Source organism: Mustela nigripes, chromosome 3 (genome assembly GCF_022355385.1).
Source record: "Mustela nigripes isolate SB6536 chromosome 3, MUSNIG.SB6536, whole genome shotgun sequence".
In the NCBI taxonomy this organism is placed as follows: domain Eukaryota; kingdom Metazoa; phylum Chordata; class Mammalia; order Carnivora; family Mustelidae; genus Mustela; species Mustela nigripes.
In genome coordinates, this window is record NC_081559.1 from 180,921,389 (window position 1) to 180,993,477 (window position 72,089).

The window sequence follows — 72,089 nt, forward strand, 5'->3', positions numbered from 1 at the left end:
CAACAAAAATTAGTTGTTTCTATACACCAGCAATAAACAATCTGAAGAACAAATTAAGACAGAATTCCAGTAACAATAGTATCTAAAAGAATATCCATGAGTGGGGCACCTGGGTGGTTCAGTGGGTTAAGCTGCTGCCTTCAGCTCAGGTCATGATCTCAGGGTCCTGGGATCAAGCCCCGCATTGGGCTCTCTGCTCGGCGGGGAGCCTGCTTCCTCCTCTCTCTCTGCCTGCCTCTGCCTGCTTGTCATCTCTCTCTGTCAAATAAATAAATAAAATCTTTAAAAAAAAATTCCATGAGTAAAATATAATCAAGGAGGTCAAAGACTTGTACGCTGAAAACTACAAAACTTGCTGAAAGACATTAAGTCCTAAATAAATGAAAAGGCATCTTGTACTCATAGATAGGAGCACTAAATGTTAAGATGTCAGCACTGCCCAAAGCAATCTAAAGATTCAACATAATTGCTTCCATAGTTCATAATTCAAATTTCCTGTAACTTTTTTTTCAGAAATAGAAAAGCCAATCCTCAAACTTATATAGAACTGCAGGGAACCCCAAGAAAACAAAATAATCTTGAAAAAGAAGTTAAGGACTCATACTCCTGATTTGAAAACTTATCATAAACCTAAAATAATCAAAACAGTGTGGTGATGGCAAAAGGAGAGATACCTAGACCAAAGGAATGGAAGTGAGTCCAGAAGTAAACTTTCACATATACAGCAAACTGATTTTCTTCAAGGGCGCTAAGGCTATTCAGTGAGAGAAAGATAGTTGCTTCAACAGATGGTGCTGGGAAAACTGGATTTCCACAAGCGAAAGAATGAAGCTGGACTTCTACCTCACACCATATACAAAAATTTACTCAAAAATGCATTAATGATAAAGAAGATGTGGTCCGTATACACTATGGAGTATTATGCCTCCATCAGAAAGGACAAATACCCAACTTTTGTAGCAACATGGACGGGACTGGAAGAGATTATGCTGAGTGAAATAAGCAGAGAGAGTCAATTATCATATGGTTTCACTTATCTGTGGAGCATAACAAATAACATGGAGGACAAGGGGGGATGGAGAGAAGGGAGTTGAGGGAAATTGGAAGGGGAGGTGAACCATGAGAGACTATGGACTCTGAAAAACAATCTGAGGGTTTTGAAGGGGTGGGGGGGGTGGGAGGGTGGGGGAACCAGGTGGTGGGTATTAGAGAGGGCACGGATTGAATGGAGCACTGGGTGTGGTGCAAAAATAATGAATACTGCTATACTGAAAATAAATAAAAAGCAAATTTAAAAAATGCATTAATGACCTAAATATAAGAACTTTATATAACCATAAAGCTCTTAGAAGAAAATGTAAGGTAAATCTTCATGATCTCGGATTTGCCAACAGATTTTTTCTTATTAAGTAATCTCCAGGCCCAATATGGAGCTTGATCTCACAACCCAGAGATCAAGGGTCCACGCTCTACCAACTAAGCCAGCCAGGTACCCCCTGACAATGGATTCTTACATATGACATCAAAAACTCGAGTAACAACAACAATAACAAAAATAGGTAAATTGAACTTCATCACAACTGAAAAATTTTTTGTGCATTAAATAACAATATCAAGAAAATGAAGGGGCTCCTGAGTGGTTCAGTCGTTAAGTGTCTGCCTTCGGCTTGGGTCATGATCTCAGGGTCCTGGGACTGAGCCCCTCCTCTCTGATTCCCTGCTCAGTGGGGAGTCTGCTTGTCCCTCTCCCATTCCCCTTGCTTATGTTCCCTCTCTCGCTGTCTCTCTGTCAAATAAATAAATAAAACCTTAATTTAAAAAAAAGAAAATGAAAATACAATATACAAAAGGGAGAAAACATAGTCAATTCTCGTTCCCCTCAATAGTTACAATTTATAAAATCACCATGAACACTGAATTAGTGAATACTGAACACATGCTCCTAGGGTTAAGATCCTGGGAGCTTTCGATGATAACATTTTCATAAAGAGATCAACACATAACCTCTCTTCTATGTGTTTTTGTTTAAAAATACCTTATTTAATATACACTGTTGATTGATTAACATTGAACTCTCAGCCAACAGCACTGTAACTCATGCCTGAAAGAAGCTTGTCCAACATGTGTTTTCTCCATAAGGCATCTCACAGCCTTCTTGCATTTACGAACACTAGACAGCACTCCACCACTACACGTGGGAGTCATATTAAATAGCAAAATCACCAATAAAAGACACAAAAATACTTAAAAAGTGGCACTACCAGACTATAGAAAGGATGCTTTCTAGAATCTGCGAGCTGAAATAAGAGACAAAGCACTACTTTTTTTTTTTTTTAACTTCATCTGGGAACATGCAGATTGGCAAGTGAAATGTTTTGCCACCATTCACATGTGCGTGGATGAGCACAGAAGTGCCATGAATATTTATTTGGGGATTACAAATACATTTTAGTGAGAATTCAAATTTCTATAAACAGAATCTGTGGAAGATGAGAATTGACTGTATTTGCAAATCATATATCTGATAAAGGTGTCATATGAAATATACAAAGAACCCCTAAAACTCAACAACAAAAGGTGACCCAATTACAAGTTGGCAAAAGACTTGAACACACACTTGACTTCTCCAAAGAAAATACACACATGGTCAGTAAGCAGATAAAAGATTCAGAACAGCATAAGTCATTAGGGAAAGGCAAATCAAAACCATGAGATACCATTTCATACCTATTAGGATAGTTCCAATAACACCTTTTAAAACTGAAAACAAAAGGTGTTGGTGAAGGTACAGAGAAACTGGATAATAGCAAAATGGATACAGACACTGTGGAAAACATTTTATCACTGTGGAAAAGTTTGATGGTTCCTCAAAAAATTAGAAATAGAGTTAGTTTGATTCAGCAATTTCACTCCTAGATATATATCAGAAAGAACTGAAAACAGAGACTCAAACGGATACTTAGATGCCCATGTTTACTGAAGCATTTTTCCAGCCAAAAGGTAAAGACAACCCAAGTGCCCATCACAGCAGAATAGATAAACAGAAGAACGGATAACAGAAGAATCAACAGAAGGACAAGCAATATGTACAAATTGGGTTGTTTAATCATTATGCTATATACCTGAAACTACTGTAACACTGTGTGGCAACTACATTCAAACAAAGCAAAAAACAAAAACAAAACACAGATACACTCTGGAATATTATTCAGCCATAAAAAGGGACAGGGGCACCTGGGTGGCTCAGTTGGTTAAGCATCCAACTCTTGATCTTGGCTCAGGTCTCAATCTCAGGATTGTGAGTTCAAGCCCCACACTGGGCCCCACGCTGAGCCCCATGCTGGGCATGAAGCCTACTTAAAAAAAAAAGTTCTGATATATAGTACAACAAACATGAATGTATCCTGAAAACATGATAAATGTCAGGTATAAAAGGAAAAGTAGTATTTGATTCTACTTACTTGCAATATCAAGAATAGGCAACTTCATAGAAACAGAAAGTAGATTAAATGTTACCAGGGCAGGAGAGGGAAGGGGAAATGCAGAGTTATTGCTTAATGGCTATGGAGTTTCTGTTTGGGATGATGAAACCGTTTTGGAAATAGTGGTGATACTTGCCCAACATTGTAACCATATTTAATGCCATTGAATCATACACCTAAAAACAGATATAGTAGCAAATTTTGTTGTGTTTTACCACATTTTTTTAACTCAGTTAATAAAATGGAAAAAAAATCACTCAAAACTACTAATTGCTGCTAACTTTTATTCTGTATTCAAGGACATAATCAACTGGGAGAAGAAGAGTTTTGCTCTGTCAAATAAATATATTTAAAAGCTAGCAAACATCAGAGCAGAATGAAGTGCCAAGTTTATAAAAGAGACAGAGGGGAAAATTATTACTAGTTTATTTACGGCTATACAAAGTTGACACATTGCAAGGGAAACATGATATAAATGTATTATTCAAAGGCTGATTTCTAATACTTGACATTTCAAATTTGAAAATATGAAAATTGTCAAACAAAACTCAGACCACATTAGCAATGGTTTAAAAAAGGGAGCAATTTAATCATTATAATACAGAGTGCTTTAAGAAGTTTTTAAATGTGTAAAAGAAAGAACAGTTTAGTGCATTAAATTGTTACAGTCTTTACATTGCTTCTTCTTAAAAAAGTTAACAGTAGTATGAAAAAGCCACCCACAAAGCCAGCTGTCTGAGTGAAGAAATCAGCTAAATTGCAGCATTTTGGAATTACTAATAAAGCTATAGTTAAAAAATAAAAAGTTTATAAAAATGAAAGCAGCATGCATATTCAAGGCTTTTTCATAACATTTCATTAGCTGACAAACATTTAGGTAAAAACAAGAGCTTAATATTATTCATTAAATTAGACAAAAGAAACTGGCCGAGCCCACTACATCCGGTCATTCAGAAAAACATTTTAAAATCCAGAGTTAATTAAACTGAACATTTTCTCTATGAAGAAAGCACATTTTGTAAAACAATCCTATAGTCACAAAAAAGGGTCCTTCTCAACATGAATGAACAGCACCGGTCTTTACAAAGTTTATAAGTTAGTATGAACCTTCAGTCTCCTGATATGGCAAGAGTTAACAGTTAACACTCCCATGATTCATAAGTCAAAAGCTAACCTTTAACTCATTGTGATCAGTTCAGAATTTTTTTCCTCTCTTCACTGAAATTGCTACATAAAGTAGAATTTCCCTGAAAGACAATTCTCGAAAATTCTGATCTGGTAACTGTACAAACATTTCTGATTTCTATATGATTGTAAGAAAACACTAAGTATATATTTACTATATGGTTCTTCTTCACATTTTTGGTAAAATATTTATTTCAGAGTTTCACCCTATCCAAATTCTTATGCCATTTTCATTTCCTTCTTCAGTATTGATTATCTTTAATTTAATACAAAGCAAATTCGGCCTCTAGTGAAAAAAATGGACAGAGTATTACAGAGTAATAGTGGTATCAATGAATGTGTTCAATTAAAGATCCAATCATTAAGGGCCACTGTTATCACAAAATTTTACATTTCAACATGTGTCAATAGGCTGTTTTTTTGTCACTTACATTGAAATTGTACAAGCCCATGCACAAATTTAAATCTTAGTGCAGGGCCTGAGAAATAAGACATAGAAATAAATCAGGTTCTTCTTTTTCCTGTTTCTAACAATTTTTGCTCTGTAAAATGTTTGGTCACTCAAAGCTATAAGCTTAATCACATATCAAAGAACACCGGCAGTAAGGCCCATCTCACTAGACACACAGTATTAAGCTGGACAAAATATGAGGACAAGTTCTAGTGGTCATTAAACCCCCTCAGAAAGTCTAAGAATCAGAACATCTCCATCGTATCAGAATAAAAATGTACTATATTAAAATTCGAATTTTTACAAGTTGTTTAATTAGTGTTCTATTTACATTGCAGAACTTCCGCCAAATGCAGTAGTTTAACTTTGGCACAACATTAAGTTCCATTTCTTTTGGGTATTGGATCCTATTTTTTGAGAATGTGTATGCCCCAAAATGTTTTCAGTGTCATCAAAGATTGGGCCCATTCACAGTAAATCAGACATCTTGCGTTGAAGAATTGATTCTCCTCCAACATTTTAGGCAGCTATAAAAGAAAACATAATAAAATACTAAAATTTTAAAGAAAACCATATTTTTAATATTTACCACTTTCAAAACAAAATTTATACAAATTAGCCATGAAAATACATCCTCTGTATTTGCTTATTAACACTGAAATCACTTGCTATATACATCTTACATAAAGCACTAGGGTTTGTGTACAAGTCCTATGTATATGTTTATGTATATGTTCTGCATATAGACATTTTCACCTATATGTAATAATTTATAAAAACAGTTATTCATAGGAAGTATATATTTCACTGTCAGTTTTTGTAATAAACAGACTGAAATCTAAAGGCTTTTGTATTTTATATACAAGTCTGGCTTGTGAAAAAGAGATATATATATTTCACTTTTTGCAAAAACTATTTTGGAAAAGTTTTGGTTACCTATTTTTGGTAAACTGAACCATATTTAATTGAAGAAATAACTATTAAGAGGGAACTTACAGTGAATCCTTTTATAAGATGAAACATTTGTTAAGCAGACAGTAAGTTGCTAATTAATGTGTTTTATAATTTCAGACTTTTGAATATTTTAAAAGGCATGGCTAAATACATGATATGTCTAACATATATGACACAATGTTTTAAAAACTGTGGCTTTGTATGATTTTTTTGTTCATAGTATCCGTAAGAGTATCAATATAGAACATGAGAATTATCTACACAAACTTAAAGTCAAAAACTGTACCAAAAAGTTTCCGTTATTTTTAGACTGCAGCTCCCTGCAGAATCACTGCTGAGGTTACTACAACCACAGGGACAATTCACTACAGCAACACATTTGTTGATTTAATCTTGGCCGAGTGAGAATTCTTGTGTTTAGCAATAAAAAAAAAAAAAAATGCTTGTTAAAAATATTTTATGCATCTGGGTCAGGAGAAAGCCTGTCCTGAAAATTTCTGACATTAGGAAACAGAGGGCTGTACTTTAGGATAAAGCTGCTCAAAACTTTAACTTTCTGTGACTTTCGTTACGCTCCATACCCACAGTGAGATTTACTCTAAAATAGGTGTATTTTTAGTTTCATCTGTTTTTCTCCTTGGAAAAAAAGTGTTATTGAAAAGAAAGTCTGGAAAAGGCATGGGAAGCCTGGAAAACTGTTAGACAATAAGAGAAATGCCTGGTACATATTAAGCTCTCTATAAATAATTGTTTAGCAAAATAAATAAAACCAGTGAGGAAGACATGGGGGAGTTAAGGAAATACTGTGCAGAATAACAGAGCATAAATTAGAAGATAGATAGGGATGCAAACAGCTACAGAAGTACGTAAATATGCACATATGATCATGAGGATCTATGTTTTGTTTCCTTCTTTACTGTTCGAGGACACCGCAATAGTTTTGATAATTAAATGCTTTTGGACTACTGATAGACGTAGACAAACATTTCATAAGAAGTGCGTTATTCTCAATAGAGTATAGTTTTATTCTAGAACACTCCAAAACAGAGAGTAGAGAAAATGGAACTATGCTATTAAATTCCAAAAGTATTAAGAATTGAAGTCCTAACTTTAAATAAGGTATCTGATTTGCAGCTAGAGTGGAATTTTAATTAATTCAATCTATGAAAGAATTAAAATGTAAGGAACATGCCAAACCTTTCAGATTTAAAGCATATTTACTTGCGCTTTTATAGCAAGAGATATATTTTTAACCAAATACAGTGTTTCTGCTGGTAGCAGGTTTGTTTTCTATCAAAGAATGAAAAGACACTTTAGGCAACTGAGTTAATTTAATATCAAATCTGTTATTTACCTTTTGATCTCTAAGACAGAAATAATTTATATCACAGTTTTCAAAAACAGATGCCATCTAAGCAAATATGAATTTACACAGAGCCTAAAACAGACCTTTGGCTTTCAACAAAAAATTACTGAATAATTTTAACACATAAAGCTTTTAAAATTCTAGTTAAAAACCTAATAGTTTGGGGGCAATACAATGAATAAAAAAAGATACCCATTTTTCACCTAGTTTCCTAAAACTGAGCAATCCTCGCCCCTGTGGTAAGTCTGTCCTTCGGTAACTTTTCCCCTTCTTTTTAGTTTTCGTTTTTGAATTCTTTCCTTAAATAGGCAAAAAATGAAGCTTTAGTGAAAGAGGGTTGCAAGCAATACATTTTAGTTACCTTTAGTATCCATGAATTCCGCCCCCCCAACCAGTCTCCCTTCTATGAGAATGGGTAACTTTCCCTTAAAACAAAGTGAAAAAACATTTTATTTAAAAAAAGTAAATAATTACAGCAGCATTAAATTCTACATAATAAATGTAATAGTTATAATAATCAGACCACACATAATAATCATGTCTCGTGGTCACAGTCAAGGTCCCTAGTCGTCTTATTAGCAAAAAGAAAAAAACCATTTTAGGAAAACTGTCAAAAGTGAAGGCGTCAGATACAAGGTGACTATTCTAAATGTATGTGGTTGATGAATATACACTCAGATTTACAACTTACATTTCAGTCATCTGATTTAGAAAGCTTCCGCTTCACATGTCGTGGGGGTTCCCAAGTGTCACTATCATCTGTCTCTTCTTCGTCCTCTTCCTGATCATCAATAACTTCATCTTCCTCCTCATTTTCCTCAAATAATTCTATCCCTAACTCTGATCTCCTCTGTCTTTCTGCAAACCACTCTCTGACCTGCTCATAACCCATATGTGATTTGTTCACAAGTTCGTCAAGGTCTTGCTCATTAAGAAATTTGTGCTTCAGGTAATAATCCTTAAGTATTGCAGTTCCAGTTTTAAATTTTATGAGTGATGGCCCCCTGTCCCAGTTGTTCATTCTCTTGCTTCCTCTTGGCCGCCCACGTGGTCTTCCTCTTCCCCTTCCTTTGGGTCTCCCTCTCCCCCTTTTCCGAAGGGAGGACAGACCATTCATACTACTCGAATTGGCGCTTTGATAATAGTAGTACCATTTTAGGTTTCCATTTTTCCAAGCATAACGAGTGTCGCCAAACCAACTGACGATGTCTGTTCTAGCAAGCCCGCTTTCTTCAGCCAACTTGTCATACTCTTCTGGTGACGGCCACTGTGTTCGGACAAAAGCACTCTTCAGCATATGTAACTGCTCGGGTGTTTTTTTACAGATCTTGCCTGTGCTCCCTGGCTTAGGTGCACCAGAGTCATCTCTGGGAGAAGTTTCTCCAGCTTCTTCTTTGGAACTACCTGCATTATTTTCATCTATTTCTACCTTCTCTTCCTTTAAAGCTTTTGATTTCTTCTTCTCTGTAAACCAAGTATCAATTTCCCTTCTGGTAAGTTTGGTTTGCGCTCTTAACCTATTTAATTCTTCATCGGTGAGTACGGAGCTGTTGAGAAAACTCGCCTGAAGGGCACGAAGCTGCTCTGTGGTCTTCTCTTTAAACTTCTGGGGAGTGAAGTCGGGAAAAGGATTCCAGGACTGTTTCGGCTGTGAAGTAACCACAGTGGGGGACTCCGTGGTTTCATCGCTGGAGTCTATAAGAATAGTGGTGGAGGAGTCGTTGTTGAGATGTAAGCACTGATTACTCTTTGAATTTCTCTGGTTGTACCTAGTGTCACTAAACCATTTTTTAATCTCTCCTTTAGTCAGGCCTGTGATTTTCATAAGTCTGATGATTTCTGAATCGTGGGGAAACTGGTTTTTAAGGTAGCTGACTTTTAATTCGGCCAGTTGCTCTTTAGTCTTTTTGGCCCGAATGCCAAAGGAATCAGGGTTTGCCGCTGTGGTTTCGTGTTTGATGAGCGGAGAGGGTGGAATGGCTGCTGTGGCTGGCTTTGTCTCTGCGTTCGGCTGAGCAGCAGGCGCCTGACTTTTTTGTACATTTGTTTGACTTGGAACCCCTGCCACGGTCAAGGCTATAGGTGCTGTTACGGGCAAGGTGTTGGCTCCAGCTACTTGTGTAAGGACCAGCCCTGGCTGACCAACTATTTGGCATGTCTGTAAAATGGATGGTAAACCATTACTGCCCGTGGAAATGTGTGTAGGAATAACAGTTATGGTCTGAGGTACAGTGTGTACTGTTCCATTGAACTGTTTTCTTCTGGCCTCCTCTACCTCCTCGGGAGTCCAGCTGACACCATGTTTTAGGCGTTGGGCTGAAAACCAGATCTTGATCTGTTCCTCTGTGTATTTTGCTTGAGCAGAAAGAACAGTAATTTCTGACATTGTTGGGTAAGGGAATTTGTTGTAGGTGTTGAGCAAAAGGGGGTTGTTATCCAATGCAGCATTGTAGGTGGGAATGCTATTAACAGGGATTAAGACTTTGGGAATCAAACTGGAATTCTGCTGAGCTGATACAGCGGTTATCACCTGAGCTAAGCCAGGGAGAACTGCTGCGGGGGTCACGAGCGTGCTGGCAGTAGTCGGATGTATTCTGTTGACAATGGAAGTACTTGTGTTGGATTCAGAAGCCGAAGAACTTGGGTTTTCCACAGTTTCTTCACGGTCTGGTTTGATTTCATTCTCTTTGTCTTCGGGAACATCCTCAGCTGAGTTGTGGTGAACTGTAATCCGTTTGTTCTCCACTTTATTTTTCATCATTTTCATGATCGGAGTTTTACTGATAGAGATTCCTGAAGATGCAGCTTCTGCAGGTTCAGCTTGCTCTGAATTCTCCTCTTTAACAAAGCTACCATCAAAAGTCAGATCATTTATTGTCTGCTCAAAGATTGTCTGGTTATTTCGTTTCACCATAGTCAACTTAAAATTCTCTTCTCCTGGGTGATGTTTCAGATTATGCTCAGAAAGTGCATCATACCTTTTGGTAAGAAAATTGCATTCAACACAGACATAGGATGAATTTAGCACAACGTTGGGATGTTCAGAATCCACATGGAAAGTAAACATATTTAGATCTGGGGTTTGAAAAGTACAATATTTACATTCATAGCCACCTTCAACTTTTTTATTTTGCTGATTGTCAGAGTCCACAGATTCATGAACTTCATCACTTGAGACGCTCTCTGCTCTGGTGTTTTCTACAGGTGTCAGTACAGGAGGACCTTCATCCACGTCTGATATCAACTCGAGGTCTGGATCCTGTTCACTTGCAAGGACCATGCAGGGGGTTGTGGATTTTCGCCTGCTTGCCATTCTGATGTTATGAGGAAGATCTCAGCGGTGATTAAAAAGCATTGAGGCTTAAAACTGTTCAGTATTCTTCATTTGAAAACAATGGCTTTTGGTTCTTCAAGTCCATTTTTGTGTTCAACAAGTTTCATTAGCAGCTTTTTCATGGTGCAATCAAGTAAAGAGCTTATTCTTGGCAGATAAGATACTGTTGAACTGCTGAAATTTTTGAAGCCCAACTCCAAACACCTATATTAAAATAAAATTTAAAATGTTTTTAATACATGATTTTGATCTTGTAAACAAACTTCAGTTATATTGCACTTACCTGAAGTTGTTGGATAGCTCTGTTATAAAGATCTAGAATAAGACCAGAACCAGGAAAAAAGTCCTCTAGGAGCAAAATACATGTCTCCAAGCCAAATCACTGAAGGTCACGTACTGTACTACAGTCAGCCCCCAGGCCAGCTTACTTGGATTTTCAGCCAGCCCTATATTGACAGGGAAGTGGGAGAAGGGTCGGCTTTGGCAAGCACACTATTATCATTCTGAAATGATAATGTGATAACAAGGGAGGAAACTTAAACCTATAAAAGGCAGACACAGGTACTCAGAGACTATGGCTATTAAGTGTATATGCCCTCTTCCTCCTACTGGTCTGTTTTATCATTCCAGTAGCATAGCCAAGTACGACAGGAGCAGCAAAGATGGATATGAATGATTGAAGTTTTAGAAACATTATTCTTAATCATTTTTCATGGTGTTACCAGGATTTATAAGATATATCTAATCCTAAGAGTCTCCTGACTTAAAGTTTCCCCGGTACTGGAAGAATGAAGCCCAAACTCCTCGAGCCACAAGCAGTTCTTTTCATACCCGCCCTCAACCTCAACTTCCTGCCATCTTTCTCCTGACTTTTTTTTCTTATGCTTTAGGCACAGCAGACCCAGTTGTTGTTCCAGGGGCACACAACGAGGCTGTTCCCTGTGCCAGGAGCCTTGTTTGGGCATGCACTATGATGATCTTTGTTTGCCCTATAGATCACCTCCTCCCTTTAACTTGGATCCAACCTCCTCCTCCTCAGTTCATCATTTAGTCTAGTACTTACCGTATTGTGCCAGAGGAGTATTACATTTCTGTCCCACAGCCTATCCATACTCCTGGTCTCCTTACTATAGGTGAATCTCATTCTTCCAAGGACCTTTGTATCTTCAGTCTAATGCTCTTCTAGCTCAACTATCTTGGCTGACTTCTCATTCATTTCTGTATCCCCTCTGCATACAAAAAGCCTAGAATAAGGAACTCACTAAATATTTATTAACTTGAACTAGAATGAATAGGAAAACAGTCCTATGAAACTCAACATGACCTGCCAAATTATGAAAGAGCCCAAATGTCCATCAGCTGATGAATGGATAAAGAAGATGTGGTATATATATACAATGGAATATTACTCAGCTGTCAAAGAGAATGAAATTTTGCCATCTGCAACAATGTGGATGGAGCTAGAGCTATTATGCTAAGCGAAATATGTCAGTCAGAGAAAGATAAATACCATATGATTTCATTCATATATGGAATTCAAGAAACAAAACAGATGAACACAGGGGATGGGGGGAAAAAGGGAAGCAAACCACAAGAACTCTTTTTTTAAATTTTTAAGATGTTATCTATTTATTTGACAGAGATCACAAGTAGGCAGAGAAAGAAGGGGTAAGCAGGCTCTCGAGCCCAATGCAGGGCTCGATCCCAGAACCCTGGGACTGTGACCTGAGTCAAAGGCAGAGGCTTTAACCCACTGGGCCACCCAGGTGTCCCCAAAACATAAGAACTCTTAACAATATTGAAGGTTGATGGAAGGAGGTGTGGGGCACATGGGCTGGAATGGGTGATGGGGATTAAAGAGGGCACTTGTTGTGATGAGCACTGGGTGTTGTATTTAAGTGATGAATCACTACATTCTACCCCTGAAACTAATATTACCATACACATTAACTATTTACATTAAAAAACTGAAATAAAGGGAAGAAACTCAATAAGCCCTGAGAGCATCACAATAGAGAACAATAGCTGAAATTCACAAGAATGACTGTGACTTATCAAGAAAAAGTGAATTATGCTCATATACACATATTTTAATAATTTTGCACCCAAACACTTACGCTGCACCAGCGAAAGGTATTGTGCTTCTGAAGTCTAAACCAAAGGAAAATGAATTAAATGAGTTAAGTGGTTTATTCTCTATCACAAATTAGAACTATTTTCATTTATTTGTATAATCCTTGTCCTAGCTGAACTGAGGAGAAAAAGTTTACTTCAAATATTATAAAGCAAAACCCAGTCTGTAGGAGATGTACTGACTTTAGGAAAAGGAGAAACATTTTTAGGAAACAGAACTGTCCAAAGAGAGAGTGCGCTGCTTTTGAAAGGGGCAAGATCCTCCTCACTGGGATTACTTAAATATATACTATATATCCATTTGATGGATCCAAGCGACAGATGGGAAGTTAGCCTAAATGTCCCCCATTACCCGATTTCCCATATTATAAAGCAAAACGCATCAGATTAGTAATAAGAGCATCCAATTTTCAAAGAATCCCTATTCTCGAAGGTGTCATTCCCCACCCCACCCCACCCTGGAAAAAGCCTTTGATTTCTAAGGGAATATGAAGAAATTACTGATATTTAAAACTGATACTTAAAACTATTTAAAACTAAGGGGATATGAAGAAATCACTGATATTTAAAACTATTTTTTAACTGCGTATTTTACATGAAGCTAATGCCATCTCTCCCATTCAATTCAGTAGGATTTTAACTATTTTGTTCAAGTGCTAGTGCAGCTGTTTGATCATTTCTTTGTCATTAGAAACAGGGAATTCCTCAAATAGCTTGAAGTAAGGAAGAGTAACAAATAAGCAGCACCCACATTTTTGGCAGTGAAGGAGAATTGTTGAAAGGCAGGGGAGTAAGCTATTTTATAACTGTTATTCTCCTAGAATCTCAGATTATATTTAATTGGGAGTATACTATAATTAGAATCAAAGGTAGAAGGTTTTTCTTTTTTTTCCTGAAACTACCTTTCCTTAGTGATGGTTTTCAAAACTTTTTGTGGTAAGCAGCAGAGCCCCTTCTTCAAACAAAACTCTATGAGAAGCCTTGGGGCAAAACAGAGAAAAGAACAGCTGTCTGGCTGGAGAAGGAGAGAGGCTAAACTACTTCCTGATCCCACCCCATGGATCCGACAAACCCTGCTTCTACCTTTGAAGGGTTCTGAGATGTGTCTGAAAGCCTGTGCCTTAAAAACTACTTTCAAGACAACGTATCCGTGTCACCAAAAATCCTTCTCAGTTTATCACTACTGAGACATGAAATTTGAAAACTAACCTAAACTGAATTTAATGTGTCCTTCAGGTTGTTTCACTGTAGAAGGCAGGGCTTGGACACCCGGGGTAGAACAGAGTAGCCAGGACTAATAAGAGATACAGAAGAGAAACTTGAGGAGCTAAGATCCCTTTATTATTTTGGCTCGCTAGGTCTTATGTTAAACTGTTTATTTTTCATTTTGTCTTGCTTAAAAATAGGAATTTGCTAAATTATTATTTTTATTTCTCTTCCTTATAGCTTACTAGCTCAGAAAGGTCAGTTCATAAGAACTTACGCAGATATAAACAAATTTTAAAAGCTTAAATATTTTTTGCTAAAGTCATAAAAATTACAAAATATTCATAGGTTATTTTACAATCTAATGATATATATGCACCATTGTGTGTTCTCCTTTGGAAGCACTGGTTTTGGCAATATAAACTTAAAACAAGCTACTTAAATGAAACTTTTTAAAAATAAGTCTTCAATAATGCAAAAGACTCAAATCTGATTATCTTGGTATTAAACACAGCCTCAAGCTCAGGTGACTCCTACACTCAAATACACAAAAAAAACACTGTCCACTTTACTCCTGAAACTGTTTACATTTACATAACAAAACCAGAGTCACTGTACTGTCTAACATATTTCTAAAGGGAGACTGAGAATTCCCAAAAGAACCTCAAGGTTTTGGCCAGTCGTTCAGTTCTACTATAATGTATATAGTTCAAAAACAGACCAAAGCACAAATAAAAGCATCTTCAGGGTCCTGATTATATAAATTCATGATCTGGGGGGAAGCGGGGAACTCAGTACAAATAACCCGTTTTTCTGGCAGAAGAAACCCAGGCCCAGAGGAACACATTCACAGAGGCACTGTGATATAGGATCAAACCATAGTTTCTGGAGTCTCCTCTGTCACTCAGTGGTCCAGTGACTATAAAAGTTACTCAGTATTGGCCTCAATTTTCTCACCTATAAAACCGGCATTCTTCAATTCAATAAATTCACACAACTATTTGTTGACTGTCGACCATGGGCCAGCACTGTGTTAGGCACTACTGTAAGGCTATGACTGCAACAGATTGCCTCAGATCTGTCAGGTACTGGCAGCTGAACAAGAAAAACAGGCAGTAAACAATCACTTAAAATAGCTGTGATCAATGCTATGAGAGGAAGCATCAGGAACTCTGCAAGCACACTGCAGGAGGTTTTTAGAAAGGAAGCAGAATCAGTTGCCCTGGAGAAAATAAGAAGGGTGCTATCCACCTCAGAGGCTGATCAAATAAAAATGCTTCACACACTGTGATACACAGGAGATGCCTAATTAGTGTTATTTTCTTGTCTCTGAAAAATTCTTTTGGGAGATGAAGAAATACCACTTATCTAGTATTATTGTCTCTCTCTCTCTCTCAACTTAATCAGCTGACAAGGCACACAAATTGAACGAAAAAGCAGAAAGGGTAAAAAGAATAAGAATGTCTTTGGTGTAGGTCCAATCTATCTCCTTTTATCATTAAAGTGCAATGGGGCTGAGATAGGAAAATTGCCATACAGAAATCGCTATTAGCTGACAGGCATCTCATCCTCTACTTGAAGGTCAACTAAAAACAGAGCTCAAAATCAAAAGCTTAAAATTTGGGGAACCTGGAACTACTTACCTGTAAAAAGGGGGTAGAGTTCAGTTGCACAACTGACTAGTTAACTAGCTAGGTTGTTTTGCAATTAAAACACAAAGTGAAGATGGCCAATAAGATAAAAAGTTATGGGGGCACTTGAGTGGCTCAGCCTCTTAAGCGTCTGCCTTTGGCTTGGGTCATGATCCCAGAGTCCTGGGGACTGCTGCTCCCCCTGCTTGTGCTTGCTCTGTGTCTCTCTAGCTCACTCTATGTCAAATAAAGTCTTTAAAAAAAAAAAAAGATAAAAAAATTATGCTCTAAATGCATCCAGCACTGTAAATATAATTATATTTGAAAGCTATTTCAGTTAACTTTTTGGTAGAAAAATGGAAACAAAACAAAACAAAACAATCCAACCTGATCAACTAACTGCTATATGATCATTAAAAATAGTAATCAAGAGTAATTAAAGAATATGAAAAAATAGCCCATCAGTCTTTTGGCTAAGATCAAATGTCGGAATATGAAAAAATATTTATTCATTTACTGTTAAATTTAAAAAATCAGAACAAAATCTACATATTAATTATAAAATAACTATGGGAAAATATGTAGGCATATGGAAAAAAACTAGATGAGAATATAAAGAAATGAAATTTTCACATGAGATTATGGGTGAAATTTTTGAGTGCTATTTACAAATTTTCTTTAATATTATTATAATATTGCTTTATTATAAAATACAACAAACAAATAATTTCAAGGCCTTAAAATTGCAAGTAGACTAGAATATTCTGATGGTCATTTGGAGCTGGAAACAATATTTACTTTCTATTTTTAAGGCAAAAACATGTGCTACATAAAGGTTTTTTTCAAGGGAAGCAGAAATCCCTGAGTATGTAAAACATTCAAGTGTATTCCACACATTTTTGGGAGCTGCTCCATGGTCTAAGAAGTCAAACTAGTTCTACGAACCCTCAAGAGTCCTCAGACTCTGCAGTGTATGGATCTAGGTCGAGCCAATTTCCATAGTTCTCTCTGCATCTTGGCTCTTCGCCTGAAGGTAGGATACCCCTTAAACAATCCATGATTCTTAATTCATCAAAATAATTACAACAAAGTTTCCCTACAGAAAAGTATTTCATGAAAGCAAAATTCATTTTATCACAATATAAAAATTGGGTACAATTCTAACAGCAGTTCTTACGTGAAAGAATGTCTATTTAGCTCTCTACTATAGATCCCCAGTGCCCAACACATAGCCTATCAAGGCCTCATTAATACTTGCAGGAAAAAGAAACCCTTTAAAATTGTGTATTATAATATTTTACTTCATTAAACACTCATTTATAGAGGAGTTATAAAGAACAACTGTGTTTACTTTATGGTGGATTACTTCCAATGGTAAAACCCTTACTAATAAAATTACCTTAGTCATTAGAATATTAAAACATCTTTATTTATAGAACATTCTATTATTAAAATATAGCAATGAATATGCAACAAATATTTACCAACATCTATAATTCTGTTGTAACAAATCAGCTTTATGTATGAGTAGTATATGTTTAAATTTGTGGACCGTTTAAGATTTATGTATGAGTAGTATATGTTTAAATTTGTGGACCGTTTAACAATGAAACAAGGGAGATAAATTCATTCACAGAATTAGTCCTGCAGTGAAATTCAGGATAAAATTGTTCCTGTAAAAACAGCAAACGCAAATCTCAACTTAGAATCATTATTTTTCTGTTCCTGGAGAAAACTATACTTTAATGGTGTTCTACATTTTCAAAGAGATTAAAAAATAAATTCTCAATGTAATATACTATAATAGTACATTGTTTCAAATTCTGTGCTTAGGGCTACAAAAAAGTCTAAAATTTTTTATAGTTAAGTAGAGCCATAACTATACTGAATTTCTATGCCTCTGTTTCTTTGGCTGTCTTATACTTCAAATTAAATGCTTAACAGACAACACTTTGCCTCATTAGCCACAAAAGCATATTATATTGGTAAGACTTTATGTGAATAAAAACAACTTTCATACTGATTCTTAGTCAAATATGAACTATAATTTTTAAGGATTATGTTAGTTTTGAGATGGTACCAGCTAAAAACTGTTCTCAGGGTAGCTAAAACATAAACTGAGAATCCTTTGGCATATGTATTCATACCTAAACTGAGAATTCTTAGAACTCTGTATTCTATATAGTTTCACTTCTTATTCTCTGAGTCAGAGTTCTGCTTAACCTGAAAATACTTATTTTTATATGTTTGTATTCAAACTAAAAGTTACAAATCCACCAAAATCACCAAATGCATGAAATAATAATAGAAATAAAGAATAACAGGGTCAAATTAAAATAAAGAATATTCACCATGTTAAAGAAAAAAGTGGGGCGCCTGGGTGGCTCAGTGGATTAAGCCGCTGCCTTCGGCTCAGGTCATGATCTCAGGGATCAAGTCCCGCATCGGGCTCTCTGCTCAGCGGGGAGCCTGCTTCCCTCTCTCTCTCTGCCTGCCTCTCTGTCTACTGTGATCTCTCTCTGTCAAATGAATAAATAAAATCTTTAAAAAAAAAAAAGAAAGAAAAAAAAAAGAAAAAAGTGTCTAAGAAGACACTTTCTTTAATTAAAAAAGGCCATTTTCAGGCCATTTTCAAAGCCAAAATGTAAAAATACTTAGAAACAATGGTCAAGTTCCTTAGAAAATTAAATGAGAAATGTAACAACCTAAATTTGTACCCACAGCAAATGTTTTTAAGAATTATGATAGCCTAGAACCATTAGCTAAGATATAAATCTCAAGAAAACTGACAAAATGATCTCAAGACAATCAAAAGTTGAGTATGAAGGTGTATATAGACAGGAGTAAATGTGATAAAAATGAAAGCATCGAAGAAACTGTGGCCAAAAATCATTGAATTTCAGAAGATCCTTTTGCTAAACTAAGGCTTAAGGGTGTAGAAATTCTATCCTCTACCTGTTTTTTTCCACCTGAGAAAGCCAACCTTAATACTACTGATAAGCACTGACCCCAGATTTGAGGAGTGAAATGTCTTTTTGAAGTGTCTCTACAACACTAACATCCTGTTTTTCTGCCTTCTGCTGGCATGTGAGTATGTATGTAAATACTGAGAGTGATACATAAATAAGTACTATAATGAAATCTCCTATCTTTGTTATTAAAGTTTGCAGTATTACCCCAAAGTAATTTTTTGCTGGAAATAGTTTTCCTCTACTTTTCTCAAAGAGGTATGTTAAATCTTTCGTGTAAGACAGACAGTCTTACACGAGAACACTATGCTTGATTACAAGTGAGATTATCATTAAGAGGCTGAAAAATCATTTATCTGTTTGTTACCGTCCCTATTTATAAAATACCTGTTACATGTTTCACTCAAGATATAATCATTCAATTACTAAAAAATACTTTGAAAGATAATTATGCCAGCTTTAAGGACTCTAACAATTTTTTAAAAAATGAAAGTTGAACCACCTTAATAGCTATATATATTAATAGCAGGGCTCCTTGGTAGCTCAGTCCATTAAGTGTCCAGCTGTTGGTTTCAGCTCAGGTCATGATCTCAGAGTGGTGGGATCAAGCCCCGGGTTGGGCTCCACGCTCAGCGGGGAGTCTGCTTGAAGATTCTTTCCCCTTGCACCCACCCCTTGCCACTTGTGTGTGCACATGCATGAGAGAGAGTTCTTTCTTTCTCTCTCAAAAATACAAAAATAAACCTTTTTAAAAAAAATCTTTCCTAGTATGTTCTGGAATTACCTAAAATAACAACTGGACCAGGGATGCCTGGGTGGCTCAGTCAGTTAAGCGTCTGCCTTTGGCTCAGGTCATGATCTCAGGGTCCTGGGATCAATTCCCACATTGGGCTCCTGGCTCACCGGGAAGTCTGCTTCTCCCTCTGTCTGTTCTGCCTGCTCTGCCTGCTGCTCCTGATGCTTGTGCTCTCTCCCTCTCTCTCTCTGACAAACAGATAAATAACAAGAAATAAAATAACAATTGGACTAAAGTGTAACTATTTCAACACTACAGCATGTGATCTAAAGCTTCTTATAAAAGCCGATTTATGTCTGTTAACTAAAATATAAAATCATATGCTTAACCTAAAACAAAGTACTTAATCATCAATATCCTAATTTTTGGAATTATAATTAACTATTATTAGTAGACTATATTTTGGAAATATATTTTCAGGAATTGTTCTTTTAAGTCTTAAAGAATTTTTCTGGATACAGGTGGAAAAAAAAAAGGTAAAGTTTCTAGATCAATTACCCCACAAAAGTTCTCTGCCTTCCTGACCTTCATTTGTCTTATTTACCACTGTCACCACACCACCAGTACAGTGCCTGACACACAGTGTAGTTCAGCAAATATTAATTGAAAAATCAATTATTAGTATACCCACAGATTTATCATGAATTGTGATGCTGTTTCCTTTGACATTAAAGCAGCCAATACACCTATATCTTTAAAGTTTAAAAGTATATTTCTTAACAAAGCATCAAGACTAAGTGCTGCTTTTTTAAGGAAAGCTTTTAAGACGTTAGCCAATTATAGTACCATGGGATCTAAAGTGAGCATATTCAGAATCTGAGTTTTACCATATCCTATGAAACACATACTTGCCATAGCTTCTTCAGCATTCTGTTCTTTGACATGGAGGGTGTCCCTTCAAATAAGGTGTTTAGCTCAGGCCATCATTACCAACAGGTCTGAAGTACCTATCTGCCATATCCTACAAAAAAAAAAAAAAAAAAATCACTTGAATATTCTGGATATAATTCAGTCTTAGGACTTTAAAGTTTATGCCTTAGCTTTTTAAAAGTAAAGTAATTTTGAAAAAAAAAAGTAATTTCCTCATAAAATTATAAAAGAATTATTTAAATGCCAGACTCAATATTAATAAAAAACACAAAATTTAAAACTCTAAAAAATTCTATTTATATTATATAAAACAACCAAATCCTATTTTCACTATTGTATTATTTTCAATAAAAATTATCAAAATGTGAATATATGCAGGCTCTAGTATACAAGTTGAGATAAAGAAATTGGGAATTGTAAATATTAAGTACACAAAAGTTATGAAAGACAACTTAGTTAAACTAAGAGGTGGGAGGAAATATATGTTCCTTATGTTTATACATAAACTCATTGATGTTTGTATCCTAGTTTACAATGCATTAATTGGAATGGAGTAGATTATTAATGCTGGCAACAAGCCAATACAACTTAAAGAAACTGGTGGTACTCTACCCCAAAACATGTTGTATCTAATAGAATGACCTATGTTTATTTCATTTTTGCAAGAAGGCTACTACCAAATGGCATTTCAATTGGTGTTTTGAGAAGCAGAGATTGTACAAACAAACGAAAATCATTCTCCAAAAATTGAGATACATGTCCAAAAATGTGGCATATTATTCAGAGTACTTAAACCAATCAGGAAAACTTAATGAAATCTATGATTGCTTCTCTTAGTAAATAACAGTAAGTAGTGCTTTTGAAGGGTTGAAGCATTTTAGCTGTTGTTCTTTAAGCACTAAAACTGTAAACAAAATGAATAAATATTAAGGAAGATGATTTCTTCCAAATACCTTATCCTGTGATTCTGCCTGTTATTATACACACGTTCGTGAAGAGGCTCTTAAGAAATAATGTAAATACCCCAAGCCTTTAGTAAAATACTTCTAGGTTAAGTTAAAGCTTGGGCTGAATGGCTACAGTATTTTCATGAAAAGGGAAAGAGCATTTTCCCAGTAGGCTCAGTGGAGCATCCTGTGATCTGCAGCCTGGGATTCTACAGTTTCATTTCCTGGTATCTCCTTGTTTGGAAACTCCTTTGCTATCCATCTACAGGATGTGGACTAGAAGAGAAGATAAGAAACAGCTGCCAAGGAGGGGAAGTTACTTTCCAAAATGAATTATTAATACTATAGGAAATTGGTAACCTATTTGAATCCATTCTTGAATCACACGGTAATTGCAAGATGTTTTACCGAACGAGAGTCTCTTGAGAAGAGCGGCTGAGATAAGGAAGGGCACAAGGCAACTAGAGGAGCAACAAATGAGCTCCTTGCTACTTCTGGATGGAAAGCATACTTGCCTGATGTTATTTCAGCTCTGGATACTGGCATTATTTTAAAATACTTCTCCCTAACTGAAAGTATCTTTTTAAATTTTAAGATTAGAATGAACTTCAAAAATTAAAGAACTCATCTCAGCTATATACATTGCATAATAAAACAGATGAGTTGTTTTGGCAGAAGATGGACTGTAAATAAAGATGAAGAGCTTGGGTTTTGGAACCAGACTGCAGGGATTCAAATCTCCTATCTGTCACTTACTAGCTCTGTGGTCTTTGACAAGTGACTTGCCCTGTCTATGTCATCACCCCCTCATCTAAAATGGGGCTCTACTATGATGTGTTTAAACTAACTCATGTAAAGTGTCTGGAATATTTTCTGGCACTAGTAAGCCCACTGTTAGATTTCCCTGACTTTTATTTAAGGTATTTAAGTTATACAATGAAGGAAGTCTTCACATAAACTTTGTACAAAAAAAAATATTTTAAAGCTCTGGGCAACAATCAATCAATTTTATTTTCCATTTCATACCTTTGAATATATTAAGAAACACTAGAACAAGTTGGCTTTAACAGGTAGACATTAATCCATCATAATTTATACCCACCACCCCAATATACACATACTTCCTCTGACCTTAGCTTCAAGGAGAATCATTAATGTACGACACATCTGAAAAGGTGTTTCATAGTACTAATGAAGTTCTGACGTAAATCATCTTCTTGTAGTCATGAAGAGACACTGCTCTCTTCTCACCATGCCCTCACCTTCAAATACAGTCCATGCCCAGCAAAGTTTTCTTTCTTTTTTCTTTTTTTAAAATATTTTATTCATTTACTTGACAGAGAGAAACAGTGAGAGAAGGAACACAAGCAGGGAGATTGGGAGAGGGAGAAACAGGCTCCCCGCTGAGCAGGGAGCCTGATGTGGGGCTCACGTCTTGAGCCACAGGCAGACCTTGAGCAAAAGGCAGACACTTCACTGACTGAGGAACCCAGGCGCCCCTGCCCAGCAAAGTTTTAAACAAGCTTCTTTTTGACAATATTTGAAGGTAAAAAGGAACAGACTTAGCATAGAAGAAAAACACAGTTATGAAAGAAGTACTTAGAAATATCAAAATCTGGGGCGTCTGGGTGGTACAGTGGGTTAAGCCTCTCTCTTTGGCTTGGATCATGATCTCGGGGTCCTGGGATCCAACCCCACATAGGGCTCTCTTCTCAGTGGAGAGCCTCCTTCCCCCACCCCTCTCTCTGCCTGCCTCTCTGCCTACTTGTGATCTCTCTCTCTCTCTCTGTCAAATAAATAAATAAAATCTTTTAAAAAAATCAAAATCTTTCTATCTCCTTTCATTCCTCATAATAGCCCAAAAAAGACAAAGAAAGACCTTCAGGAAGGGGGAAAAAGGAGTCAGAAATTCTATGGGAAATATGAAATCACTAAAATTCAGCAAAAACAAAATTCTTTTATTTAAAATAATATGTATATGTAAACTAATTCTTGATTTTTTCAGATAGGCTTTGAGAATACTATTTTTTAAAAATCGAAATCTAAAAACTGAAAACAAAATCCTGCATAAAAATTTTGACACATTGGGTGCCTGGGTGGCTCAGTTGGTTAAGCGAGACAGGCTCTTGGTTTGGGCTCAGGTCTTGATCTCAGGCTTGTGACTTTAAGCCCTGTATTGGGCTCCACACTTAAGAAAGTCTACTTTAAAAAAAAAAAAAAAAAGGTAAAAAAATGTTGACTGTCTTGAATCTCATTCTCAACCTACTCATAAAAACTCCTTTTCCAAAGCATATCATATTTTTATTTAGATCAAAGGTATAAAGGACCATCTTACTACCTCTTGAGTACATCACAGAATACTGATTGTATAAACTGCAAAGATTAAGTGTCCTTTAAGGTCAAAGCCTGGCAACTATAGAAACATTTACATAAATATTTACTGTAAAAATTAACTCTATGGAATACAGATCTCCAACATGTAAACTCAAATGTATATCCTGATCAGTAATCTAAATCAGCAGCTTCAGCCATTCAAATTTGGTTACTCACAACCACAAATATATCAGAGCAACAAGGATATAATAATATAAGATCAGTAATATTACAGAAACATTGGCTATTATTCAAAGGATAGCATCACGGTTTATCCCCCCCTCAATTAAATGTAATTTAAATTACTTTTGAGATTACATAGGATGATTTAGAAGGATTTTAAGTTAGAAGAAATTTAGAAGTAAAGTGAATGTGTTACAATGGCTACAGTACAATAGATATTTCCAAACACCTCCCTAAATTAATGAATATGATATTAGATTAAAACCTAGGTTAGGCACTGGAGTTTTAACACTGCTAATATTTAAATAAGTAGAGTCTCTTGAGCCCAAATCCACAATGATGCAATGTACATAAAAAGGTTATTTGCTTAGCTACATTTAGAATCATTTTAGTAATTTTAATAGTATTTTCATTTAAATATAAAGCCATGATTTACAGCAAATTAAGTTCCAAATAACCGATTTCTGTGCCCAATTAGCATTATAAGAAAGAAAATATAAATGCATGATAACATTACCTTTCAGTCTTAATGTAAAATATAATACAAAAGGGAGAATATCTCCAACATGAACCACCTCACCTATGCTATTAAGCTCCCTAATAAAATAACTGTAAAACTTTATTCAGATTTAATGAAAAAAGCAAACAAACAAACAAACCTCACAAGTATCACCAGAGGAGAAATAATTGCTACATCATTCACGAGCTGTCTTCCCAATCCAGTGAAATAATAAGCTCGCTATAAGCAAAAGACATCTACTATTAATGAGTACAAGCACAGCACAAGCACATTTATGTTTTCAGCCTTAGCATATTTTCAAACCATCTGGCATCAGTGCCACTCTGGTTCATCCAGCCTAATCTGTTCAGAATTGAATACAGAACTAGAGCTACATGCACTTTGGGGAAACCAAAGAATAGCTCATATGTATAATAATACTCCAAATGCGCGGCCCTCAACTAGTTTATACTTGAAATGTGTTTGAGAAGACATTTCCATGAAAGACATGAGAGCTCTTTTAAAAAAATACTAGAATGGTTCAAGAAATCTGTATGAATCATAGCTGTCATCAGGTACCCAAGTCTTACTTACTTTTTTTTCTCATTTTAATCCTGATCATTAAATGAAGCATTTGAAGAGGTACTTCTACAAAAAGATTCACTAAGGGAAATGCTATCATTTCTATATTGAAACAACCCAAGAATTTACATTTTATTTTGCATGAAGATTAGGCAGCTTTGCCCTAAAAGGCTTAGAGTAAGGAGAGACGGATTAAGAGGAAAAAATATTCATGAGGGCCCTTTTACATCTTGTTAGTATTACTGGCTTTGGCAGCACCCACATTTCTTTAGCTTGAAATCAGGAGTCAGAATTCTTACTTAAGAAAATTTTTAAAAATCTATATCCCTGTTAAAACCAATTCCCGTTCATCCTCACTGATGGAATAATTTTCCAGAATAATTTTTCAGAAACAAAGATAATTCATGTAACACCATAAAGCACAAGTTAAAGCTTTCAGACAAAGACTGAGATACAATGACCAATACCAACGACTCTCAAGGTGCGCTTAGGTAGGGGGGTACACACATACACTGCAAACCCACAAACAGGCACTCTTCCTGGAAGGCAAGCTGCTGCTTCCTCCCTGGGAACCCTGTATCTCCCAGTCCTGTCATCCCCCCCCCCCCCTTTTCTGTTATCCTCTTAATCTCCAAGGCAATTGCTTTTTCAAGTTACGTGGAATCCCAACCTAGTCCCATCACGAATTATCAGCTTTTTCTTTTCTTTCTTTCTTTCTTTCTTTTTTTTCCCATTTCCCTCCAGAAAGATTAGCTCCTTCTCATGCTTTTCCTATGGGGAGTGATGACAGAGGAGCGCTGTGGAATTCCCACTCTGCCCCATCGCTCCCCTGGATTCCTTCTCGATCCCCCTCTTTCCGCTTCCTACTTCCCCTGCCCTGAGTCTCTCATTGAAGCCCGGCCAGAGCTTGCTGCTTGCTCCGTTAATCTAAACTAAGGATATCAAGCGGAACCTTTTCTTTCTCTGAGGTTTTGCTCTTTCCTCACTGTTACCTACAGAGGGGAGAGGTGGAGGCAGATGCACGAAACAAAGAATTTCAAGTCCCTTTACCTAGAACTTTGGTGTAAATCCACAGGGAAAGGGCATCCGCCAGGGCGCTTCCTCGCTGCCGGGAGAGCCCGCTCCCTGGGCCGTCACACCTCCTTCCCAGCCCTCCATCCCCGCCACGAATAGGACGGGGCTCCCGTTAGGCCCCACGGCTCGGAGGAGTCCCCGGTCGGCCTCCCTTGTCTCCCTTCTGGAAGGGACGGACAACGTTTCCATTCTCTTTAATTAACTTCTAAGTCCCAGTCTTCCTCAAAACGCAATACAGTTCGTAAGGACTCCATTCGGAGTCTTGCCCCGAAGTGGGGGAACGGCCTGGCCCCGAAGTGGGTGCTTAGCCTGCTCTGCAGAGGGGTACAGCCCCCCCCCCCGCCGGAAGGTTTCCCGGGGCTCCAACCCCAATGCCAATGCGTTCAGCTCTAGCAGGAGGATGTCCCCTTCCCGTCCGGGAGGCAGTCCCCACGAGGCCACGCACCCCTCAGGGCAGGCCTTCCGACCTCCTCCAGGACCCTCAGCATCGGGGGCTCCTCCGTCCCTGCGGCGCCCCCCCCCAACCGCCGGAGGCCCCGTCTTCACTCCCCTCAACAGTCCCAAGTTGCTCAGTGCTCTTCCTAAGGACGGGGGCTGAGATTTTTCCCTCACGGAGTCCACCCCCAGCTCTTTCCACCGCCGCAGACACCCCGAAAGCGCGAAGGACCCTCTGGGGCCCTCCCTCGGTGGCGACTCCCCGGTGCAGCCAGGCCGGGTCCCTCCCCCTCGGACGCCCCGCGCCGCCGCCGCCTCGCCACCCCGCCGCCGCCGCCGGCGCGCTAAGTCCCCGGGGTCTCTGCCCTGGGGCCGCCCTCCTCCGGCCGGCCCGCCGGCCACTAGCCTGGTCCGGCCGCCGCGCCGCTCGCGGGCTCAGCGCTGCCGGCTCCCCCCCACAGTCCCCGGGCGTCCCGGCCCACTCGTCCCGGAGCCGGCTCGCGCCGCTACCTGCAGGGGCCGCCGCGCCTCTCAGCGCCCCGCCGCCGCCATCTTGCATTTCAAACCGGCTGCACTTTTCAGGGAGTCAACTCTGACCTGTGAACCCTACACCCGGAACCGCTCGGCGGGCCGGCACACGGCCTCGGCAGCTCGGCGGGGCCCGCGGAGCATGGAGGGTCGGGGGTGGGGGTGCGAGGCGAGGCGCGCTCCCCAGCGGCCGACCGGGGGCGGGGAGGGAGGGAAGGAGCCGGCCGAGGCGGGGCCCTCCCGCGCGCGCGCCGTCCGCGCGCCCCCACCCCGCTCCGCGCCAGGCTCTCCACTCCCGGACCCCGCTGCTCCCTTGGGGTTCGACCCGGGCCTCTACTCTCTGGATTGGCCCGCGACGAGGTAGGGAGCCGCCCCGCCCCTCTGTCAACAGAAGCCCCGCCCCGGCCCGCGTTAGCTCCGCCCTCTGTCAGCAGAAGCCCCGCCTTCCCCAGGTCTGGAAGCGGCCCCGCCCATTGCGGGAGGTAGCTCCAAGAGCAGGCTCTTCTATACTCAGATCAATTCCCACCTTCTGTCATTTGTGGCCCTGCCCTCTGGGCGCTCCGCCTTGCTAATGTCACCACGGGATCGCAAGAAACGCCCCTTGTCATCCTAAGCCCCATCTCTTGGTGGCAGTCCACCCGAGCCCCGCCCCCTCCTCCGAATCCCCGCCCACTGTCAAAAAAAGCCCCGCCTCTCCGAGACTAGTCTGGATTCCAGCCCGAAGCCCCACCTTCTGTCAACCGCCGCCCCGCCTCTTCTCGCCTTCGGGTCCCTACTCCAACCCAAACCGCAGCTCCACCCGCTAACCCCGAAAGTTCAGTTCAGCCTCACTAAGAGCTGCCGTTGACGATGGAGCCACCCTTTGCTCCCCGAAAGCCCTCCTTTGCCTCCTCGCGAGCCACTCTGCTCAAGGGCTTTCTTTTCAAGCCATGGTCTTCAAATTTGGACAGCTTCCATGGGAACTAGTCCCGCAGAGGGGGCCCGCCAAGGACCCAGGCTTTGGGGAAAACAGAGCAGCGTCACCGCCCCTCCTCACCCTCCCCTCACTTTCAAAATTATGAAACTTGCAAACCAAAGCGCAGAGAAACGTCTCACCCTCCAAGCTACTCTGCACAGATTCATGGGCCTGGACGCTGGACCCTCTGTGCTTTGACAGCAATGCTCCCCTGAGCCACGTTAACCCTAAAACGTGCTGTTGCTTAAAGTGAAAGCCTGATTGTTGAAATCCATGTACACCAGCTTCTTTATTTGTATGTTTCACCTTAGAATCCTAGAACTTGGGGAAACAGAAGCAAGCCAAGCTTAACGATCCTATAAAGAGAGGTATTCAACCCTATTATACTAAACATCCCTTATTTACAACACGAATGTAACACTACCACTTTACTCTCCTGGAATTAAATTCACAGATAATGTAAACTACGCAAATAAGTTCAATAAACCAGTGTAACGTTATAAAGGCAGAAAAAGGGAAAGTCGTTTGTTCTAAAATACTAATATCAATAAGAATAAGAAAATACGTTTTCCCTACGTTTCTACTCTGGCCCCAATATGAGAACTACAGAACAAAAACTGCCCCTACCAAATTTCAGGACGCCCCTAGGGGGCAGTACTGTGCTCACTGAGACACTGCTTAGGACTTTTTCTGAGGAAATGCTTCAGATACAGAAATGGATTCTTTTGTTCATGCATTTAACAGCCAGGTTTTGAGCACCACCGTTCGCCAGGCACTTTGGGAAATGCAAAGCTGATTCAGGCAATATTTCTGTCTTCAAGGAGGCTACAGTCGAGTAACCAAGTGAAAAACATGAGCATAAAAACATCAATCAAGGTGAGAGGGGAGAAGAGATCATGATGGAATCCAAAAGGAAATCCCTTTTAAGGGTATGGACTGATGAATGTAAATCTCACTCTCTCTCTGCCTCTTCCCTCTCCTTCACTTCCTTTTTTCCTTCTTTTCCTCCTCCTCTTCATCATCTTTAGCACCAGTTAATAGAGTCACCTCCTTCTCACTGTAAGCTGTCTGCCTGGTTCACTGCCCAGTGCCAGCAGCCCAGAGTCCTCCCAGTTTAGGGCCATGCCCACAGGGCAATTCTGTCCAGGAAAACAACTTCAAGAGCACAGTGCTTAGAACAGTGTCCTTGGCTGAATTGCTGCCAATTATTTGGTATCCCTGTACAAAGCAAGACTGTTATCACCCTTTAAAAAAAAAAAAAAAAAACTGCTTGCAGACCCAAGCAATATGAATATATGTTTAGCATAGCAGATTGTGCTAGCCCACATAAATCTGTTTAGAGATCATGCTCACAGAGTAACTTGTTTTTATTAAAATAAACTCATTTGTAAAAATTGTAAATATGACTGATTTCAACAGCTGTGTGGCTCCAGAAGTAAGTTTTGCGCCATGGATTGGCACAATTAGAAGAGTCTAGAGTTTTTATGCATATGTTTTGCAGTTTGTCATACACAGTCTGGTATGGCAAAACTTCAGTGCTGCTAAGAGATGAAAAGTTGTCCAGCAGGTTTTTAAAAAGCACAGCACTTTTGCTATTCAGAGCTTCTTCCATATTTGGAACAGTGAAAAAAAAATATTTGTAGGAAATGAAGAGCTTTGAATCAAAAGTTCTAAGCTCTGGTGTCCTCTGAAGAGGAATAGGCTTCCAACAGGCCTTTTTTGTAGTAGTTCCTTCTGTTGTTATTTTTCCTTTTTCTACTTTTGGTGACAAAGTCTAAAAAACATGATACTGTGAAAACAGATCAGCCAAGAAGACGTCAAACGAAGACACTTTACACTTTTAATTAAAGGTAGGTGAACTCAAGAATTTAGCTGGAGTGAAATACGCCCACAGTTCTCTCCAATGGCTAGTTCCAAAGGTAAACAAAAACGTTCTGGCTGAAGCTGGTTCAGACTGAACAAACTTTCAAAGTCAGTTTAGGGTCAAGTCATTTCCTATTCCTCTGAATGCTTGCTTTGTGAAAATAGGAATGTTGTTGATAATAACAACAGTAAAAGCAAGGTAATATTCTTAGTAATGCTCTCCCCAGTCCCCGCCTCCCCTGTTTCTACATCTAACGTAAGATTATTACATACAGGACTATGGGACTACAGATGCCAAACAAGAAAAACAGGAAAAACTGATTTCCCAGTATTTATTCAAGGAGTAACATGTTGATACATTTTTTTAAAATCATGACATCATCTGGGTTGGTTCAAACCTTGCTATGTATTCTATTTTCACCAAAAAGTTAGTGGTTATGGGGGCGCCTCGTGGCTCAGTGGGTTAAAGCCTCTGCCTTCGGCTCAGGTCATCATCCCAGGGTCCTGAGATCAAGCCCTGCATCAGGCTCTCTGCACAGCGGGGAGCTTGCTTTCCCCTCCTCTCTCTGCCTGCCTCTCTGCCTACTTGTGATCTCTCTCTCTCTTTTAAATAAGTCAATAACGTCTTTAAAAAAAAAAAAAGTTAGTGGTTATGTCAGCACTACCTCTGGGAAAAAAAAATGGTGCCAGTATTATCTTATTTGACCTAGAGGAACACCCAACTAAAAAGCAACTAAAAGTGAGAAGATGAAACGTGTCACTGTATTTCAAGGTCTTAGCAGAGGAGTCTCAGGCAGCAGCTCTTAAACGTTAATGTGCGTGAATATTACTGGGAACTTCGTTTAAGATGTAGATTCTCAGACTCTGCTCCTGGAAGAGTCTAATTCACTAGGTCTGGGATGAGGCCATGAATCTACCAGGCAGCTGGTGACACTCAGGTAAGTGACTTATAGGCTTCACTTTGAGAAATCGTGATCTAGAAAAATGCTTATAATTGAGGAAAAGTTATTGCATTCTTATAGAACTAAGGGTTACAAGCCATCAAAGGTCATTATCTCCGAGACATCCATTCCTACACCTGTCAGGTGGTTGGACATCAACACTGAAAGTGGAATCCTACTTCACTCTTCAAGAACTTTTAGACCCATTGCAGATGTCTATTGTCCAGGAAAACCCACACGGCACACTAAACCCTGGGCCTTTTAGATATACTATCTCATTTTACCTTCCTGGTGTCTCTGCAAAGTAGTTGCTATTGCTTGAAGGTAACATAATGAGAATGCCAAGGCTTGGAGAGGTTAAGCTGCTGGTCAGTTGCCCAGTTACCTACAAGGTAAGGGGTTTTGAACCCACCATGACCAATTCTACAATCTAATGAAGATGCTACATGCACTCCTTGTTAGAAGGGGGGGAAGGGGGACGCCTGGGTGGCTCAGTGGGTTAAGCCTTTGCCTTTGGCTCAGGTCATGATCCCAGGGTCCTGGGATAGAGCCCTGCGTCTGGCTCTGCTCAGCAAGGAGCCTGCTTCCCTCTCTCTCTCTCTCTCTGCCTGCCTCTCTGCCTCCTTGTGATCTCTCTCTTTCAAATAAATAAAATTTAAAAAAAAGAAGGGGGGAAGGTATTGCCTTAGCTGGGCTACAGTGTGCATAGGATTTGAGAGCATTCCCAGATGTTGAAGTCAGACAGTGTTCCGTTCAAGTCCCAGATCTTTTGCATCAGCAGCTGTCGCTTCATCCCAAACCTATAAAACCTTAGAGGCTTGAAAGCTCAAGCAGTTAATTTAGCTCATAAGTCTGTGGGTCAGCTGGGCGGTTTTGCTGATCCAGGTTTGGTTGATCTTGGCTGGACTCACTCATGCGCCGTGGTCAGCAGATGGGTCGTCCAGAGGCTGCCTGGTCCAGAAGAGATTTGTTCGTGTAGCTGGCAGTTGGCTGATGGTCAGTGGCTCATCTAGGTGCTGGCTCATGTAGGATGGCCTCGGTCATGGGCCACCTGTTTCTCATCTTCCAGTAGAATGTAGCCTGGACTCCTTTGCGTGCACAGCGTTCGAAGGAATTGAGAAGCAGTGTTTAAGACTTCTTATGGCTAGCCTCAGAATGGATACACGGTCATTCCTGCCACATTCTACTGGTCATAGCAAGTCACAGGACTTGCCCAGATGCCACCTCTTTTATTATTATTTTTTAATTTTTACTAGTTTATTTGACAGAGAGGCAGAGAGGTAGGCAGAGAGAGTGGGGGAAGCAGGCTCCCCGCTGAGCAGAGAGCCTGATGCAGGACTCAGTTCCAGGACCTGAGATCATGACCTGAGCCGAAGGCAGAGGCTTAACCCGCTGAGACACCCAGGCGCCCCAGATGCCGCCTCTTGATGGGAGCAGCTGCAAAGTCACACTTCAAAGGAGGAGGCTACAGGAGGGGTAAACGATTGTGGCCCCTTTTTGTAATTGACTTTCCACAATAAACTACATGACTCAAGGCAGGTTTCTTAACTTCTATTTTTACTCATCTTCAAAATGGAGATAATATTACAATTGTTACCTTAATTTTTCATAAAATATTGGCCAAGATAATGCTGACACTGCCCTCTAGGGTCTTCCTAGCCTGAAAGTCTTATGAATCTGCATGGCAGAGAGAGAGAGAGTAGGCGGATTTTTTTGGTGACCTCTTAGGGCAAGACCTTGGCCCTGATTTTCTCTGTTGATTTCATGCTGTTCTGCTTAGTACTCGTCAGGCTGTGGTACAGAAACCCATTCAAGACAGTTCAATAAAAGAAGCCAAAGCTACTGTTTGTTCCTCCATGTTCACGCCATCGTCTCCTCCCTTGACTCTCCTTTTAAGACTCCTCTAGAACATGACCCAGCCAAGTGGCCTGAGCCCTGGAGTCTAATATGACTGTTCAGCTTTGTTCATTAGAGCTAAATGGCCTGGTTCTCAGTGTCCCAATTCCAAAATCTACAGAGAGAATCTGCTTGGTCCAGCACATCTCTTCTTAAAAGGTCAGTTCAGTCTAATCCGCCATGGCGGGAGAGTTGGGCGGTCTTAGGGGGAAGGGGCAGCTTTATGTGGGCAACAGAGACTGCGAGCAAAAGCAGTTCCTTCAGGAGATGGCTCTGGACCAGCAGACACAATGATTCACATTTCCTGGACCCAGGCGGCCTTCTCTAATATTTTAAATTACCTTCCCATCAAACAGTCGAAGTACACAAGTTCAAGGACTCTGTAAAAATCCATCTCCTTTCTGAACATTTCTAAATGAAGTGGACGTGGGTGGCTGTTTCTCCCACCCACTCACCAAAACCCCATCACACGCTTTCGCTGTAAGCCTATGTGTATTCGTTTGCTAGGGCTGCCATCACGAATACCACAGACCACAAGGACACTGTTGTACTTACACAACAGAAATATATTTTTCTCACAGTTGTGGAGGCCACAGATCCGGAGGTCAAGGCAGGATTACTTCCTTCTGAGGGTTGTGAGAGAGATCTCTTCCAGGTTTCTCTCTTTGACTTGCAGATGGCTGTCCTCTCCCCGGGGTCTTCACATCATCTTCCCTCTGTACTTTCCGTGTTCACATTTCTCTCTTATAAGGACAACAATCATGGGGCGCCTGGGTGGCTCAGTGGGTTAAGCCACTGCCTTCGGCTCAGGTCATGATCTCAGGGTCCTGGGATCGAGTCCCGCATCGGGCTCTCTGCTCAGCAGGGAACCTGCTTCCTCCTCTCTCTCTGCCTGCCTCTCTGCCTACTTGTAATCTCTCTCTGTCAAATAAATAAATAAAATCTTAAAAAAAAAAAAAAAAAAGGACAACAATCATATAGGACGAGGGGTCCACCCTAATGTCCCTATTTTACTTAATTCCCTCTGCACGGACCCTATCTCCAAATACAGTCACATTCTGACTAGGTTAGAACTTCCAACACATGAGTTCTGAGGAAGATGCAGTAATTCAGCCCATTTCAGCCTGTTCTTTCCATTGCAACATCACTGTGCTTATCTACAGTTCTGCTTATCGGAATGCCCTTCAGTCCCTGAGAGCATCCAGTAACTACTGACTGACTCTTTTCATCTGTCCTTTATAAATAAGTCTTCTTTAAAACTCCAACTCTGTGGAAAAGCAGCCATACAATGTACTTTTTGAAGGTACTTTTGAAAAAATTCTGTTATCAAACAGCATTTTGCTTATACGTTGCCTAAGAAAATGGTTCTCAACCCAGGGTAGACAGTAGAATCATCTGTAGCTTTTAAAAAACAGCCCTCTTCAACCATTCCTACCTCTAAAGATTCTGGTTATTTGGTTTAGGTTGGGATATAAGCACTGATTTTTTTTTTTTTTTTGAAGCTTACCAAATGATTCTAAAGTAAAGTGAGTGTTGAGAACCAGTGGCTTCAGATAAAACATAGGGGAGGAAAACAACTCTTATAAAAGCACCTCAACCTGCCAGGCCCTGAGCTAAGGTGCTTTGCTATGTAGTTTAATTTTCAAAACAATCCTATAAATATTAGCACTATGTCCTCCATTTTCCCACACTAGAAAACTGAGGTTCGAGAAGGTTGCCTTACTCAAGTCCCATGAGCTGTAGAAGCAGAGGGTTTAAATGCTGGGTTGCAGAAGCCTGGCTAGAGCAGGAGGTTGGTCAGGCCTTTTCCTTTACAGAGACCATCAGCACAAAAAAACACAATTTTTGGCCATTTAAAAAAACACACACACAGATCTGGGGGTGCCTGGATGGCTCAGTCAGCATCTGCCTTCAGCCCAGGTCATGATCTCAGGGTCCTGGAATCAAGCCCCGCATGGTGGGGAGGGGTCCCTGCTCAGAGGGGAGTCTGCTTCTCCCTCTCCCTCTGCCCCTCCCCCCACTTGTGCACTCTCTCTCTCTAATAAATAAAAAATTAAAAAAAAAAAAACAGATCTGTCTTACTTTCACACTGATTTTTCCATGGCAAGACTCAACCACCACCAAAGGATTATATTCTATTTGTCAGAACAGACAAGGCTATGCTGCTATAACAGATGCATGCAAATCTTGGTTTAACATATCGTGATTTATTTCTCATTCATCAAGTTTCCTTATAGCTCTCAGTACCTCTTTGGATCAGTTCTTGCCAAATGGTTATTCGGGGTTCTAGGCTGCTCCCTCTTTCTGGCTATACCTTTAAGAATACTTGTCTTCTAGGTTGCTCAGGTGGGAGGTGGGAGAGGGTGGGTACAGATTTCTTTTTCTTTTCTTTTTTAAAAGACTTTATTTATGTATTTGACAGAGATCACAAGTAGGCAGAGAGAGAGAGAGAGGAGGAAGCAGGCTCCCTGCTGAGCAGAGATCCCAAAGTGGGGCTGGATCCCAGGACCCTGGGATCATGACCTGAGCCGAAGGCAGAGGCTTTAACCCACTGAGCCACCCAGGTGCCCCGGGTAGGAGATTTCTATGAGCTATCAAATATTTCGGTTTACAAATGACACATGGCCCTTCTGCGTAGAGCTCTTTGATTAGCCCTGATCACAGGAAATGTGGGGGAGCATGAGGACATTTTGTGAGCAGCAAATGTCTCTGTGATGTTACCTTAACAAAAGGCATCTTTTTTTTGGAGATCATGCTCAAGAAGACTGAAACCCATGTCTGACCCTACAGGCCTTCCTTCTCCATTCCACAGCACAACCTACAAACCATTCTTCTGTAAAGGCAAGCCTAAATTCTTAACTGAGGTCTGAGGCACTTTAGGCGTTTTAACATGTAATTTTACCTTATTATACATTTCTTAGGGGGCAGAGATCATATCTCATTTTTCTCTCTCTTCTAATGCACACAGTAGGTCCTCAATAATAGTATGTATGTACACATATACATAAATTCAGCAAATGTTAATTGGGCAAAACAGACATAGTATCTGCCTTCATGACTACAATTAAAATATCCTAATAACACCATACTGGTTTTGTGTCTTGTCATTAGTAATGTGCTTTATATCATTATCTCACTTTAATTATGAATGTCATAAATTAAAAATATAGACCAATTAGCTTGGGCTTCTCATTAATTTCTCAGCTGTTTTGTCATATACTTTATTACCTACCTCCTTACACATTTATTTCCTTCCTGTTTCATAGCTGGATGAGAGGTTATGTCGTTTATAGCCGACAAGGTGACAAAATGCTATGCTTATGTTATGCATGTTACACACCTCTTTTCTGATCATGCAGAGATATGTAGGCTCTTAATAACTTGTTTGAGATATACTTGCCCAGACAGTTGAGGGACAATATAAACATATAAGAAATACATAATTTTTCAGTTTAGATACACAAGGGTTTTTTATTTTTGCCTGCCTTTAGATAGCTCACATTTCATAATTAAGAATTACAGCTTAAAAGCAACTTTAAAATTTTTATATTTTCATTACCAAAGGAATATAATCACTTTCAGAAACTTAAAAAACAAAAACAGAGGTAAGAACCCATCTACAGTTCCCCCAACCACTATTAGCCTTTTGGTGTATTTCCAGATTAGTTATTTTTAGATAAAAGAAAATACGTTATCTTTGTTTTTTCTCCTGCAAGATTATTTCATGTAAAAAATTAGAAAACTGTCATTTTGGACAGACATTTTCATTTAGCTTGTATTTTAGTGATTATTATTTCATGCAACAGCTGTGAGGTGAAGGTTCAGAAGAAACCAGGCAATTCATTTGAGTGATGATGGTAAATTACATTTTCTCCCTAGTGGGGTGTGGAAGGAGACTTAGGAAAAATTTACGGAAGACACAGAAGAGAGACATATGCTGTGGTCCTAAATATAAAACATGTAAATTGAATGAAAAAAATAATTACAGAACATAAGATTGGGGTAACTTATTTTTCTTCCTAAATAATTAAGGCAAAAGCTTGTGTCTTTTTTTAAGACCTTGATTTTCCTCAATGTTCACCACGGTAAATAGCTGCAATTAAGATTCATCACACGTAATCAGTTTCCAAATTATTTCATGAATACATTATCTACAGCAACAGGCCCCTCCTTTTCTCTCCCAAGTCAATCTTTAAGCAAGTTGAAGTTTCACAATGGTCTTTTAAACCAGTATTTGTAGCTCACAATGTCTGCATGTCCAGGGTGCCCATGTTTGGCACTCTTTGATCCAGTAACTGTTTTAGTCCCATATATTTTGGATGTTTAAATCACTTTGATTTGGCATGCGGTCTGAAGGTAGTGGTATTCCAAGAGCCCTCTCACTGCATGTTAAGTGTTGTTCTCTGACTCTCAGCCAGAGCTCGGATGTTGGCAGGGTTGACTGCTCAAATGTAGTGATTTCATTTCCAACCTTTGCATACTAAAATTACATAGCCCAAACATGAAGCTTCCAGATTTTTCCTCTTGAAAACAGAATAGAGACATAATTTAACATTGCTACAAAATAATTAAGACAATCTGTGAAATGGGAATGCATTTGAAAATTGTTAAGCTGTCACAATACTGAGGAAATTAATGCTGCTTTGTGAGGTTCAATACTAGCTGAGAAACAAAAAAAAAATGTGTAGTTGTTTAGGGAATTTCATATTTTTCTACTTTTACTTTATAAAGGGAGTGTCATAGATTTAGTTCTCCCTAAGGTAGACCCTGAATAAAGGATGCAAGAGCAAGTGGTTATTTGGGATGTGGTGCCAAGAAGTACAGATGGGGGAAAGAAGCAAGACAGGGAAGGAAGCCACTAATAGAGACTGCGGTTTCAAGATCTAGGGCCCAACCCCAGTGGAGACTAGCGACAAAGTGTAGGGGCAAGGGAGCTAGGGTGTTATTATTCATCAGCCTCTCTGGTAGCTATTCCCAGGGATGTTGTACTTTCTGTCACTCCCAGCCCACATGCAGCACGGCCTGTGAAGTCATCTTCAGGTGGGGTCAAGGTGTTGGCAGGAGGTTACCAATGGCACACATCAGAATGTTGAGTGCCGGGATGCCTGGGTGGCTCAGTTGGTTAAGCAGTTGCCTTCGGCTCAGGTCATGATCCCAGCGTCCTGGGATCGAGTCCAACATCGGGCTCCTTGCTCAGCGGGGAGCCTGCTTCTCCCTCTGCCTCTGCCTGCCAGTGCTCGCTCTCTCCCCTTCTCTCTCTCTGATAAATAAATAAAATCTTAAAAAAAAAAAAAAAAAGAATGTTGAGTGCCAAGACTGCACGAATAGGGCACCACAGTGTCTGGTTAGGGGAGGTGCGTAAGTAGGTTTCAATCACACACACCTAGTAGGGTCCTGCTTTTGCCACGTGTGTGTGAAATTGAGATGACCTCATCTATCCATTTCATTTGTAAAATAAAAATAATACAGATTTTTACCTCCTAGGGTCTTTGTAAGGATTAAGTCAGATACTGGGTATATACTGCATACAACATGAAAGTTCACCGTATGTATCAAAGGATGGACCCAAACACAGATTAGAAATTATGTCAGTAGGGGCCCCTGGGTGGCTCCGTGGGTTAAAGCCTCTGCCTTCAGCTCAGGTCATGATCCCAGGGTCCTGGGATCGAGCCCCACATGGGGCTCTCTGCTCAGCGGGGAGCCTGCTTCCTCCTCTCTCTCTGCCTACTTGTGATCTCTGTCTGTCAAATAAATAAATAAAATCTTAAAAAAAAAAAAGAAATTATGTCAGTAAATTGTGACTTTGTTAACCTATATGACAGACAACTCTTGGGGTGCCGTTTGGTTTTGCCCTTCCTTGTAATGGTGATTTTACTTTATTTTTTTAAGATTTTATTTATTTATTTGACAGAGACAGAGATCACAAGTAGGCAGAGAGGCAGGCAGAGAGAAAGGGGGAAGCAGGCTCCCCGCTGAGCAGAGGGAGCCCGATGTGGGGCTCGATTCCAGGACCCTGGGACCATGACCCAAGCCGAAGGCAGAGGCTTTAACCCACTGAGCCACTCAGGCGCCCCGAAATGGTGATTTTAACAATGTCGGAATCATGTGGCCCTGGCCTCTGGCCATAGCTAGGGTGAATATCAAAACCAATTCAATTCTTTGATGGGGGGCACTTTGAAATCTGAAATGGAATTGGGGTGCCTGGGTGGCTCAGTCAGTGGAGCTTCAGACTCCTGATTTCGGCTCAGGTCAGGATCTCAGGGTTATGGGATTGAGCCCCTCCCCCTTTTCCTGGCTCTGCACTCAGCGGGTAGTCTGCTTCTCCCTCTGCTTCCACCCCTCCCCCTGCTCATGTTCTCTCCCTTTCTAAAAAATAAGTAAGTCCTTAAAAAAATCAAATGGAATCAGTAAGCATGGTGTCTTTGTTGTGCTACATTAATTAATAACGACTATTTTAAGAACTCCTGCAAAAGCTTGGAGCAGCCATGATTCTCTCCACTGACTTTTGATTGTTCTGAGGTAACTTAAAACATTTTAAAAATATGCCTTTTTGCTAAAGTTAGCCAGAGAGAATTTCTGTTGCTTGCAACCAAAACAATCTCAGCCAGTAAAATCCATCTGTTCTTAATTCAAAACTTTGATCCTGCTCTCTCATCAACATTTATATATAAACATAATTTTAAAATATACATGAAACAATTTAATTACATATCAGTGATATATTTTTATGCATGAATATAATTTTTATTAAATATGTAAATATTATTTTATATATGTAAATACTCCAGAGCTAGTGAAAAACAAAAAATGAAAAACCCCACAGTCTTCCAGTCACTCCCCAGTCAGTGTGCTGGTGACCTGGACACCGGCTGCAAAGCTGAGATACAGTCCTCAGATGGGTTTCAGTTTCATGAGAATGCCCGCTCTGTGGACAATTAACTGTTAGCACATTGAAGTGAAAATCTCTTTTCACTTTTTAAGATTTATTTATCCATTTAAGAGAGAGAGAGGGAGAGAACATGTGCAAGCGAATGGGGTGGGGGTTGCAGAGAATGAGAGAGAATCCTCAAGCACACTCCTCACCCAGAGCCCAATGCGGGCTTGATCCCATGACCTAGAGATCATGACCTGAGACAAAACCAAGAGTTGGGATGCTCAACCAACAAAGCCACCTAGGTGCCCCCAAAATCTGTTCTTTTACAGTCCTGGAGCTGTAGAAATCTAAGAGAAGCAGCTTCTAAAAATATAATCAAGAACATTTTGTATCTTTTTAAAACTTAGATGCTGTTAGCTAGACCCTACTTTTTCTGAGGTATGGGGTTCCCTTCACTGTAACCCCCACGGGCCTCCATTTTCTGTCAACTTCAGATCTTCCTATTCTGCTCCTTATGTCCAGATTTCCTTTTCTATCACCCAGGCATTTGGTCAACTCAACTGATATTTATTTAGTGTTAGCTGTGCACATTATGTAAGTGCTGGATCTATGATCATAAAACAAAATAGGGGTGCCTGGTGGCTCAGTCAGTTAAGTGTCTGCCTTTGACTTGGGTCATGATCACAGGATCCTGGGATGGAGTCCTGCATCGGGCTCCATGCTCAGTAGGGTGTCTCCTTCTCCCTTTCCCTCTGTTGCTGCTGCTCTCTCTGTTAAATAAATAAATACTATCTTAAAAAAAATATATATATATATATATAAAAATCATAAAACAAAATAAATAGTTCTTGACTTAAAAAGCCTATAATCTCACCGTGAGACAAATGTTACGGAAACACTATAAAATATATAGTTACAAATTGTGAAAAATGTCATGTACGAATACTGGGTATTAAAAATGGAAGATTAGGGGCACCTGAGTGGCTCAGTGTGTTAATGCCTCTGCCTTTAGCTCAGGTCATGGTCCCAGGGTCCTGGGATCAAGTCTCGCATCGGGCTCTCTGCTCAGCCAGGAGCCTGCTTCCTCCTCTCTCTCTGCCTGCTTGTGATCTCTGTCAAGTAAATAAATTAAAAAAAAAAAAATCTAAAAAAAAAATAGAAGATTAAAATAGGAAATCTCATTTATATTGAAGGGGCATCAGGAAAACTTCTCTAAGATGATGACTTTTATGCTGAGAAACGGAGGATGGGAGTAGGAGTCAGACATGCAGTGGTGGAGGGAAGGACATTCTAGACAAACCGAGTAGCATATGAAAAAGCCCAGAGGTGGGAAAAAATAACTGAAAAAAGGCTAAGAGTGGCTGGAGTGTTGTAGACCAAAAGAGTGGGGAGATGAAGCTGAGAGGTAGGCAGGAGCCATAAGGAACTGCAAGGGGAAGCCCTGATGATATCCCAGATCTAAGATCCTTAAAAGAATATCTGGACAACTGAATGGAGAATGGCTGGTAGGGGCAAGAAGAGAAGCAGGGCCAACCAAGAAGTTCTTGCAGGAGCATCATCACGTGATTATGAGTTGAGAGAGCTAGTGGAAGAAACAGAATGGAGAGGTATGTGGGAGGCAGAAAATCAGGACTTGGTGATGGACTGGAAGCTGAAGGAGGAAGCTTTAGGTTTCTGGCTTTAGCATTTGATGGATGGTAGTGGCATTTTATTGATAATGGGAATTCTGAAGGAACAGCGGATTTCCGGGAAAGATCAAGGTATGCTGTTAGTCCGTAGTTCAGGAAAGGGATTATGGACTGGAGATACACACTTGGGAGTTGTTGAAACACAGGTAGTATTTAAAGCCTTAAGAGCCGGGAAGGAGTGAAGAGAGAGGAGAGCTGAGGACCAAGTTCTGGAGAACAATATGAAGGTCAAGGATAGAGAAGGGCCATCAAAAAGGCAAAAGGCAAAATAAATAAAAAAGCAGTCCTGGAATCTGGAGGGAAAACCGTATGAGTGTAGTGTTACAGCAGGCGGGAAAAACAAAAACAAAAACTGTTTCAGGAAAGATGTGCTCTGTGGCATGGGATGGTGCTGAGGTGACAAAGAAATCCATATGTGATTCAGTGAAATGGCCATCATTGGTCCCCTCGGTTAAGAGTAAAGTATTTTTGCAACCTGCTATGTATGCCCTGTTCCAAACGTGCCCTAACTTCTGACCAAAGCCCAAAAGAAAGCAGAAACTATTCCTTTTGCTTTGAAACTTAAAGCACTCCTCCAAGGCGAGAAATTCCTCCCCCTATAAAATTGATTCAGAACCCCTCTTCTTTCCTTCCCCATCCTACCCTCATATGACAAACTTATTTCCTGAGGAAAACTCATCTCAAGGAAATAGGCTCTTCTCACCATCATTCCTTATAGACAATTACATCACCCCTCCAATTCTGAAGGCCAGAAGTCCAAAATCAGGGTCACCAGGCTCAAATCAAAGTGTTGGCAGGGCTGCATTCCTCTGAAGGAACGAGTAGAGAATCTGCTCCTTGCTTCTTCCAGCTCCTGGTGGTGGGCTGTCAGCATTTTCTTGGCTTGTGGCCGCATGATGCCCATCTCTGACTTGATGGTCACATCCTCTAAGATCTTCTAAATTCTCCCTCTGTTCTCCCTTCCATAAAGATACATGATTGCATTTAAGGTTCAACACAAATAATCCAGGACAATCTCCACATCTCAAGGTCCTTAATTATATCTAAAGACCCCCTCTTTTTTGTTTCAGAGGAGATACTTACAGATTCCAGGGTTTAGGATGAAGATATCTTTTGGATGGCTGCTTTTCACAAAAGTTATGTGACAAGCAGGGACTACAAAGGCTGTATTCCTTTCTGCTTCCTGGCATCCCTATATTACCTGAAAACCAAGTTATTTCCAACTATATTCAACTCATCCCTAAAACTGACAACTCTTATTATTGTCAATATCCTCAAAAAAATCCCCTAGGAGTTCATCTTTACAACTATGGAATTATCTGTAACGTGTGCCGTCTTACCAAATAAGGCCTAAGCCTTCTTTTGCCTCTGAGAGGTTCTTTTGGACTCTCTTGCCTCTAGCCTGTCACTTTTCTAGACCATCTAAGAAAATCTTTCCAGTTCATTTGATCATGCCACCTGTGTACTCAAGGACTCACTGGCTCTGTATTTTAGCTTTCATTTCCTATGAGCACCAAGTCCTGAATAAGACCTTTCAAGACCTTAAGTACCGATTCTTTATGTATCCTCTATGCCTTTGGTGGCTAAGAATTGCATTCCGTTATCAATAATAGAGACCCACCTAACAGCAGTTTAAACAAGAAAGTGTCTTTCAATTAAGAAGTCCAGATATAGTTAAGCACTTGAATCACAATCCCCTGAAGTTATTATAAGCCAGGTTCTTTCTTCATATACTTTTATGAAGTAGGGCATGGGTTCCATCTTTAAGGTCACCTCACAGTCCAAGACAGCTTCTGGAGTTCCAGCCATTATATATATATGTATATATATATACACACACACACATACACACACACACACACACACACACACATATACATGAAACACACACACACACACACACACTAGGCAGCAGGTAAAAGAAAGCACATAAAGATGGAAAGTGTTCTCACCCCCTTCCTTCTCAGCAGGTTTCCTAGAAATTGTGCACACTTCCCTTTGTATCTCCTGTGGTCTCATAGCCACATTTTGCCGCAATGGAAGAAAATATTATTTTCCAGCAGGACAGGTTGCTGAGGGTGTTGCTATAAGGAATGAGAGAATGGATATTAGGAGGCCAACTGACTATCTTCGCCTCCATGTCCTAATACAGAGTGAGTTTTTAGCCCCACAATATCCTTTGGCAAGAAGTGGGACTCAATTGCAAAAAACTACTGTGTATGTGTGGTTGAGAGGGTAGTGGGGAGAAGACAAGTAAATCTGATATACCCTCAATTAATCCCACAGTGTATACCTATCAGGATCCCTCATAAAATCAGATTTTAAAAAAGGCAGAAGGGGGAACAGAAGAGCTTCCCCATGCTTATGAGTAGGCTGTGCACAGTGATCTTCCGGAGTACAGTACTGAGAGGCAAGGAAAAGCGATTTCGCAGGGGCGACTGGAGAAACACTAGTTCTGCCAGGTGATCAAGGTCCGTCAACAGCCATAAATCACATTGGCAGCATGCGACCTGATAGAACCACTTCAGTTCTGTCGTCTTCCCCCCCAAAACCCATAATCCCACTCGAATCAGGAGAAAAACAGACTACTTTCAACAGAGAGGTGTCTTCCAAATACCTCAAAATTGTTAAGTCATCAAAAACAACCCTATTACTGAGTTACCTTTTGGTTGTTGAGCTTTAATAGTCCTTTGACAGTATTTATAAAAGAGAAAAGTGGGCTTTTCATTTTGATGAAGTCTTATTTATCTACTTTTCCTTTTGTTGCTAGTGGGGGTTTTTTGCCACATTTAAGAAATCATTGCCAAATTCAAAGGCAAAGATTTGTCCTTGTTTTCTTCCAAAGATTTTATAGTTTTAGCTCTTAAATTTAGGTCTTTGATCCGTTTGTGTTCATTTTTGTATATGGTGTGAGGCAGAGGTCCAACCGCATTCTTTTGTGTGTGGCTAGCCAGCTTTCCCAGCACACCATTTGTTGAAGACACTATTCTTCTCCCATTGAATGGTCTTGGACATTATTTTAAAAAATCAATTGACAATAGATTAACGGATTTATTTCTGGACTCTCAATTCTCTTGATCTTGTATCTATCCTCTATGCCAATACAACACTGTTTTATTGATGTAACTTGTGTAACTTTTAGAATTGGGAAGTATGAGTCTACTAACTTTCTCTTCTTTTTCACGATTGTTTTGGCTATTCAGGGTCCCTTGCAATTCCTTTATGCTACTGACTTTTCCAAATCTGCAAAAAAAAAAAAAAAAAAAAAAAAAAGCCACTGCGATTTTGATAGGTATTACATTGAATCTGCAGATTGCTTTGGTGGATATTACCATTGGGACAACATTAAGTCTTCTAATACACGAATACAGGATGTCTTTTCATTTCTTGAGGTCTTAATTTCATTCAGCAACACTTGGTACCATTAGTGTACAAGTCTTAGACGTACTTGGTTAAATTTATTCTAAGATGTTTTATCATCTTAGATGCTATTGTAAAAGGAATTACTCTCTTAATTTTATTTTTGGATTGTTCATTGCTATTGTACAGAAATACAATGGATTTTTATGCTGATCTTATACCCTGCCACGTTACTGAATTTATTAGTTCTAACAGATATTTTGTGAATTCTTTAGGATTTTGTACACATAAAATCATGCCATTCATGAATAGCTTTATTTCATTCTTTCCAATTTGGATGCCTTTTATTTCTTTTTCTTGCCTTAAGTACTATAGACTGATTGCACTTTTAAGCAAAAAAAATGTTAAACATTCTCGGCCTGCAATTTCATCATGATTTTTTTGAAAGTCTACATACGAAATGTATACATACTACTTCCATGTCTGTAGACAGTACATCATGAAAAGTACAGGAAGCACACTTGTCTTTGTAGCTAATGAACGTATACATATCAACATTCCAGTGTCAACAGCATTTTAAACTATGCGTAGTAACAAAACAGATTTTGTATTTGTTTTGCACTGGGTTATCTTTGGGATATTTTAAAATAATGAAGAAATAGAAACAAGTTTGAGGGCACCTGGGTAGCTCAGTGGGTTAAGCCACTGCCTTCGGCTCAGGTCGTGATCTCAGGGTCCTGGGATCGAGGCCTGAATCGGGCTCTCTGCTTGGTGGGGAGCCAGCTTCCCCTCTTCTCTATCTGCCTGCCTCTCTGCCTACTTGTGATCTCTCTGTCAAATAAATTTTAAAATCTTAAAAAAAAAAAAAAAAGAAACAAGTTTGAGAAACAATTCTCACCTTTATAACATATAAAATTTATAACAGAAGCTGTACATACAAAATAAAATCCTAGTTACAAAAGATGTATCTGGAGTTATAATCTTCAATAAAAATGAGTATGTGTGTATACGTAAGTACAGAAATACACACTTTAAGGTTTTACAGTACCCCATTGCTTTATGCATTATGTAAGAGGATATCTATTAATTAAGGTATCTAAATTACTAACTTCTATAAGGCTTTAAATACAATATCCAGATAAACAACAAAAGGCAACTCAACTCTGAAACAGTGTTAGAATCCAGAATCTCTCATATGAGATCATTATCTCCTATTCCTTTTGAAGGAAGTTTCCAACTATTTTACAAACTAATATTAGAATATCTCTGTGAAAAAACAAAACAACAGAATATGCATGGCAGTGAATGACTTTATTGCTTTAAGAAAGAAATGTATTTTTGGTATCATTAATACAAAATTTATAATATTTATATTTATATAATTATATATAAAAGCTATCTATAGAATATAACCTAAACACAAATTTAGAAAGATATAATTTTCAAATATAAAACCTTTGTGCTATTAAAAAGATATTTAACAAAATAGTTATTAATACATTTGCTGCATGTATAATCACAAAAATAAACCAAAAAATATTTAAAATCTTTATTAACCCAAATTAGAATCATAAAACTTTTTATCTAAATTTTGACATTCAAGTACACAAGTTGTTCAGGGGCCTTCCCACAGATGACTTGAACCCTGGCCTTTAAGTAAATAGGGAGAGAAAGCTAAAAGCAAATGGGAGATGGACACTGAAAAAAAGGGACAAAAGGATGGCAAAGACACAAAGACACGATACTTAAGTCAGTTTTTTAGTCTGATACAAGACAATATTTTTAGGAAAGAAAAACCTTAAAAGTGCCTAAAACAAAAAAATGTCAATGTCACTAATTACTCTTAAGTGCCATAAAACATCAGTTAGCAAAATAACTTTTATTAAGAGCTGGCCATACATTTCAACTACCAATACGCTACAGAATTACTATTACTACAATGCCTTGTTTAATCAAACTTCCAATATTTAACAGCTATAGCTGTAATATATCTTACACATGTACATAAATACCAGTAAAGTTTAAATATTTTTATTTACTATTTTAATCTTTTCCTTAAAGATGCAGGATTTCATCTTCCATCAGTTACACGGACATGGCAACGGTGACTTAAATAGCAACTGAATATAAAGAATATTCAATACCAGGTCATCATGATCTGGAACAACTGAAGTTTTCTACCTCTTGCTCCATTTTCTGGATAAAGGGTAAAAAAGGAAAAACAGTAACTTTCAGTATGAAAAAAGTTAAAGAAACATTACTCTATTGCTTTTTTTTTTTTACATCAACAACCTCAAGAATATTAACCCATGTATATATCTGAGAGTTAAAATAGAAATTTAGGTCAGTATTTATGACTATCACATAAACTGATATCACCAATGGGACTTCATAATTTAAATCCCTTTGAAATACGTCTGAGATGCATTCATCTTAAGTTCAAATAGTTATAATTAAGGCACTAGTGTAGTTCCAGATACTAATATTTTGTATTTATAGGTGTTAATATTACATACCTATCGTACTATGTAGGTTCCACAGTATACTTAATAGGAATAATAATTATTATGTATATACTAGTAGGTACATTAGTAGGTACCTACTAATACATCATACTATAGACACATAGTAAACATATTATAGATATGTAATACTACATTGTTACAGATATATTATACTATACTATTATTATCCAATATCTATTTTTAAAAATTAGTATTAATGCCCACTACAAAGCAAGATTAAGTAAAGAGACATAGGTCTGTCTTAAGTCTATCCTGAAAAAGAGGTGTGTATCTTCATTAACACACACACAAAACAGATTTTTTCATAGTCTACTGATACGATAGTTCCAATGTTTATTGAAGAAACATAACAGTGAAGTGCTAGATTTTAAAAAGTACAGAACTTGGTTGTATCTAGAAATAATCCATAGTCCAAATATTAAAAATGGTCTTTAAAACATCTAATAATTTTATAATTTCTTATATATATTACTTTACCTGGATAAGTGTTGTTTTGTCATAGTCCATGCGATGCTGATAAATACACTGGCTGATAACTGCATATAAATTTTCCAACTGAAAAATATTGTATTCTTGACTTTTTTTAACAACAGTCTTCAAAAGATTCTAAAAGAAAACATGAATGTTTACAAATGTGAGAGATAAATTCCATGAGATATTTTAATTTTGAAGATTTGGGCAATTTTTAGCATATAAACCGGAGAGAGGGCAGACCAATTATTTGATGAGACATAGTATCCTCTGATACTTAGCAGTAGCTAACATAACCATCATCCTGTGGTCCTGATCTCTGCCTTAGGTAACTCCCAACCTAAAAAGACTATAGCGGAGGAGGTAGCCAATCGCAATTTTAGCCATAAATCTCTGGAGACAAATTAAAATATAAGCTCAAACTAGATTAATAAAAAAAAAAAAAGCAACATTTTTGCAGGGTATTTTAAGGCAATGCAATTACATTATAATGTGAAACAAAGGAGATAGTACATAAATGATGAGCCACCTTATTACTCCTTTTTTTTTTTTAAAGACTTATTTATCTATTTTAGAGAAAGAGAGAGCGAGAGAGAGTGAATGTGTGAGTGAGGGGCACAAGGGGAGGGAGAGAGACTTAAGTAGACTCGCTGCTGAATGCGGAGCCCAAGGTGGGGCTTGACGTGAGGCTCTATCTCAAGACCCGAAGATCATGTCCTAAGCCAAAACTCAGAGTGGGACACTTAGCAGACTGTGCCACACAGGCATCCTGGTTCTTTTTCTTATAAAGAACCATCTTTATAAGAACTTTATAAAACTCCATCTGCTCAGTGTTTAAGGACTGAAATGGACTCACTAGATTCCTGTGATTCCTTAAGTCTGGGCCTACAAGGATATGCCATTACCTCTCAGTTAACAAAAACAAAACAAAACAAAACAAAACAAAACAAAACAAAAAAGCCATTATGATTGAGTAAAAACCAGCTAAATGTTCACTGGTGATGGTGAAAAAACAATGCATATGGGCACTTGGGTGGCTCAGTTGGTTGGGCATCTGACTCCTGGTTTTGGCTCAGGTCGGGATCTCACAGACTGTGAGATTGAGCCCTGCGACGGGCTCCAGGCTCAGTGGGGAGTCTGTCTGAGATTCTCTCCCTCTCCCCACCCACCATGCTCACCCTCTGTCTCTAAAGAAATTAATTTTAAAAAATGTACAGGATCAGTAATGCAGATAAGTATGTTAAAAACCAGAATATCAACAGACTAGACATCTCCAAATACTGCTTTTATGAAAATTATTCTATACTAAGTTCATCCTTTTACTAAAGATCATTATTTACTGCATGTCAGATTGATAAAACATTCTATCCCAAATTCATTTTTGGTGGGCTCTGTTATTAATCTGCACAATGAAAGCATTACAATTTCAATTTACATACTTTTAGTCGTTCATGGTCCACAACAAGTGAGGGTGTAGGCTGGGAAAGAATTGCCAAAGCCTTTTCAACACTGATGAGCTGCTGCTGTTCTACTTGGGAACGTCTGGCTCGAGTCATTCGCAGAACACACATTTCTAGAATGAAAAGTTTAGTAATTATTACATGGTTCACAGACATTATGTTTAAAGTACACATTAGGCAGGACATACTTACTAAAACATAATCACCAACTCTGGTTTATTGGCTCTGCTGTAAGATTAAGATGCTACCACTTCTACTCTCAAAAAAAAAAAAAAAATTTACTCTTCAAACGGAGTTTTTCAAAGGATCCTCAGCACTAAATTAGTTTGGCACAACAGTCCTAGAATGTAAAAGCTGGAAGGGACCTCAGTAATCTGGGAGGTGCAAACTGCCATCGATAGGCCCAATATGCCCTATGGGTAAAAAGTCTAATTAGAACACAACCATGCCCATTTTACATGTGTGTCAATGTGGCTTTTCTAACAGGGTTGAGTAGCTGGGACAGAGACTGTTATCACTAAATATTTACCATCTGTCCCTTTACAGAAAAAGTTTGCCTATCTCTGAGCTAGAATAATTTACTCACTGATAAGGAAAATGAAGCCAAGAGAGGTGAAGGAATTTTTTAAAAGATCAACGTACCTAATTATTATAAGAGCCAGAACAAGAACCCAAATCTGCTGATATGTAAACAAGTACCTGTCCCCCTTTAGTGTCCTTTAAAAAAAAATAATGATAGAAGAAAAATAAAACAATTCTGAATCCAAACAAAACATACTATATTATACAGCCACAGGATTAAAATTTAAAATATCCACATTGAGGGGCGACTGGGTGGCTCAGTGGGTTAAAGCCTCTGCCTTCAGCTCAGGTCATGATCCCAGAGTCCTGGGATGGAGCCTCTCATCGGGCTCTTTGCTCAGCAGGGAGCCTGCTTCCTCCTTTCTCTCTGCCTGCCTCTCTGCCTACTTGTGATCTGTCAAATAAATAAAATCTTAAAAAAAAAAAAAAAAAAAGTAAAATAAAATAAAATATCCACATTGAAAAGGCTATACTCTGTCTACTCTGCTATGATTTTTCAAACACACTAGAACTCATTTCAAGGAAGTCCTAGAAAAATAATTGCTCATAATTATTAAGCCACTGAAAAAACACCAGTCTCATCATCAATACTTGTTTCTGCACAGCAAAGAAAACAGTCAAGAAAATAAAGAGGCAACCCACAGAATGGGAGAAGATATTTGCAAATGATAGTACAGACAAAAGGTTGATATCCAGGATCTATAAAGAACTTCTCAAACTCAACACACACAAAACAGACAATCATATCAAAAAATGGGCAGAAGTTATGAAAAGACATTTCTCCAATGCATACAAATGGCTATCAGACACATGAAAAAATGTTCATCATCACTAGCCCTCAGGGAGATTAAAATTAAAACCACATTGAGATATCACCTTACAGCAGTTAGAATGGCCAAAATTAGCAAGACAGGAAACAACATGTGTTGGAGGCGATGTGGAGAAAGGGGGACCCTCTTTGACTGTTGGTGGGAATGCAAGTTGGTGCAGCCTCTTTGGAGAACAGTGTGGAGATTCGTCAAGAAATTAAAAATAGAACTTCCCTATGACCCTGCAATTGCACTACTGGGTATTTACCCCAAAGATATAGATGTAGTGAAAAGAAGGGACATCTGTACCCCAATGTTTATAGCAGCAATGGCCATGGTCGCCAAACTGTGGAAAGAACCAAGATGCCCTTCAACGGACGAATGGATAAGGAAGATGTGGTCCATATACACTATGGAGTATTATGCCTCTATAGGGAAGGATGAATACCCAACTTTTGTAGCAACATGGATGGGACTGGAAGAGATTATGCTGAGTGAAATAAGTCAAGCAGAGAGAGTCAATTCTCATATAACCACTTATTTGTGGAGAATTACAAATAGCATGGAGGACATGGGGAGATACAGAGGAGAAGGAAGTTGGGGGAAATTGGAAGGGGAGGTGAACCATGAGAGACTATGGACTCTGAAAAACACTCTGAGGGTTTTGAAGGGGCGGGAGTGAGAGGTCGGGGCACCAGGTGGTGGGTATTATAGAGGGCACGGACTGCATGCAGCACTGGGTGTGGTGCAAAAATAACGAATACTGTTATGCTGAAAATAAATAAAAAATAAATTAAAACAAAACAAAACAAAACAAAAAACAGTCTCATCATCAATACTTGTTTCTGACCAAAATAAATTTTTACACTGTTACTCTTCTTTTTGCTTTTTACTTGTTTGACTTTTCCAAAATCCAAACAAATCTACTGCTAAGGATCCAAGAAGATCCAGACAGAAGACAATTCTAAATGAAAACCTTTGGTGCAAAGATCATTAGAATAAATATAAATAATCTTGGACTTAACCTACAATAGAAACAGAGCAATGATGGGGGTGAGTAACATTTGTTCTATATCACTCAGCCAGAACTACAGAAAACTGCTGAGTTTGCTTAAAAAGAAGAGGCTATCCTGCCAGTTTTTGAAAACTGTATAGCCAAGCACTTTGCTACATGCTTTAGATGGATTATTTTATTCAAGTTTCAAAATATTTCATTACCTGACCACTATCTACCCCAATTTTACAGAAGAGAAAACCGATAGTGATTGGTCAAAACCTTGTCCAAGGTCACAAGTTACTAAGTAGAGACTAGGACTCAAATCCAGGTCTATTTGATGCCACCTTGTGCTTTTAACGACAGTGATTTACAAGTTCTATAGTTATCAAGTAAGGAAACTGCTATTTTTCCTAATTAACACCTGCATTCTGAAAGACAAGGAAAAATAATAAACTGAGATGGTAATTGTCATTTAAAAACTTTGAGTGAGCTTTTTTTTTTTTTTTTTTTGGAAGATTTATGTATTTATTTGAGAGAGAGGGGTAGAATTTGAGCGGGAGGGGCAGAGGCAGAGAGAATCCCAAGCGGACTGAGCTGAGTGCGGAGCTACCTCACGAACCTGAGATTGCCACCTCGGGCTGAAACCAAGAGTCAGACAGACACTCAGCAGACTGTGCCCCCCAGGTGCCCTAAAACATCTTTTAAAATTAAAATTAGTAAGTTGCTTGAGTAAGACTTACCTTTTGCCTCATTTTCATCAGAAATATCTATTATCTGAGAACCAGAAGCCTCTCCATTGCAAACAATTTTATCTTTCCTCACTTCTGTGCATGCTGTGGTCTTCCCAGATTCTTCAAGTTCGTTCTCAATACCACAGGCACTTGAATTGTTATTCCCCAATTCTATTTTGCTTTCAGAGGCATTTTGGTGTTTCTCATTTTCTTCTACTGAGGACTCTCCTGTGTTTCCAGTCTCATTGTGGTCTACACTTGTATCTTGATTTTCCTCTGTATCACTCTCAATTTTGTCATCTGTGACATTCTGGCTCTCATCTTTCACCTGTGAAATCCTCCTTCGTTTTGTTATGGTGCCCAAGTACCACTTTGACTTTTTGCGGATTTTTCTCTTCAGCTGAGCTTCAAAGAATTTGAAGAAAAAGGATAAAAGAACATTGGACAATTGGAAAATTTCCCAAGGTCTAAGCAAGTTGGGGGGGGCGGGAAATACCTCCTGCGATCTAAGAAGGTAGAGAATTTGAGACACTGCTGTAATTTTTTTTACGATTGGAACACAACAAGAAGGGTAGCAAGTACTGTGAGAAGGCAGGAGATAACACGTGGCAATACCGTGTCATTCCAAGGAGTGTGGATTTTATCCAGAATAACTTTAAGGAGGGCGATGACACGAACTGTCTGATGACTCTATTACAACAATCGCTGTGGTGGGAGTATGAGGAAGGAACTGGAGGCACGGCAAGACTAAAACTGGCCTACACTTGTGTAGGACCACATAGTAGGCACTCTTCTCTTTATCGTGTACCAACCCCCTGAAATTTCACTTTCACCTGGTCGGGTTTGCTACCATTATCAACAGTGTTTCACATATGGAGAAAACAAAGTTGAAACATTCCGCCTGGACCAGGTACAGAGTAACTACACTGTAATATTCTGTTTGGGAAAATCACCCACACTGTTGCATGTGCTCGCATTTGAGTCATTCTCACCGTTGTATAATAAATCCATATTTCCCCATTCTATTGTTGATGAACATTTGGGTTGGTCCCAGTTTGGCGCTATTATAAATACTGGTTCTAAGTACATGTCTTTCAGCGAACATAATATATGCAGTCCTGCTGGGTATACAGCTAGGGATGGACTGTTTTAAAGGAGACAATTTGTATGTGCTCAATTTCCATATATGTATCTACTTGCTCAAGGCTGGTTTGACCAAGAGTATCTGGTAGTACAGGTCTCTTGCTCCTATGCCCTTCTCCTTCTCCCTTTCTCAGCTGCCAACTCCCATTTTATAAAAGAAGGCTTACTCCACCAATTTCAAACCACTTATCCCAGGATGGACAAGCATGCAATACGTAATGTTCCAACCCCAGCAACACACACACACACACACACAGAATTTTAAAAATTCTATTTAAAAGCATCTGAGATCTAACAAGGCACTGAGGAATTATGATACAGAATCTGGAAAAACAAATGAATAACTGAGAGTCTAAGTTGCTGAAGAGAGTTGGGGCATTCACAGGGCTTAAAGAACCGAAACTGGAATGAAGAGCCTGCCAAGGAAGGCAGGCCTTGGGAAAAACCATGGGCTCTAGGTTAGTACCCTCTGGAGTTATACCCTAAGAATAAGGAGGAAGAGGAAATAGACTAGAATTTATAGAAATGAAAATCAATTTCAAATCAGTCAATCCGCATTAAGTGATGGTGAGTGGGACCGCAAGTGGTGTATCATATAAACCTGGATTTATTTCAAGACTGCAAAGTTGCCTTAACATTAACAAAATCAAACTAATTTATTGCATCGATATAAATAGAGGAGACTAAGGAGAAAGTAAATGGCATCAGCAGAAAATAAAGGCTAGTTTCATTAAGGAAAAGCTACCCGAGGGCACTTACCAGGAGTACTGCAAGCCACAGGAGTACTGGTTGTCTTGAGTTTTTCATTCTGCTCTGGATCTGATCTTTTATCACCGGCAGAGGTGGAATTTTGCTTTGGCATCACATGATAGTAAGATGGGGCATACTTGGAAGAGCTACAACCTTATAAATAGACATGGGATATCAAGTCAAATGTCCAGATTTCAAAATTATCTGAAGGGTTAATATAAAGGACTCAATACACTACATGGGAAGCATCTTTTTTCTGATGCCACATCATTTTCCTACCTCTCTTCTTCCTAGACTCCTGAATTTCTTCACAAAGCCGCTCAAAGTCTTCATCAAGTTCTTCTTTAATTATGGCATAGGCAGTGTCTCTTAAAGCACAGGCTCTATGCCTAATAAGACGATCTGAGAAATGAATCAAGAATTCAACTTTAAAATCGCTTTTAATAATTTACCAAAAATAAACTCAACATGTTAAGATCATAGTCACTAAAATTCCTTTTTTACTTTTACCATGTATTGTGTTACTGCAATTGTATCATTCTGTTTTTACTGTTACTCTAATGTTCTGGACATCCGATTCAATATAGCAGACTAAACCTGAACGATTTTATTGCTCTGTCCTATCTAGCTCCCCTTGAAATATCATAAAAACAACAACAAAAACAACATCAATCAACAGTGAGACTATACAACAACATGATGACAACAAAAACAGCAAGGAAGGCTACTGATGTCATTACTGAGCTAGAGACGTAAAGGAATTTTAACTTTCTTTTTTTTTTTAAAGATTTTATTATTTATTTGACAGAGAGAGATCACAAATAGGCAGAGAGGCAGGCAGAGAGAGGGAGAGGAGGAAGCAGGCTCCCTGCTGAGCAGAGAGCCTGACGCAGGACTCGATCCCAGACCCTGAGATCATGACCTGAGCCGAAGGCAGCGGCTTAACCCACTGAGCCACCCAGGCACCCCAAGACATAAGGGAATTTTAGAAGATAGGATGCTATTGCACTGAGAGAGAAACTAAACAGACAACGGAACAGCAACCTGACACAGGAAACACTGGACATGCCCCTCTACTCAAGAGCCCAAGCACTGTGAACCGGAACATGCTTTGAGGCTGAGGGCAGGTAATGGGTGAATGTAAAATTGCTTCAACAACTGGATCGGCTCCCTCCCAGGGCAGCAGGCTGCACTGTTCACACCCAGCTTAGTGCTGGCAGCCACAGCTGTCACATCAGAAGGATTCTTCAGGGGATTTCGAACGTGGCATTTGGGCCTGAAGAAAGGCACAGGCAAAAGTAAAAGCCCTGGTTCCCCAGGTGTGGCAGCATCAGCGTCGTGTGGAAACTTGTCAAAAATGTAAATTCTCACGTTCTACCCTGCATCTACAGAATCAGACACAATGAGGATGGGGCCTTGCAAGCTGCATCCTAACAGGCCTGTAAGGAGATGCTGACTGCGGCTACAGGCACACCACTGGTCTCAAGTCATTTTAGGTTGTCACATGGACAGGAGACGTGGCAGCAGCGTGACTGCCATGATACAGTCTCCAGCATAAATGCTTCCTTCTTTCTACAGTTAAGGGGGTTCTCAGCTCCCCAGCATGAACCTACAGAACTCTGAACTGTAGGGAAAAGCCTAGGGGAGCTGAGGGCAGAGGCCCCGGAGCAGAACAGTGAGCTTTTCAATTGTCAAAGAAACTTTCAGTAGGTCCCTATGCTAATTGGCCTAATTTACAAACACTACCAACTAGAAAAACAGAAAGCCAACGTACTCGGGGAGGGAGTTAACACAGCAAACAGGACTATTAAAAGTATTATCCACCGAGAGTGTTAAAGACACTACCCATAAAACAAAAATAGTAAGCTAGGAAAAAGAAATATTCTAGGAAATATTTTGGGGCATCTGGGTGGCTCAGTGGGATAAAGCCTCTGCCTTTGTCTCAGGTCATGATCCCAGAGTCCTGGGTTCGAGCCCTGCATTGGGCTCTCTGCTCAGCAGGGAGCCTGCTTCCCCCCCCAGCACCCGCCTGCCTCTCTGCCTACTAGTGATCTGTCAAATAAATAAACAAAATCTTAAAAAAAAAAAAAAAAAGAAATATTTTAGAAAAATTTAAAAATTTGTTTACATTATTATATATTAATATAGTTATAAGTGTAAATACATTCAATATTTACTTGTCAATATTTAATATTTTAAGAAAAATATTTTGGGGTATGAGTAAGTGTATATCAAATATATAGTTGACTATATCATTATATATATGAACAAATAAATCATTAAAAATCCCTTACTCTGTAAATTTTATTTTTTTAATAGATTGCATAGGGGAGGACAGACTAGGTAGAGGTACAGGTATAGAAAAGGTCTAAAAAGATATCCCCAAACTTAACAGTGTCCACCTCTGGAGAGAGGAAATGAGGGACTTATGAAGTATAGATGACTTACAATATTATATGAGTTTCAAGTGTACAACACAGTGATTCAACATTTATATACATTATGAAGTAATCAACATAATAAATCTAGAGGGTTTAGTTTTTAAAATATTAGCAAGTTGGGGTTATTGGGGTGGCTCAGTGAAGTGTCCAACTTGGTTCTGGCTCAGGTCATGATCTCACAGTCCCGAGATGGAGCCCCGCATCAGGCTCCACGCAGCGTCTACTTGAGACTCTGCCCTTCTCACTGCTCTCTCTCTCTAAAATAAATCTTAAAAAAAAAATTAGCAAGTATCCTATATTACTTCTGTAATAAAAATCACAGTGGTCTTAACTAAGAAAATTCTTTTAAACCTTTTTTATTGCAGAGTGTTTATTTTCCACTTAGAGAAAGAGTGCTGATAAACAAAGGAAAGAAGTGAAGTAGTTGTACAATTTTGTGTCATTAGAAGGTAGGCCACGGAATTGTAAATACGGGTATTCTGTAGTCAAAGAAACCTGCATTCAAATTCTGCCTCTGCCACTTCCTGGCAGTACGACCCTAAGGTTTTTTTTTTTTCCCCTTAAAGATTTCATTTACTTATTTGACAGAGATCACAAGTAGGCAGAGAGGCGGGCAGAGAGAGAGGAGGAAGCAGGCTCCCTGCTAAGCAGAGAGCCCAATGCGGGGCTCAATCCCAGGACCCTGGAATCATGACCTGAGCCGAAGGCAGAGGCTTTAATCCACTGAGCCACCCAGGCGTCCCCTAAGTTTTTAAAATTCATTTTCATCAACTGTAAAATGAGAATAATCTTGTATTGAATGGCACTGTGAATGTAAAATGTTTATGTCACCTCACTACATGTTAGCGGTCCCTGTTCCACGCCCCCAGGGGGAAAAAACCCACTAATGCTCACCTCCAGGATCTCTATCTGGATTGTATTCTAAAGCATTACTACAGATTAGATCAATATCACTCAAATAGTCTTTCACAGTCAGATACTTGTGGAGATCAATTTTACTGATTACAGATGAAAGGTCCATTGGTTGCTTTATCACAGTGACATAATCAGGAACCTAAAATTCAAGCAAATGACCAAATCACTAAGTTAACTCTGAACATAAAAAAACATCTGAGTCCAGTTGCTCTGCCAGGCAATATAGGGGAGAGAGAACAAATACATAAGAATAACAATAATGTATTAATATGAAACCTTTGACTCTATTTAAAGCTGGTTTTGTTTTATATTTACTTCTGTTCTTGGGCACTTATATCTCCAGTAATATCTTATTCCTCTTTCCTTATCCAAATGTCACCCATCCTTCAATGTCAACTTAAGACTTCAGCTTCACTCTCTAGCTCACTCCAAACCATGTAAGTCACAATAATATTATGTAGCATTAAGTCAATCTTAAATCACATCTAGAATGTTTGGGTTGGCAGACAAAGTTAACTGACTACTCTTTAGAGGAAAGAAAAATGCATTGCGCATAGCTTTGAAGCCTCCACATGGTTAGGACACTACTCAGTATATTCTACATAAAATAAGCTCAGAGAGTAGATAGGGAACCACATAAACAACTCAAATATTCTCTAGTTCATTATAGTTTAGAACACATTCGAGCCAAAGATTAAATCAGTACCTCATCAGGGTCAACAGGTTTAGTAAATACTCGGAATCGCTTGTCAATAGCAAGCCTATGTGTAACATTCCTCAAGAAAATCCTCAGTTCTCTAAAGGTATCTTCCTCTTGTTCTTCTAGTCGTTTCACTTCTTCTACTGTCAGCGGTCTTGGCTCAGGTGGTGGTGCTACAGGGAGTACCTCCAAGGCCTGCAAAACTTCACGTGAATGCAAGATTTTAGTTACTACTCTCCCATCACAAAAAGAGTGACACATGATTCAGTGGTCAAGCTTCAGGGACTATCCTCCTCACATCTGCCGGGATTTAGAGGATTTGAAATACTCAAGTGCTACCATAATCTCTATCTCTAGCTCCCCTCCAGCAACAACTATAATTTTTATTTTTTTGTAATTTGTAATTTTTAATGTTAATTCCTAGGTCATTACCTCTTTTTCATTTTAAAATCATTTAAGAGGCTATTAAAACTTTGAAAATGCATTATTTCCAGCACAAGAAAATTCTATTAAAAAAGCTTTTTACTAGTTAATTTCTGAACTAATAAAAAATTGTGGTATGTTTCCAATGTAATAAGTTTAATTTTGTTTAAACAGACATGCACTGAATACTCAGGATAAAAGAAGGCATATGAGAGTCCTGCCCCAACAAATTGACAATCTATAAGGGGTTAAGACAATTATCACATCACTAATGTCTATCAGTAGGATGAAAAAAAGTACAATGGGTCATAATGGTAGAAAATTAATTTTGCCTAGCTCTGTGAAGGAGGAAAAAATGAGTTATAGTAGAAGGACAAGTGGTTCCTTAGGCAGAAATAGGCAAAAAGGGTAGAAGCATTGATGACAGAGAGCAAGCATAAATGAAATTACGAAAAGACAACAATATGTTGCATGTAGTGTAAAGACAGAGTGTTTTGCGAAGAAAGAGAAAGGGGAAGGTGGAGAGAATAAATGTGCCAAAAATGGGCTTGGGCAGACAGGCTGGAGCTTTACTATGAATTCCAGCTCAAATTCTCCATGGACTAGGACCACACTAGGAAAGGCCTTGTACACTTTAATGGGAAGCTTAGAGACATGTTAGCAAACCTAATGACTGAAGTTTTGAGTTTGTGTTATTAGACGATGATGATGCCATTAATATTTTATTCCCACTTTCTCAAAATTATTATATGTCAAATTTTGATAAACTAACCTGCTTTCTTCTTTGATAAAGGAGGTTTAGCAGCTTGCTTTAGAATTAGATCTTCAAAAAATTTTGTTCTTTCTTCTTTACCAGGTAACTGGACATTGAAAATTTCTCCATAATCACGGATAAACAATTCTTGCACCTTAAAGGAGAAAATATATGCATTACATATGTGTATACACAATACTATGTAAATACCATTCAATGTAACAGTAGGTTATTACACGCATTTTTTTTTTTTTTAGAGATTTTATTTATTTATTTGACAGACAGAGATCACAAGTAGGCAGAGAGGCAGGGAGAAGCAGGCTCTCTGCTGAGCAGGGAGACCGATGTGGGGTGACCCCAGGACCCTGAGATCAAGACCAGAGCTGAAAGCAGACATTTAACTGACTGAACAACCCAGGTGCCCCCCATTTTATTCATTATTATTATTAGAGGAAAATAATGTTTATTTCTTGTGTGATGCTTATGTACTTTGTTTTGGGTATGTCTGACATACAGAAGTTTACATTCATAGCTTTTGCATCACCTCATTTACAGGGTCTTCCATGCTCCCGTATAAGAAGATGTTCCTGGTATGTTATATGAAGCTTTTTGTCCTATTATTTCCACATCATTTATGAAATGTCTCTATCTTTGCTAATTCATTTACTCAACTTTTTTGTAAACAAGAGTCTCATGGATTTTATTATGTTAATTTCTCTAAGCCAGCCCAAATTCCACAATTTTAATTTCTAATTTTGAGGTATGCTTTAGTATTTGGCGGGCCAAGAACCTCATTGCTTTTTCAATATTTTCTTGGAAATTCAAGCAGTTTTTTTCCTTCATCGCTGAATTTTAGGATCCTAGCTATTTTGCTGGGATTTTTATTGAAATATGTGTCTCTTCCCCCTTTCTGGTGGCCTAGATGTTATATGCTCTATTTCTACTCTTTTATTTTAACAGATAAAGTTAAGTTTTAACTCTAAGTTTTAACAGATAAAGTTAAACTTTTTCTAGCAAACTGTAAGGTTAATCAACATCTACATATCACACAAAAATCTGAATGTGCTTTTACTTCCTTATTCTCCTCCACTATGCTCTTCCTGGTATTATCAAATTCAGACTAAGACCATCTGAGTTTCATATTTCTTAAACATTTTTTTCTATCACAATTTCCTGACAGTAAGTTTTACTGTTTTCTTTGTTCACTTCTTCTTATTTCTACAAAATAAAGATCTAAGAGAAATTTCTAATCCTTTAATAATTAATTCTTTCAGTCAAGGGTTTATAACTAATAGATTCCTAGGCATTACATATTTGAAAATGTCTTTTGGGGCATCTGGGTGGCTCAGGTGGTTAGGCATTTGACTCCTGATTTTAGCTCATCATCTCAGGGTTGTGAGTTTGAGTCCTGCATCAGACTCTGCGCTGGGCACGGAGCCTACTTAGGATTCCCTCTTTCCCTCTCCCCCTGCCTCTCTCTCTAAAAATCTTAGGGACGCCTTGGTGGCTCAATTGGTTGGACGACTGCCTTCAGCTCAGGTCATGATCCCGGAGTCCAGGGATCGAGTCCCACATCGGGCTCCCAGCTCCACAGGGAGTCTGCTTCTCTCTCTGACCTTCTCCTCGCTCATGTTATCTCTCACTGTCTCTCTCAAATAAATAAATAAAATCTTTAAAAAAAAAAAAAGTACTTAAAAATTTACCTTTGTCCTCTCTCTCAAATGCTAACTTTGTTGTAAAGAAAACTATTTTCCTTCAAAACTCTGGAAATAAATATTGCTCACTTGCGTCCTTAGTAGCTAGTGTTACCAATGAGAAGGTAGAAGCAACTTGATTTTCAGTCCTTCCTAGTAATATTTTCTCTCTTGGTAGATTTTTAAATTTTCCTCTGTATTTCTGAAATCCTGAAAGTTTATCTAGATGTGGGCCTTTTAATATCCACCAGTTAGAACACAGAAACTCTTACATCTGAATTTAAGGTATTCCTTAACTCTATAAAATGTTCTAGTTTGTGAATATTTTCTCTTCTACATTTATTTTCTCTTCTCATATGGCCCAATAACTGCATGTTAGATGCAAACTGATTGCCTTTATTTTAGCTTTTTTCCTCCCTTTTCAAATCCCTGTCCTTTTGTATCATACACCATAAGAATTCCTGATCCCGTGATGTTCCATTTCAATAATTCATTCTTCATCTGTGTTTGCTCCTTTTCAAAAGCTTCATGGAATTTTTTTATGGGGGGGGGGAGTTATTTCATGCATAATTATCTCCAATTGGTTCTTTTCTACAACAGTCTGTTGGTGATGCATGGATATGATTATTCATTGAACTGTCTTTCTCAAATACTTATTTATAGCTCATCTTTTGCCTTTGAATTCTTAACTACCCATAGATGATGCTTCTGTTTATTCTAGCTTCTACTTCCAGTGATTATGAAGAAGCCTGTCTATACTGGAAATAGAATGTACCTGTAATTTGCTTTCTGGGCAACAGGGTCTCCCCATTCTTCCTGATATTGGCAGCCACAGATAGTCCCTACTCTACCATGGTGGTCTTTGGGCCCACCCTCACCGCTCTAGCTAAGGACGAACGACTCTGGTGACTGCTGCTTGGCATGGCAGAAGTGAGGTGGAAAGAAAGCAAGTTGGAAAGCCACGTGATGAGAAAGGGAAAGCTCTCTCAGCCCGTGTGTGTGTGGAACGACCACATGGGGGAGGACAGATGTGAATGCAGTCATCTGCATAGTATAGTTAAGTGAACGAGAAATAAATTTCTGTTGTATTAATAACACTAAGGAATATACCCTATCACAGAAGAAATGTTTAGTGTGAAGAAGCCTAGGCCAGATTGGGGAGATACAAATAAACAGAGTAATCATATATACAGAGTTTTCATGATGAAAAGAGATTTAACAGGTTCTATATAGTATCCGGAAAATAGAGATTAAGATAAGAAAATCTTTCAAAATAAGCTGATTTCTTTAGAAGTCCGCACTAACAAACTGAACGGTGAGGAAAGTGTCTCAACAAAACTGAAATATCCATATGAAGAAGCCAATATAAAGGAAGTGTCGAGAATCAGATTAACTAAACTAGAAGCCTTTGAGTCTGTAACATACACATGTTTATTCCCTGGATTATTCCATTTTCAGTTGAATAACTCACAATCAACTATTAGAACAGAGGCAACAGGGACATCATCTTGTCCTCCGATAACTTGAGTCCTTCATTCTGCTCTTCACTCACTGCTCTGGCCACCCTGGTCTTGCTGTTTCTTCCAACACACCAAACATGCTATTGCTTCAGGGCCTTTGCACTTCCTTTTCTTCTGCCAGAAACCCTTGTCCCTCAGATGCCCAATGGGGTTACTCACTGCCTTACTTTTTTCAGGTCTTTCCTCAAAAGTCATCTTCTTAGTGAGGTCTTACTTAAGACTGTTTAACATTGTGACCCATCACACTCTTTTGGTATTGCTTAGCTGAATTTCCCTCCATAGCAAGAGGTTAATATTATATATTTTATTTCTTTTTCTCTCCCCCTACAATTAAAATGTAAGTCCTAGGAAGATAGAAATTTTTGTCTCTATTTTTCAATGCTATATTCCCAGTATCTAGAACTATGCCTAACAAAGAAGTACTCAATAAATATTTCTTTAATAAAATACCTGAATTTATCTTCCACCCACAGTCTTAAAAAAATGCAAACCAATTTTGCCAAAGGTATTCACACATACGAAAGGTATTCACAAACTTATTCACACATAGAAGCCTACAATATGCCTATTATGTACTCTGATCATTGAAAGGTGGGGGGGTCTTACTTCATGTATTTTACATTCTGCTAGGAGACAGAAAGGCAAACAAATATTTAATGGCAGGCAGTGATAAAAAACAAAATAGAGTAAGGGAAAAGAGAGTGATGGGCAAAAGGATCTGACCACTATAACTGAGAAACTGATCAGAGAAGGCCTTTCTAAGGTGATACTTGGCAGAGACCTGAGAAAAATAAAGGGTCATGCCAGGCAAATATCTATAAGAGTATTCCAGGCAGAAAAAGCATGAACTTCTGGTAGTTGTCTAGATGGGCATAAACTCAAAAGACAGTAATTTAGTGCCATCAAAAATTTTAAATGAGCATACTCTTTACTAAGCTATAATTATTATACTTTTAGGAATGGATGCTAGAAATATACATACAGTAATGTTCATATAAACTAAAACCCAGTAGCCCAGTTGGGCAGTTCAACAGAAAAAACCTAAAAAACCACAAAACCATCTACGAACAGGAATCTGGATAACTTTTGGTACATCAAGATAACGGAAAAAGCTATGCAGCTTATCAAGATAATGGAAAAAGCCATGTTGCTTTTAAAAGAAATGAGACTGTGTCCTGAAAAATACATTATATATAGATACACATATAAAGCAAAGTGCAAAATAGTATACAACTAACTCACTCCTATTTTTGTTAGAGAAAAAATTTATAATGTAGCCCTACTATACACATATACACACATACCATCCTGCCCAACAAGTCTATATACCAGATAGTTAACGTGACATTTTCGATAAGAAAAACTTTTCCATACCCTATTATTCACCTCTGTAAACTTGAAATTTTTACAATAAAATTTTAATAAGTCTCTTTTTAAAGTACAGTGATTCTCCCCCCTCAGATTACCTCTTCCGGCAGAGCAGAATGGGGTTTGTCCGAAGTTGCCAGTAGTAGAACTGGAGCGAAGGAAGGAATGTTCTGTAACAATGTAGTGAATGTGGCTTTGAGTGTTGGTCCAACTATTTCCCACCACAAGTGGATATGAGGAACATATACTATACTTGGTGCTGTTCTCTTAGCTTCACGAATCATCTAGTAGAGGGAAAAAAATTATATTTAGTTAAAGTCAGTATATTAGTAATGCTTGCTTTCTTAATCTGGAGCAATGTTTAACTTCCTAGAATTATAATATAAAACGCTCAAGTTTTTAAAATGCTTCCCTAGTCTCATATTCTTATGTTTAAATGTTTTGTAAAAGTCTCATTTTTAGGAAAACATGGTTGCTTCAAGCAATTAGAAAGAAAACATCTCAATCAGTCTAGAAGACTTGTGTTCAATATAAAAATATAAAACTATGTTTAAAAAATTTTAAAAGGAAAATAGCAAAAAACAGAAGCAGTGGAAAATCTGAGTACACACCACATAGCAGTTACTGTTTTATTAAATACTTTATTCACGAATTCTCACATCAGCCACACAAGGGTACTATTATTACCTCCAGTTTGTACAAGGGGAAAACAAGGCAGAGATCTAACAGCTTCCCTAAGGTTACACAGACATTAAATGGTGGAAATGTGATTTAAATCTATACTCTTTGATGAGTAGGCCATTACCTACAGTTCTTTTTTTCTTTTTTAAAAGATTTTATTTATTTGACAGACAGATCACAAGTAAGTAGAGAGGCAGGCAGAGAGAGAGAGAGAGAGGGAATCAGGCTCCCCACTGAGCAGAGCACCTGATGTGGGGCTCGATCTTAGGACCCTAAGACAACGAACCAAGCCGAAGGCAGAGGTTTAACCCACTGAGCCACCCAGGTGCGCCTACAGTTCTAATTCATAAACCTGGAGGCAGAAATCAGAACGACAAGAAAACCCAGTTCAAAAAGGGTAAAGCAACTCTAGATTGTGTCTCTGGAAGATTGTTCTTCCAGCTTATTTGTTGGGCAACGATGAATTTACCTGAGCACACGTTTCTTCAGGAGATGTAGCACTGACTCCAAAAAGAACAGGGATGTCTAACGTATATACTGCAAATTTTTCCAAAGCATGGATGACAGCTGGTGCCAAATGAGAACCTTGCCCAAAGCCTGGTTCTCCCACTATCAATATTCTTGGTCGAAAAGACATAGGTTGATAACATGCATTTCTGAAAGAAAGTAGCTGTATTTTAGAAAAAGGAAAAATTTAAAATTTTCCTCCCAAATTACGCATTTTTAACTCTTTTTTTTTTTTTTAAAGATTTTTATTTATTTATTTGACAGAGAGAAATCACAAGTAGATGGAGAGGCAGGCAGAGAGAGAGAGAGAGAGGGAAGCAGGCTCCCCGCTGAGCAGAGAGCCCGATGCGGGACTCGATCCCAGGACCCTGAGATCATGACCTGAGCTGAAGGCAGCGGTCCAACCCACTGAGCCACCTAGGTGCCCCTTTAACTCTCTTAAAGTAAAAATTTTTTGACTATGCAGCTTGTTAATCCATAATAACATGGTTCACAAGGTTTCTGGAAAATATTAACCTTCACAGATTTTAGGATTACTTTATTCAGTGAAATTTCTACTACAGTGCAACTGTAATGATAAAAATGCTTGATATTTTAACCTAAAAAAAAATCATCCAGTATCTTTTATTCAATCAACATCTTTTAGTTTTAGGGAATTTATACACCAAAAAAAGCTATAAACATTCATTTGCAGGGGAAATATACCTATTCAAATGAAGAAAATTAAAATTTTCTTTTGTCTTATTTAAGGATTTTTGAGAAAGGCCATTCTCATAAACAGATGGAACTTCATCATCACTGTATGCCAAGTCACTTTCTAGCAGAGGACATGAAATATCTATAAAACAAAAGAATATGCATTAGTAACTTTCTGGATTGCAAAGCAAATGTTTATGTAATGCTTTAGTTATTAACAAATCAATATACAAGAAATGTATAATAAAATTTTTTAAGAATATAAAATATCTGTATAGACATGAGTAAGAAATAAATATAAAAATGCCATTTCAAACTTAAAACAGATTTAATTGAGGGCAATCTATGAAGTAAATTTCCTTCAACTACCCAGGCAAAACATGACTAAATTCCTTTCAAGAGGCTCTTTTTATTATTATTTTTAAAATATTTATTTACTTATTTTGAGAGGGAGGAAAAAAAGAGAGCATGCGTGTGAGCAGGGGGTAGGCGCAGAGGGAGAAACTCAAGTTGACTCCGTGCTGAGTGCGCAGAGCCTGACACAGGCCTTGATCCCAAGACCCACGGCCAGATTGGACCTCAGCTGCAACCAAGAGTCAGATGCTCAACTGATCGTGTCACTCAGGTGCCCTGAGGAGGCTCTTTTGTGAAGAAACACTTCGGGTGTGTAAAACATTTAGCTTTACTGATTATGAAAGCTAACTTTAAACGGTCAATCAAGTTGCACACCTGAGTCCAGTGCTTTATTTGCTTTGATTTCTGCATGTGGAAATACTCTATACAGAGCTTCTAAGATCTTGTGAACGGTGCTTTGCAGGAGTGGTTTCACAACAGAGGACAGTGCCTGCCCAGGTGACGTCACAGCTCTCTGGGCAGCTGGTATCATCTTCTGCATGGCTACCTCAAAGTCCTTAGCGGAGATGTTAATTGATGAGAGATCCAACTGTAGTTTCTCACTAGTAGTATAGATCTGCGGGTAGCGTCGACGCAGAGCACATAAAGCAGCCTCGGAGCATATTGACTTAATATCTGCACCGCAGTATCCTATCCAAGGCAACCAAAAAATTTTTTAAATGTAAATCATCACCCTATTAGCATGACCATGGTTAAAAGAAAATTAAAACACCACCTAGCAATATACTAGAAAAATACTTAGAATAAGGCTAACATTTCTCTTTTACCCAGTGAACTTACAATGGTAGTAATAACCATAAACAAATCTAGCAACTTTTGCAAGTGTAATGTACAAACACTAAATACACAGAGCATTCAAGAACAAGAGTTTTAAAATCAGACAGACTAGGGTGAAATTCCAGTTTATCACTTACTACACATATGATCGTTGGAGGAACATTTACGCTCTCTCAGCCATTTCTACATCTACATAGGGATAATGCTACCTACTTCACTGGACTGATGTGAGAATTTCTTGAAATAATATATGTAGAATGCTGAACAGAATGACTAGAAAAATGTGAAGAGCAAAAGATGGCTGTTATTATTATTATTATTGTCTAACTTGGCTTTCAAATTCTACAACAGCCAATTCATCAAATATCTCTATTTAATATCCAGGATTTTTTAAGAAGAAAACATGCCACAAATAAGAGATTAGAAACAAACATAACCTGTATTTCTTTAAACATAACGATGCAAGGCTACAACTTGTTTCAGCTGTGAAACACATGCATTTTATCTTTTAATGCGTAAAGCAATGTTTACCAACACAGTTTTCTGCTAGTTCTTCTAGAAATATGTCCAGTGGTTTAGGATTCCAATCCCTTGTGTGAATCTTAAGAATTTCTTTTCGAGCCTACGAAGAAGAACAATTTAACTTTTTAAATAATAAGGTGCTATTCGGATTTTATCTAAAATCATACAGAAATCAATACCTATTATAATAAAAAATATGAAACATTAAAAGTGATAAGATGATGATGTTATTTGTAAGCATTTAAGGAGTTTATGTTAAAGAATATCTGCATTTATAGTGCTCAAGTTCTAGTCACCATAAATGTGTATGAGACAAATTAAATAATGATAGGATTAGTCTTCATTCTGGTACGCATTAAACATTGTATTTTTTTTAAAGATTTACTTATTTATTCCAGAGAGAGAGACAGCACCCACCTGTGGGGAGAGGGGCACAGGGAGAGTAGCAGACTCCCCGTTGAGGGCAGAGCCTGATCTCATGACCTGAGCTGAAGTTGAGTTGGATGCTTAACCAGGCAAGCTACCCAGGTGCCCCGAAAATTGTTCTTTAGAGCACTGGCAGCTCTACTCATATTTTCCTGCTTGGTTCTCAAAAGATTAAGCAGGTGTTTTTTTTTTTAAAGATTTTATTTATTTGAGAGAGAGAGAGAGAGAGAGAGAGAAAGAATGAGAGAGAGAGAGAGCATGCGAAGAGAGAGGTCAGCGGGAGGAGCAGAGTCCCTGTCAAGCAGGGAGCCTGATGTGGGACTCGATCCTGGGACTCCAGGATCATGACCCGAGCCAAAGGCAGTCGCTTAACCAACTGAGCCACCCAGGCACCCAAAATATAATTAAGCAGTTTTAAAATAACTGCGTAGGATCATATGGTAGTACCCATGAAAAAGCCAATGCTAATAAACTGGCTGAGGATTGACTGTTCATTAGGCCACGTGTTCTAAAGCAAAATAAAGTTGTATGGTTAACAACCAAAGGCCATGCTCAAATTGAGAAACTTTTTTTTTAAAAGACTGATTGATTGATTTGAAAAAGAGTGAGAGCCCATGAGTAGGGGAAGGGGCGGAAGGAAAGGGGACAGGAGAATCTCAAGCGGACTCTGCCCTGAGCATGAAATGCGCTGCAGGGCTCCATCTCCCAACCCTGAGATCATGACCTGAGCCGAAATCAAGAGTTAGATGCTTCGCTGACTGAGCCACCCAGGTGACCCTCAAATTGAGAAAATTTTAAGAGTATTTTTTGGGAAGGCATTATTTAAAAAAAAAAATAAAAAAATAAACAAAAAATCCAAGTTATTTTCTTTAAATAAAATAATGCCTTCCTAAAAAAACACACACACATATATATATTTGGATGTTAATCACATATGACTTTTGCTTCAGAACATACAAAACTCAATTTTCAAATTTTTACTGTGCCAAGATTTGTCCATGATATGGACAACACATTCTGTCAAAATCTGAAACATGTTAAATTCCTACATCTTTGTCAGGCAGGCTGAAAAGGAATTCTCTGTCAAAGCGACCAGGCCTTCGCAAAGCAGGATCGATAGAATCCAGTCTGTTGGTTGCACCAATGACCACAATTTCTCCTCTGCTGTCCAATCCATCCATAAGTGCTAGCAAGGTGGAAACAATGGAACTAAATGTAAAAATAAGAGAGAAGAGATTAAACATATGATGCTGAGTATGTCTTCTTTTGCTAAGATTTAATAGATTAAGCATGTGAACAAATTTTCTCAGAGCATGCCATTATTTCCAATAGATTAAAAACTGTAAAATAACACACTAAATGGCATACAGAGATTACAATCAATGAAAAACATAGATGGCCTTTTTTTTTTTTTTTAAAGATTTTATTTGTTTATTTGACAGAGATCACAAGTAGACAGGCAGGCAGAGAGAGAGAGAGGGAAGCAGGCTCCCCGCTGAGCAGAGAGCCTGATGTGGGACTCGATCCCAGGACCCTGAGATCATGACCTGAGCCGAAGGCAGCGGCTTAACCCACTGAGCCACCCAGGCGCCCCCATAGATGGCCTTTAAAATGCCACAAATGGGTTCTGGAAGACATTTTGTGAAGCATAACTTCACATAGGAACATGAAAGTCGCCCAAAAAGGATACAATTAAAAAAAAAAAAAAAAAAAAAGACAAACTTTATGTGAAAAATGCTCCATTGTGTATACATTATCTAAGAACGCCCAAATAAAACAATATATACATAAATCATAAAAATAAAACTTCAATTACATTTTAACTATGGATAGAGAATTATAAAACCTCCACATCTTCATTACCCACTGTCTCCCCCTCCCTTTTTTAAGATTTTACTTATTTGACAGATAGAGATCACAAGTAGGCAGAGAGGCAGACAGAGAGAGAGGGGGAAGCAGACTCCTCGCTGAACAGAGAGCCTGATGCGGGGCTCGATCCCAAGACCCTGGGACCATGACCTGAACCAAAGGCAGAGGTTTTAACCCACTGAGTCACCCAGGCGCACCGCCCCCCCTTTTTTAAAGTTTATTTAAATCTCTACACCCAACATGGGGCTCGAACTAAAGACCCCGAAATCAAGAGTCATGTACTCTTCCAACTCAGCCAGCCAGGCACCCCTTCATCACCCACTTTCAACAATTATCAGTGTCCTTTTTTCTGATGTAATCCAATAGTTCTTTGACGAAGAAAACCCAAAAACTTCACACACATCATTTAATCCGTACACATTTCATATTAAATAATGCATTTCTGAGATAAGGACTGCAGAACTCCACAGTACTAGGATACCAATGGAAATGACAATAATCCCTTAACATCACCTAATATTGAATTTTCCTGATCGTTTCAGAGTATCTTTTCACATTCGATTTTTTAAAGCCAAGACCCATATACTACACTTGGTCAAATGTCCCTCAAATCAAGAGTTTCTGTTGGATCTTCCTTTTTATTCCTTTATGCCATGTATTTGTTGAAGTAACTGGGTCATTTGCCTTTTAAAATCTCCTTCCCATATTCTGGATTGGTCTGCTTGCCTCCTAATAGGGTCATTTAACCCGTCCTCTATCTTTCATATTTCCTATGAACTGGCAATTAGCTCTAGAAGCTTAACAGATGCAGGCTGAACTACTTGGGATAGCATGTATCATCGGAACATACCGTGTACTTGCTATTGTATATGCAGGAGGCACATAATGCGAGTTTTCCCTTTAAGATCAGCGAACTGGGTTTAAGTGACGTGTTACCAGTTTACTACATTTATCATAAACTTCACTATCAACCTTATTATCTGTTTTTATAGCCGCTGATTGCTTAGATCAGGGTTTCTTAATCTTGGCACATATTAACATTTGGGTTAGGTAACTTTGTTGTACAGAGCTGTCCTCTGCACTGTAGGATGTTTCACAGCGCCTGTGGTCCTTACCTACCTCCTTTAATTTGTGACAATTAAAAATGTCTCCAGACATTTGACCCATGTAAGGGGAAGAGGAGAAATCCACTACCACTTGAAAACCACAGGCCTTGATCCACTATTTGCGAAATGGCAATTTTCTATTTCAATAATTTTCCTTGCATTTATAAACTATGATTTTCCTATAAAGAATAATGTTACTCCATTAATTATTAAATTACTCTGAATCATGGTCTGAATCATAGCTACAGGATAGGAAAAAGAAATGCTTGATTCATTTTCTTTATCAATTTTCAGAGTAGTGAGTCACTATTTTAAGCATCCTCTGGAGTGACCAATTCGGTTTTTATTTTTAAAAAATCATTAAAAACTGACAGTTTTTATGTATTTGATGCTATTCACTCTGTTTTAGTCCTTCTTTTTGATGCTCAAATTATCCCATCTTGGTTCATGGAAACTCCTTCAAAATTTTTTGACTATGTCACTCTGATGTGACCCCGGTAGTTTTTTTTTTTTTTTCCAAGCCAAACTGTATCCAGCTTTATTAAAGATACTTTTCATAAACAATCATGGTATTTCAGGCAGGACATGGGCAGACAATCATTAACAGTATACAACAACTTTCAAACTCCCTTCTTCAATGGACTACCAAAATCAGAAAGCCACTATAAAACCCAATGCAGTCTTCATGTGATGCTCGGAGCTGGGACGTAGAGTGAGGGCGAACAGTTCACATTTAGCATGTTGTTTTAACAATGTTTCACAAGCCGACCCTGACTTTCAGGAAATGAAATGAAAATGGCAGCATTATCCATCTGAAGATCCACGAGCTAAAAAGGAACTCTTTTGAGGGACGCCATCTCAGTGGTGACACTTTGTCAAGTCCAGATTGCCTGACATACTGGGAACCATGTCTTGGGGGTCGGGTTCCAACAGGTCTCTGGGTTTAAGGGAGTCAAGTCTATGTTGAAGGCAGAGAGGGAGAAGAGGACATAAAAACTGAATTTTAGTTTTTTCCATGCCACTAAGGGATTTGTACCCAGGCGGCTCATGTGTGTCAACGTCAAGGAACCCCTCCTCCTGGGAGCCAAGAGGAAGTTTCTCAAAACTAGGAGGGAAAGGTGTTTTCCCCCTGTGTCAATCTAGCTTCAGAGATATTCTATTAGTGACATATGCCCTTCCCCCAAAACAACAATGAAGTGTTCTGTGTGCTAGCAACATAGTTTAAAAAAAAAA

General features: G+C 38.8%; 2 protein-coding genes and 1 pseudogene across 7 annotated transcripts in view; all 3 read right to left on the reverse strand.

Moving 5' to 3' along the window:
- Positions 1 to 3,891: 3,891 nt before the first annotated feature.
- Positions 3,892 to 27,383, reverse strand: ZHX1 (zinc fingers and homeoboxes 1). 5 transcript variants are annotated; one of them, XM_059395109.1, is made up of 5 exons: positions 26,981 to 27,383; positions 24,540 to 24,619; positions 20,356 to 20,468; positions 8,130 to 10,976; positions 3,892 to 5,645 (listed from the first exon to the last, which is right to left on the reverse strand). In XM_059395109.1, exon 4 carries the CDS (start codon positions 10,749 to 10,751, stop codon positions 8,133 to 8,135), a length of 2,619 nt encoding a protein of 872 aa, XP_059251092.1. In that variant the 5' UTR covers positions 10,752 to 10,976; positions 20,356 to 20,468; positions 24,540 to 24,619; positions 26,981 to 27,383; the 3' UTR covers positions 3,892 to 5,645; positions 8,130 to 8,132. The 5 variants fall into 5 exon arrangements, with proteins under 5 accessions (XP_059251092.1, XP_059251093.1, XP_059251094.1 ...); XM_059395110.1 differs by lacking the exon at positions 24,540 to 24,619 and adding an exon at positions 26,012 to 26,198; XM_059395111.1 differs by lacking the exon at positions 24,540 to 24,619 and having other exon boundaries at positions 27,068 to 27,383.
- Positions 27,384 to 46,110: 18,727 nt separating this feature from the next.
- ATAD2 (ATPase family AAA domain containing 2) overlaps positions 46,111 to 72,089 on the reverse strand; it is a 70,452-nt gene continuing 44,473 nt past the window's right edge. For both annotated transcript variants that reach the window (XM_059395114.1, XM_059395113.1), the window contains exons 14-28: positions 68,931 to 69,090; positions 67,465 to 67,555; positions 66,472 to 66,786; positions 65,752 to 65,884; positions 65,009 to 65,195; positions 63,957 to 64,142; positions 59,295 to 59,430; positions 58,106 to 58,302; positions 57,379 to 57,538; positions 54,323 to 54,445; positions 54,053 to 54,196; positions 52,160 to 52,555; positions 49,011 to 49,144; positions 47,578 to 47,706; positions 46,111 to 46,771 (exon numbers count right to left, since the gene is read on the reverse strand). In XM_059395114.1, coding sequence (XP_059251097.1) covers positions 46,727 to 46,771; positions 47,578 to 47,706; positions 49,011 to 49,144; positions 52,160 to 52,555; positions 54,053 to 54,196; positions 54,323 to 54,445; positions 57,379 to 57,538; positions 58,106 to 58,302; positions 59,295 to 59,430; positions 63,957 to 64,142; positions 65,009 to 65,195; positions 65,752 to 65,884; positions 66,472 to 66,786; positions 67,465 to 67,555; positions 68,931 to 69,090 — 2,536 coding nt within the window. In that variant the 3' untranslated portion in view covers positions 46,111 to 46,726. The remainder of the gene's footprint in view (positions 46,772 to 47,577; positions 47,707 to 49,010; positions 49,145 to 52,159; positions 52,556 to 54,052; positions 54,197 to 54,322; positions 54,446 to 57,378; positions 57,539 to 58,105; positions 58,303 to 59,294; positions 59,431 to 63,956; positions 64,143 to 65,008; positions 65,196 to 65,751; positions 65,885 to 66,471; positions 66,787 to 67,464; positions 67,556 to 68,930; positions 69,091 to 72,089) is intronic.
- The window catches only part of LOC132013262 (non-histone chromosomal protein HMG-17-like), a 1,608-nt pseudogene continuing 562 nt past the window's right edge, over positions 71,044 to 72,089 (reverse strand).

Excerpts from the sequence above, each read along its gene's own strand:
- ZHX1 (XM_059395111.1), bottom strand. The coding sequence starts at position 10,751 with ATGGCAAGCAGGCGAAAATCCACAACCCCCTGCATGGTCCTTGCAAGT.